This window comes from Rana temporaria, chromosome 7 (genome assembly GCF_905171775.1).
Source record: "Rana temporaria chromosome 7, aRanTem1.1, whole genome shotgun sequence".
NCBI lineage: Eukaryota > Metazoa > Chordata > Amphibia > Anura > Ranidae > Rana > Rana temporaria.
In genome coordinates, this window is record NC_053495.1 from 50,688,225 (window position 1) to 50,760,313 (window position 72,089).

Genomic DNA, 72,089 nt, shown 5'->3' on the forward strand with positions numbered 1-72,089 from the left:
AATAATTTATACTGATCATCTGTCATGTACATGCAATAATGTCTTGCAGATTACCTTCTCCTCCATGTGTCCATTAGAGGCCTGACTCTCTTTCTGGCTGCTTTTTATCATCTCCTCCCTCTATGGCTCCACCCCAGGCCATCCCAGGAAGTCTATATTAACTGTTGCACTGCAGGTCTGCTTTGCTGTTCAACTTTTTGTTAGCTTGTGTTCCTGTCTGCAGTGTCCTACGTTTACCTTTCTGTGTACCGATTTTGGCTTGTCTCTGACTACTCCTGTTTGCCTGTGACCCTGACCTTTGGCCTGTTCCTTGGTTACCCTCGTCTGCCTATAGCCCCGACCTCGGCTTACCCATCACTATCCCTTGTGTTCTCAGTGGCTGATTCCCTTCTCTCCCTTTGGAGCGTGACCCGGGGGACCCCAGGGGCTGCGACCTGGGTTCAGTTGCAGCGAAGACTATCCTCACCACCAGAGGCTCTAGTGAACACCTGCTGGACCTTAGACCCCGCGCCCTGGGGAATCTTGGGCTCACGTTTCCTGTCCATCCGCAGCAGTCAGCTATTGGGTTCACTATCTTGCGGTGCACCCCTGTCTCCAACGGGGTGCACTTGTCACCTGGCCACAGGTGACCTGACAGATTGAACAGCCATGAACCCAGCCGACGTGCCGCACCCGGCAGATGATCCATTACAGTGCACAGTTCGCAGACTCGAGACGCAAGAAGCTAACCAGACTCAGGTGACGTGATTCCTACAGGATCTGGCTTCCCGCTTTGAACAGCTTCAGACCTCGTTGGGAACCCCAAATCCACAACCCCAAGTACAACCAGTGGCTGCGCCTGTCGCAGAGTTGCAATCGCTGAAACTACCACCTCCAATCCGTTTTTCTGGAGACTCCAAGGCCTGCAGGGGGTTCCTTAGCCAATGCACCATCTATTTTGAACTTCAGCCTCAAAACTTCCTGTCTGATCGGGCAAAGGTCGCCTATATTATTTCCCTACTTTACGGTGAAGCTCTAGCCTGGGTTGCCCCCTGTGGGAGAAGAATGATCCGGTAGTTTCCAGCCTGTCCAACTTCTTGAAGCTCTTTCGTAACATCTTCAAGGAGCCGGCTCGGGTTTCTTCAGCGGCTAGTGCTCTTTTACGTCTCCGCCAAGAATCACGTTCAGTGGGACAATATGCTCTCCAGTTCCGTATCCTCTCAGCTGAATTGAGCTGGAACAATTAGGCCCTGGTCGCTACCCTTTTACATGGCCTCTCTGACCGAGTGAAAGACGAATTAGTGGGAAGAACCATCACCGTCGTTCTGGACGATGTCATCTCCTTATGCAACCAGATCGATATTCGTTTTCAGGAGAGGTCCATAGAAAAAAGACGCCAACACTCCCTAGGCCCTAGCCAGTCTGAGCTCCCCTCACTTCGTCCTGTGGAGCATCCTCTGCCTGCTGAGGAACCTATGCATCTGGGCCTGGACCAGACTCACCCCCGAAGAACGTGCTAGGCACAGAACTCTGGGCTTGTGCCTCTATTGTGGAGGCAAGGGCCACTTTCGTGACTCCTGCTCGCTTCGCCCGGGAAATGCTGGGGTCTAATACATTTAGAAGTTGGAGTATTGGACCCAGAAACATCGCCTTCCCGTTTTCTCCTTCCGGTGTCCCTTCATGTAAGCACTTCTCCCCAATCGACCCTTGCATATCTGGATTCCGGGGCTGCCGGCAACTTTATGGACTGGAGAACTGCTTCTTCTATGAAGCTCACCCTTTCACCCCTCTTTACGCCGTTGGTAGTCTCGGCAATTGATGGCACTGTTCTCCCAGGGGGCCCAATCCGCTTCTAGACAATACCTGTTATGATGTCGGTAGGGATTCTCCACCAGGAGTAGATATCCTTTCTCATCCTACCCAAAGCCGCTACCACATCGGTATCTCCTGATCTTCCCACTGCATACAGCGATTATCGGGATGTGTTCTGTAAGAAGTCAGCTGAGGTGCTTCCTCCCCACATGTCTTTTGACTGTGCCATTGACCTTGTTCCCGGGAGAAACACTTCCCAGGGGTCGTACCTACCCTTTGTTCATTCCAGAGACCCAGGCCATGTCTGAGTATGTCGCAGAGAATCTTGAGAGAGGTTTCATCTGGAAATCCTCATCGCCTGCAGGAGCAGGGTTCTTTTTTGTTGTCAAGAAGGATGGTACCTTGAAACCCTGCATTAAACGCTGTTACTATTAAAAATCGATACCCCTAACCCTTAATATCTGAGCTATTCGATAGGTTGAAGGGTGCCTCCATTTTCACCAAGTTGGATCTCAGAGGGGCATACAATCTCATTTGAATACGAGAAGGTGATGAATGGAAGACTGCGTTTAACACTTATTATAGGCAGTTCATAAGGAATTACTCTTCCATTGCCGCGCCTATTATCGCTTTGACCAAGAAGGGTGCTAATGCCAAAGACTGGCCCCCCGAAGCTGTCTCTGCATTTCACGATCTGAAACAGGCCTTTGTCTCTGGACCTCTCTTGAGGAGACCCAATCCTGGGGATGCGTTCTTTTTTGAAGTGGACGCTTCTTCAGTGGGGGTGGGAGCGGTGCTTCTTCAACTCTTTGAGAAGAGATATCAACCATGTGCGTTCTTTTTTCAAAAAAATCCCAGGCAGAGAGAAATTATGCCATCTGCAACCAGAAACTTCTCGCAAGCAAATTGGCGCTAGAAGAGTTGCGTCATCTTTTGGAGGGTTCCCCTCACTCCATAACGATCTTCACCGATCACAAGAATTTACAGTACCTACAGAATGCTAAATGTCTGAATCTCAGACAGGCCAGGTGGAGTCTCTTCTTTTCCCGTTTTAATTTCACGATTACGTACAAACCTGGTTCCTGGCAGCTACCCAGCCTGACGTTTCAGTGGCAGCTACCCAGCCCGACGTTTCGGTGCCAGCTACCCAGCCTGACGTTTCGGTGCCAGCTACCCAGCCTGACGTTTCGGTGCCAGCTACCCAGCCTGACGTTTCGGTGCCAGCTACCCAGCCTGACGTTTCAGTGCCAGCTACCCAGCCTGACATTTCAGTGCCAGCTACCCAGCCTGACGTTTCAGTGCCAGCTACCCAGCCTGACGTTTCAATGCCAGCTACCCAGCCCGATGTTTCGGTGCCAGCTACCCAGCCTGACGTTTCGGTGCTAGCTACCCAGTCTGACGTTTCGGTGCCAGCTACCCAGCCTGACGTTTCAGTGCCAGCTACCCAGCCTGACGTTTCGGTGCCAGCTACCCAGCCTGACGTTCCAGTGCCAACCGCCCAGCTTGATGAGCCACTGTCTGCTGCCCAGCTTGATGAACCATTGTCTGCTGCCCAGCCTGATGAGCCACTGTCTGCTGCCCAGCCTGATGAGCCACTCTCTGCTGCCCAGCCTGATGAGCCACTCTCTGCTGCCCAGCCTAATGAGCCACTGTCTGCTGCCCAGTCTGATGAGCCACTGTCTGCTGCCCAGCCTGATGAGCCACTGTCTGCTGCCCAGCCTGATGAGTCACTATCTGCTGCCCAGCCTGATGAGCCACTGCCTGCTGCCCAGCCTGATGAGCCACTGGCCCCCCGAAGCTGTCTCTGCATTTCACGATCTGAAACAGGCCTTTGTCTCTGGACCTCTCTTGAGGAGACCCAATCCTGGGGATGCGTTCTTTATTGAAGTGGACGCTTCTTCAGTGGGGGTGGAAGCGGTGCTTCTTCAACTCTTTGAGAAGAGACATCAACCATGTGCGTTCTTTTTTCAAAAAAATCCCAGGCAGAGAGAAATTATGCCATCTGCAACCGGAAACTTCTCGCAAGCAAATTGGCGCTAGAAGAGTTGCGTCATCTTTTGGAGGGTTCCCCTCACTCCATAACGATCTTCACCGATCACAAGAATTTACAGTACCTACAGAATGCTAAATGTCTGAATCCCAGACAGGCCAGGTGGAGTCTCTTCTTTTCCCGTTTTAATTTCACGATTACGTACAAACCTGGTTCCTGCCAGCTACCCAGCCTGACGTTTCAGTGCCAGCTACCCAGCCCGACGTTTCGGTGCCAGCTACCCAGCCTGACGTTTCGGTGCCAGCTACCCAGCCTGACGTTTTGGTGCCAGCTACCCAGCCTGACGTTTCGGTGCCAGCTACCCAGCCTGACATTTCAGTGCCAGCTACCCAGCCCGACGTTTCAATGCCAGCTACCCAGCCCGATGTTTCGGTGCCAGCTACCCAGCCTGACGTTTCGGTGCTAGCTACCCAGCCTGACGTTTCGGTGCCAGCTACCCAGCCTGACGTTTCAGTGCCAGCTACCCAGCCTGACGTTTCGGTGCCAGCTACCCAGCCTGACGTTCCAGTGCCAACCGCCCAGCTTGATTAGCCACTGTCTGCTGCCCAGCTTGATGAACCATTGTCTGCTGCCCAGCCTGATGAGCCACTGTCTGCTGCCCAGCCTGATGAGCCACTCTCTGCTGCCCAGCCTAATGAGCCACTGTCTGCTGCCCAGCCTGATGAGCCACTGTCTGCTGCCCAGCCTGATGAGCCACTGTCTGCTGCCCAGCCTGATGAGCCACTGTCTGCTGCCCAGCCTGATGAGCCACTGCCTGCTGCCCAGCCTGATGAGCCACTGGCCCCCCAAAGCTGTCTCTGCATTTCACGATCTGAAACAGGCCTTTGTCTCTGGACCTCTCTTGAGGAGACCCAATCCTGGGGATGCGTTCTTTATTGAAGTGGACGCTTCTTCAGTGGGGGTGGGAGCAGTGCTTCTTCAACTCTTTGAGAACAGACATCAACCATGTGCGTTCTTTTTAAAAAAAAATCCCAGGCAGAGAGAAATTATGCCATCTGCAACCGGAAACTTCTCGCAAGCAAATTGGCGCTAGAAGAGTTGCGTCATCTTTTGGAGGGTTCCCCTCACTCCATAACGATCTTCACCTGACGTTTAGGTGCCAGCTACCCAGCCTGACGTTTAGGTGCCAGCTACCCAGCCTGACGTTTCGGTGCCAGCTACCCAGCCTGACATTTCAGTGCCAGCTACCCAGCCTGACGTTTCAGTGCCAGCTACCCAGCCCGACGTTTCAATGCCAGCTACCCAGCCCGATGTTTCGATGCCAGCTACCCAGCCTGACGTTTCGGTGCCAGCTACCCAGCCTGACGTTTCGGTGCCAGCTACCCAGCCTGACGTTCCAGTGCCAACCGCCCAGCTTGATGAGCCACTGTCTGCTGCCCAGCTTGATGAGCCACTGTCTGCTGCCCAGCCTGATGAGTCACTATCTGCTGCCCAGCCTGATGAGCCACTGCCTGCTGCCCAGCCTAATGAGCCACTGTCTGCTGCCCAGCCTGATGAGTCACTATCTGCTGCCCAGCCTGATGAGCCACTGTCTGCTGCCCAGCCTGGTGAGCCACTGTCTGCTGCCCAGCCTGATGAACCACTGTCTGCTGCCCAGCCTGATGAGCCACTGCCTGCTGCCCAGCCTGATGAGCCATTGTCTGCTGCCCAGCCTGAGGTGTACCTGTTTGCTGCCCAGCCTGAGATGTTCCTGTCAGCTGCCCAGCCTGGTGTCCTGGTTCCTGTCTTCCAGCTTGGTGTCCCGGTTCCTGCCTTCCAGCCTGGCTTCCTGGTTCCTGCCTTCCGGCCTGGCACCCCGGTTCCTGCCCTCCAGCCTGGCATCCTGGTTCCTGCCTTCCTGGTTCCTGCCTTCCAGCCTGGCGTCCTGGTTCCTGCCTGGCGTCCTGGTTCATGCCTTCCAGCCTGGCGTCCCGGTTCCTGCCTTCCAGCCTGGCGTCCCGGTTCCTGCCTTCCAGTCTGGCGTCCCGGTTCCTGCCTTCCAGCCTGGTGTCCCGGTTCCTGCCTTCCAGCCTGGTGTCCCGGTTCCTGCCTTCCAGCCTGATGTGCCGGCCTTCCAGCCTGGTGTCCCGGTTCCTGCCTTCCAGTCTGACATACCTGCCCAACAGACAGTTGGAGCGTCCAGAGGCCGCTCCTTTGAGGGGGAGTACTGTCAGGTAAGGTTCCATCCGCTGGTGTTATTAATTACCAGGCTCGCAGTGCTGCATCTCACCAGCAGGTGTCTCCTGACAGTTCCAAACTGTCAGGAGAACTTCTCCCAGCTGGTGTTATATCACCCTTGGGACGCAGTACTGGTCTCCACCAGCGGATGGATCCTGGCAGTATGGAGCATACGGCCCTTCCTGCGCTCAGGTGTGACTTGAATTTAATTTACCACACCTCTATTTATACCCGGCGAGTGCAAGCATACCTCGCCCTGGTATCTTTCAACCATCCGGACCCTGAGCCTGTTATCCTGACCCTGCAATCCTGACCCTGCTCCTGATCCCAATCCCATCCTGGACCTAGCCTTCCTGTTACCTGTTTTCCTTGGATCCTGTTTACCTTGTATCCCTGCCCCGCAGCCTGTCCATCCATCTTCTCCCTGCTTTGTCGTGTTCCCATCCTCACCCATCTGCTGACTTCCCCTGGTGTATGATCTCGGCCTGGCTTTGTTTACGATTATGGTATCTCCCCTTGATTTGTATATACTATTTGCTGTTAATTGCGCACTGGTGGTTTTCACATGTTCGTCACCTTGTAAATAAACACCTTTTTATTTCACTTACATACATGTTTGGTCTCCTCTGTGTAGTCACACAGTCTGGTCTACTAGATTCCTTGACAGAAGGCCATCCTCACCACCAGAGGCTCTGGTGAACACCTGCTGGACCTTAGACCCTGCGCCCTGGGGAATCTTGGGCTCACGTTTCCTGTCCATCTGCAGCAGTCAGCTATTGGGTTCACTACCTTGCGGTGCACCCCTGTCTCCAACGGGGTGCACTTGTCACCTGGCCACAGATGACCTGACATCATCGCAATTTGCAATATCTCCAGTCTAACAAAAACCTCTCCTTAAAGCGGATGTGCCAGTAAAAAAAAAAGATTAAAAGCCAGCAGCTACAAATACTGCAGCTGCTAACTTTTAATATTAGGACACTTACCTGTCTTGGAGTCCAGCACTGTCCGCAGCAGAGGACGAGCGATCGCTCGTCTCTCTGCTGCTCCCCCCGCCATTCCTCAGAGAGGGAACCAGGAAGTGAAGCGCTCCGGCTTCACTACCCGGTTCCCTACGGCGCATGCGCGAGTCGCGCTGCGCCCGCCGATTGGCTCACACGCTGTGTGCTGGGAGCCGAGTGTTCCCAGCACACAACGGGGGACAGATGGGAAGTCAGGAAAAACCCGTCTTTTGCCCGTGACGTGTGGCCGAAAGTGGGTGCAAATACCTGTCTTTAGACAGGTATTTGCACCCCCCACCCCCCTGAAAGGTGTCAAACGTGACACCGGAGGGGGGGCGGGTTCCAATCAGCGTGAGTTCCACTTTAGGGTGGAGCTCCGCTTTAAGACAAGTACGCTGGAGTCTTTTTTTTTTTGATAGATTTGATTTTTTTATCACCTATAGGCCAGGTGCAAAAAATGCAAGCGGACTCTCTTTCGAGACTTTCAGAACCTATTGAAGAACCTTCTCCTCCATCTGCTCTCATTCCCTCTCATAAGTTCATGCTTGCTAACCTCAATCTAAAACAGTTACTTAAACAAAGTTTGAATACGGAAAATACTACCATTCCTCAGGGGTTGACACAAGATGAAGAAGGTTTTCTTTACAAGCATACTCAACTTTATATACCTCCTTCTATGATTATCCACATACTAAAAGTTCTACATGATGCTCCCTTAGCCGGTCATCCTGGAATAGAAAAGACCACTGGTCTTATCCAACATTATTTCTGGTGACCCAATATGACAACTACCATAAAAGAATACGTATCGACCTGTCAGGTCTCTATAAGATCTAAGCATGAAAGAAGACCACCGTATGGCTTATTGATGTCTTTACCTATTCCTACTAAACCTTGGGATGCATTATATCTAGATTTTATCGTTAATCTACCTCCTTCCAACGGTTATAATACCATCATGGTAACAGTTGATACACTTACGAAAATGGCTCATTTTGTTCCGCTTAAAAAATTACGTTCTTCCAAAGAAACAGCGCAAACTCTACTTGACCATGTTATTAAATTACATGGCGTTCCTTCACGTCTGGTTTCTGATAGAGGTTCCCAATTTGTTCCAAAATTTTGGAAAGCTCTGTCTCATCCTTCAAATAGACCATTCTCCTTTTTATGCAAACTATGGGTTTCACCCTAATATTTTGCCTGTGTCTCCACTACTTACGAATGTACCCTCAACTAACGATTATTGGTCTACCCTTTCTTCTGTTCTGCAAGTCCTGAAAAAAAATCTCAAACGGGCACAAGATCGCCAAAAAACTTATTATGATCTCAGACACAGACCTTCACCCACCTTATAAAGTTGGGGATCAAGTATGGCTCTCTACAAAAAAATTACATTTACATATACCCGCTAGGAAATTGGCCAAGCAATTCTTTGGTCCATTTCCTATTTCCTAGGTCCTAGGTCATCAACCAAAATACCATGCAACTTTCCCTCCCCCGGAACTGAGGATTCATCCTTCATTTCATGTCTCTCTTCTTAAACCCTTCCTACCCAACCAATTTTCTGGTAGGAATCCTCTTCCTGCACCCCCTATCCTAGTTCAGGGTGAGGAACATTACGAGGTTGAACGTATTCTAGATTCTAGAAGAGGACGTTTACAATACTTGATTGGATGGAAGGATTATGGAATTCAAGATGATTCCTGGGAAGATTCAGCTGAAGTACACGCACCTACTTTATGCAACCAATACCACTCTAGGTACCCTGATAGACCTTCACCTCTTGGGATCCCCAGGAGGTTATCCCTTAGGAGGGGGGTGCTGTAATGGCGTCCGCCCTCGCTGATTGCGTTCCACGCTGGAACGCATTTGGCGACCGCGCACTGACGTCATCGCCCGGCGCCGCGTGCGTTCCAGCGTGGAACGCGGACGTGCCGAGCGTAATCAACGCTCTATTACTGACACATGCTTTGCTGCTATAAACAGGACCGCTGTCACTACACGCTGTTCTATTATTGTCGGCCGTAGCTGGTCCATGCTACCATCAAACTACTGGTAATACTACTGTGCAGTAAACAATCACAGCCTGGATCCATGCTACCATCAAGCTACTGCTTGCTGCTGCTCCTAAGAATTAAGTCTTCTACCTGGATCCTCGCTACCATCATTACTTTAATTGCTGTGGGGACACCCAAAGATTTCCACCTGCAGGGAGACTCTCAATACCTAATTCCATTGCTGGCAACAATACTCTGCTACTACTGAGAAGGCTCATCCTCTGCAAACGGATAAGTACTCTTACTACGATACTTTCAATGCTCTAGAATTACCCTGTTCTCATATTGCATATTCGGGCCCAGATTCTCAGAAGAGATACGACGGCTTATATCCAGATACGCCGTCGTATCTCTGCGTTGCTGGCGTATTTATGCGCCTGATTCTTAGAATCAGTTACGCATTGATATCTGTTAGATCCGACAGGCGTAAGTCTCTTACGCCGTCGGATCGTAACTGCATTTTTTACGCTGGCCGCTAGGTGGCGCTTCCGTCGAACTCCGCGTTGAGTATGCAAATTAGGTAGATACCCAAATTCCCAAACGTACGCCCGGCCGACGCAGTAAAGTAACGCCGTTTACGTTAGGCTTTTCCCGGCTTATAGTTACCCCTGCTATATGGTGGTATAAGTGCGGCGTAACAATGTTAAGTATGGCCGTCGTTCCCGCGTCGAAATTTGAAAAAGTTACGTCGTTTGCGTAAGTCGTCCGTGAATGGGGCTGGACGTCATTTATGTTCACGTCGAAACCAATGACGTCCTTGCGGCGTACTTTGGAGCAATGCACACTGGGAAATTCCACGGACGGCGCATTGCGCCATTCGGGAAAAACGTCAATCACGTCGGGTCACAGTACATTTACATAAAACACGCCCTCCTGATCCAAAATTGAATTTAGGTGGGCTTACGCCTGCCGATTTACGCTACGCCGCCGCAACTTACGGAGCAAGTGCTTTGAGAATACAGCACTTGCCCGTCTAAGTTGCAGCGGCGTAACGTAAATCGGATACGTTACGCCGCCACAGAGATACGCCGCTGGACGAGAATCTGGCCCTCTAACTATTGTATTTGAACCCTGCTCAAGTTTAAACTACCACCTTGCTTGGGATTAGCTATTGTGGATTCATATTACTATTGTGGGATATCTTAAGGGGACATACACTCCTAAACCAATTAATCACCAGTTACCTCTTTCCAACATATATAATCCTAATACAGTATTTTCTTATGCTACGTGCATGACATTTGTGAACGTGCTTCTGGCCTGAATATGAAACATGTTCACCTATACCTTTTAAATTAGGGGTTGTAGGTATGTAGTAATACCTCCTCCCTTAGTAGCTCAACGCATTCCTTTCTGTGTGAGAAATTATGTAGTGAACCCCCAAACTCTTTTTCTCAGATTAGAGTGACGCCTGGGGTCCAGTACTGAAAATCACATTACATTGAGAAGTGCATTGAATCCTTTAAAAATATCCTAACCGAAGTTGTGGTTCACTCTCTTTCACCGTAGTTTCTGACACTGGCTTCCATTTTTGCTCGGAAGATCTTTCGCTTACATGGGCTACCCAAGGTGATTGTCTCAGACAGGGGTAGTCAGTTTGTGTCCCAGTTCTGGCGAGCCTTTTGTGCAATTGGGAATTCAGCTTGCTTTCTCCTCTGCATATCACCCGCAGTCTAAGGGGGCCACAGAACAAGACAATCAGTCCTCAGAGAAATTCCTACGTTGCTATATTTATGACCATCATAACAACTGGTCAGACCTCTTACCGTGGGCGGAGTTTGCTCACAATAGTGCCTTGAATTCTGCTTCCCGATTGTCCGTTTATGGCAAACTATGGTTTCCAACCTTCCATGTTGCTTGACTTGTTTGTTCCACAGAGTATTCCTGCGTTAGAGGAGCATCTCCGTGGTCTTCGTTCCACTTGGGCACAAGTCCAGGAGGCTCTGCAACATGCTAACGATAGGTACAGACTCCATGCTGACCGCAGATGCCTGCCTGCGCCTTCCTACCAGGTTGGGGACAGAGTCTGGCTGTCATCTCGCAACCTCCGACTTCGTGCTCCTTCTTTGAAGTTTGCACTTCGGTTTATTGGGCCTTTCCGTATCCTTTGCAGGATTAACCCAGTGGCTTATGCATTGGACCTTACTTCTAGTATGCGTATCTCAAATGTGTTTCATGTCTCCTTATTGAAACCTTTGGTCTGCAACCGCTTTATCACCTCAGTGCCACGTCCTCACCCTATACAGGTTGAGAACCATGAAGAGTATGAAGTACAATCCATTGTTGACTCCTGTAGGTTCCGTGGGCGCATACAGTACCTGGTGCATTGGAAAGGGTATGGTCCAGTGGAACGCTCTTGGGTCTCATCCTCGGACGTACATGCCCTTGTCCTCCCCGTGATTTCCATAGACGTTTTCCCCTCAAGCCCGGTGGTCCTTCGAAAGGGGGGTCGTTGAGGAGGGGGTACTGTCAGCCCTTTCTTCTCTGAGCTGGCCGCTCAGCTGTCGGCTAATTGCCAGCTCCTATCTCTCCACAGTAACTCACCTGTTGATGATCCTGCTCGTCAGTCCTGTCTACTTAAGCCGTCCAGCTCAGATGATCTCTGCCTTCGCCTTGGTCAACATCACAGAGACAATCTCCTGCGTTCCTGTTAAAGACATTCCTTCGGGCTCCTGATCCTGCTTGCTGTTCCACTACGTTTATATCTGGTTCCCTGACGTTTGGCTTGGCTGACTATCTGATCCGGTTACTGAACTCTGGCTATGTTTTGACTACGTTTACTCGGTTTATCCTTTTATTATTATTAAACAAGTGTGATTTAACTGTACTTCTGTCTCGGTCTGATTCATGGTTTCTGACACGCTCTCCCTGACCCCCAAAGGCCTAGTGGTGACACCCAGAGACAGGCTGACATTCCTCCTTAGGCTGCAGGTTACTAGGCATGGTGGGTGTTATGCAGAAACGTTTACTTCACTTTTAAAAATGAACAAAGATAAGTTTATTTCTCTTAACAGGAAAATGTGGGAGAGGGGTTGGGCACAGGACACCCTTAGGCAAATGCCATAGCAAAGTGGCAGACTCCTCAGACAAATAGTAGAACAAGGTAGACAGTAATACAAAAAAGTTTTTTTAAGCTATACCCAGCGATCTGTATTTCTTAGCAACAGCTGTCTCCTATAGCAACAACTTAATTCACAGTCTCCCACTGAATTTCCTTGGGCGAGTTCTCTCCTGAAGCTTTCCCAGCCACCTCACAGTCCCTGGCTTATGAAGAGTCTCCTCTGATACTCCTTCAGAACTCCATTTCTCTCAACATGCCACCAGCAAAAACATTGGTTGACCCTCTGGCAACTTCCTCTCCCTTGCCCCCCAGCAATGACCAGGCTCTCTCTGGCAGAGCCCCCAAACACATGGCAAGGCCTTAGGCTTCCGTGCTACACTTCTGCTGCTGCTCCTCTCACGCCCATCAACCGAGTTTGGGTGGAAAGAACCCAGATCATCTGACCTCCTCTGAATAAATACCCTCTCCCAGCAGCCTCAGTGGCCAAAGTAACTCCTACTGATGGGCTGAGAGAAGCATCTACCTTCATAACCTGAATACACTGTAATTCATCATACTAATGCCAAAAGTAACAGTGCCACCTATTGACAAAAGAGAGAAACCACAGTTAAACCCATGCAAGTGTGCAGAAAATACTGCGCTAACTAATTACCAAACCAAAACAAGAAAAAGCACCACAGCAGCAGCTCTGTTTATGTGATAGACATAAATAAATAATTAAAGGAACAGTGAAGAGCTGTGCTATACCGTGAAAGACCAATATTGGAATCAGTCAATCATATATACAGTGCATACAGACCAAAACAAATCATATATCATAATGTGTCTGCTAAAATCAAATGTAACACACTTAAAGTGGTTGTAAACCCACATTTTTTACTTTTACCTACAGGTAAGCCTATAATAAGGCTTACCTGTAGGTATAAAGAATATCTCCTAAACCTGTACGGTTTAGGAGATATTCCCCCCGCAATGCACCGCTGATTGCAGCGGCGCATGCGCAGCGGGGATCCTCGGCTAAAGGACCGGCAGCCACCGGACCTTGCCGAATTGAAGTCTCCCGCGTGCATGCGCGGAAGTGACTTCATCGCCGCTCCTGCCAATCAAAGCTTTGAGCGGCGATACCCAGAAGACACGCCGAGTCAAGATGACATCTCGCTCGGCGTGGACCAGGTAAGTTCCTCTTACCTCGTTCCGAGGTAAGTAGTTCATAGTGAGCTAATATGCGGTGCATACTAGCTCATTATGGCTTTTGCCATTCAGGTGAAAAAATAAATAAATAATTAATCGCGGGTTTACAACCGCTTTAAGGAGACTAACAATATGAATGTTGAGAAAAGACACAGACAAAAATGTAGTCTAACCTAAAATTTAAATATAAATAAAAAGTCCCAATTCCTCAGATGTAAAGAGGATCTATGAAGAGTGGATCCGTGACAGAAAGTAAATGTTGATGAAAAACAATGAAGGGATTAACTCCAAAATATTTGTGCAAACACCCGTGCTCCACCACCAGCCAAAATCACTTCTTACCAGAGGCAATAGGACAACAAGCCTATATTAGAGCCTTGATTCCTCCAGTGGGTATGCAGAGACTGCTTCAGTGGAAGTCGATATACAAAGCCAACCATCGGAGAGCCCCAGAAAATAAAAACACTAGATAGTGTATTACCCTAAAAAAGGTTTAATTTAAAAGGTAGTAGCACTTACAAGAAAAATGACATTCGTCACAATAAAAAAGCCGGCCGGCCTGCCTGCAGACGCCTGTCTCGGGGGGTTTTTTGTCAGTACGTTCGTTCACCTCCCGACGTACGTTTCGTGTCAATACATGTCGTCAATGGGGAAACAGTTAAACCCAAGCTTAGGAGAAACCCATTTTATCAAAGACTACAAATTAGCCAGGCTAGATACCACCTAGCACAACTAAATTTAATAGAAGCCCTGTTTAGGACAAGGATGCTACACACACACACATAAGTGTTTACAGCCTTTTAGCCACAGGAGCATTTAGAGGCAGAACATCACTTGCATGTCATAAGAGCAGCATTATAGCAGAAAAATAAATAAGTGTTAGGCACGTTTAGCGTTTGAGTGTTAATTCATTTCAATGACCAGAATAAATATATTCTGGCCAATGAAATGAATGAATGGCCAAATGCACCTAAACACGTTTGCAAACATGTGGCTGTAGGTAGGGATGAGCTCTGGCGTGTCCACGTGCAGAGCCCGCCAGGAACTCTGCACGGAGCTGCGCTTATCACAGGCAGGGAGACATTGCTTGGCTGCAGAGATCGGGAAATGTCTCCCTGCCTGTGGTTAGCGCAACGTCACGCAGACTTCCTGGCAGGCTCTGCACGTGGACTGTGCGAACACGTCGGAGCTCATCCCTAGCTGTAGGCCTATTTTTGACCCTTCCCTCCAGGAGGTTGCTGCCATCCACCTCTGTAGTTACATGCAGTCATTATAAGTGAGCACCGTTCTCACTAAATACACAGTCAGTGTCTTCCTCTGCTGATTGATTGTTTTGTACCTTACCCTTTTCTTGTATAGATCGTTCATTTGGCAGAGTGTAAAGGAGCTGAGCGATCACATAACAGCTTATGTGGAACAGAGCTGTGTTGAAAACAGGAGAAGTATGTCCCTGAAAGTCTATAAAGCTCACCACACACTATACATCCGATTGTACAATCTCCTTTAGATCTACCATTAACTATGTAGTGCAGTGCCTGCCTGACTGGATACAGAGTGATTGAATAGATTGGCGAGTCCTCCTGGCCACCTTTATACACCTGAAATTAACTGGCTGTGCTTATGGTGCCAATAATTGTTAACAGCACCCCAAATAGGGAAGCAAACACACATTTTGCCTTGTGAAAAAATAACAATGCAGCAAAATGTGCAGTGAAAAATGTGCAAACTACAACATGCCAAAATGCCCCATGAGCTACTTTACCACGTTTTCTGCTCGTATGGCAGCCCATTGAAATCAGTTTTCCCCAGATGTAAATCATGATGAATGCCGGCCACCAACCGGTATTAAAAAGCTGCCCAACGAACAGGACTGGTCCCGTTGCTTGTCACGCGCTATATGACAGCGCCACTTACCCCATCGCTAAGTAAACTAAGGGCGCTGCCCCCTATGACATCATGGGGTGGGGTCTCAAAGTGATGTCAAGCATCGGGTCACCCGGTGACATTAGGTGACCCCTCCCCCTCTGTTTTTCATTTATATAATAAAAAATTAAAAACCCAGTAGTAAACAAAAAACACCAAAACAAAGCTCTATTTGTGCGAAATAAATTATATATATTTTGTTTGCGTAGTGTTGCATTATTGTTCCGTTATCAGTTAAATTAGCTCAGTGTTGAATAGCAACAAATGCCCTGGTCATGAGTGGGTAAAACCTTCCGGAGGTCAAGCGGTTAATAAATTACTTGTCAAAAACTGTGTTTGTGTTTTTATGTTTGACATGATTTTAATAAAGGAGTATGGGTAGTATGTATTCCATACTCAATAACATAGAGAGAGCCAGGATCTGGGGGACTCTCCTCAAAGGGGACCTCCAGATTCCGATAAACTACCCCTGCACTCCCACAACCACTGGGCCAGGGTTGTGGGGAAGAGGCCCTTGTCCTCATCAACATGGGGACAAGGTGTATTGCCAGGGAGAGTGCTCCTCCCCCCAGCAAAGTGCCCCTCATGTTGAGGACATGTGGCCTGGTATGGCCCATGTCCACATACATTATAATGGACCTCTGGTCTGATTCGCCAAAGGCTGGATATCATTAAAAGCTTAGCAAGGCTTGGGACTTCCTTTGCACGTCTGTTTTAGTACATGCTGAGTTTCACTAACCCTAATTCCTTAACTATGCTGATGTAGCACTACCCCCGAAGGAGCTGCTGGTTTGTTTTGGGTGGCACGTTACCTCTGTATCTCCGCCGTCTAGGGTACTTGATGAGAGCTGCAGTAAAGGGAATGTCCTCCATTTTATGTGCTTTTATTACCCAACAGGGTAAAATGATAGAAGTAAATGGAAGGTGAAGAGATAGCAGAATGGAAGATAGCAAATTCAGGTGTAACTGGATAGGGAAACAGTCCTGCTTCCAACGACAATTCCACATCGCCACTCTAGCCAAAGTGGGTATAGAGCATCTGGACAGGCCTCTCTCACCAGCTTGGCAGCCAGAGTGTCACTCGAATTTAGGATTAAGTCTCTGCCACAGACCCTCCTAAAGGTTGGAGACAATTATGGTACGGAATCCTTTTTTTAGTAGATTCAGCACCCGGATCTCCTTCAGATAGTTTTGGTCAAGTTAGCAACTGACAGGCGACCAACATCCAGCCTCTCAGAACCAAGGTTGTCCCCCGATGAATGGTCAGGCCCCTCCTGGAACACCAGCCTGGTGCTTGGTATCCTTTGGACAGACTCCCCATCGGTCAGCCTCCTCCAATTGGACGGACAGCTCAGGACCACCTTCGGATTGGGGACCCAGTTGATCACTGGGTCCGCACAGCAGATTAATTGCCTCGGGCCAACGAGGTCTCGGAACCAGGAACACTGCGACACACGCACACCCCGGCCAGGAGGACCATTTGCGGGGGTGTCGTGGAATGGCTACCCCAATGATGGGCGCCACACGAGGAAAAACCCAGAGAAAGATGGCGTCTGCCCCTTAGTACCCCTCCCCTGCATGCATAGAGAGGCGATCACCCTCCTGATTGGTTGCTGGGGAGAAATATCCAACCACACTTGACTCCAATGCTGCCACCTATCGTCCCAGGGTGGAACTCACTCCCCGGCAACGACAGCATGTACAATCAGCACAGCCAAAGCTAGAGCAGAGGCCCCAAATTTAAACAATTAGACTGGTTCAGAGCCAACTATTTCTCTGAACATTCCTCTAAATTTCCAATAGCACCAGCTCTGATCATAGCCAGGCGCTACACTGAATTTTTAAAGGGACATGTATAGAGCCACTTGTTGCACCGATTTATGTTAAGAGGAAACAAGACATTGCTCCGTTGTGGAATATGGTTCTTATTAGGTGATCCTTGTGGTCATGAAGGGGGTAAAAACTTCGGGAGGTCAAGTGGTTAACCACTTCAATACCAAAAGATGGCTACAGTGCAGCTCTGTTGTTTTGGGAGGGCCGTCAATGGACACCCTCCCAGAACAATCCTCCCATGCGCCCCCTGGGGCAAGCATCAGGTGTGCTCTGTGATCGCAGAGTCCTTCAGAAAACAGCTGATTACAGATTGAGGTAAAGGGCCCATCACAGTGGACATTTACCATGTGATCAGCTGAGTCGAATCACATGTAAACAAACTTGCCGGTTATCGGGATTCCTTTCTTCGCGTGCTGTCAAAGCGTGAGGAAAGGAGACATGGTAACCGGCAAGTGTCCAACAGTGCTGCCTTGTCAGTGCAGCTTCATCAGTGCCTATCAGTAAAGCTTCATCAGTGCCCAGCAGTGCAGCTTCATCAGAACCTATCAGGGCAGCTTCATCAGTGTCCAGCAGTGAAGCTTCATCAGTACAGCTTCATCTGTGCCTATCAGTGCAGCTTCATCAGAATCTATCAGTGCAGCTTCATCAGAACAGGGCAGCGATTTAGTTCGCAATTGCAGCGCTATACAAGTTACTCACTCACTCGGGTAGCTTCATCAGTGCAGCTTCATCAGAATCTATTAGTGCAGCTTCATCAGAACAGGGCAGCGATTTAGTTTGCAATTGCAGCGCTATACAAGTTACTCACTCACTCGGGTAGCTTCATCACTGCAGCTTCATCAGTACAGCTTCATCAGTGCCTATCGGGCAGCTTCATCAGTGCCTATCAGTGCCCAGCAGTGCAGCTTCATCAGTGCCTATCAGCGCAGCTTCATCAGTGCCCAGCAGTGCAGCCTCATTAGTTAAGAAGAAAAATTACTTTTTTGCTAAATTTTACAACAGAAACTAAGAAAATGTTTGTTTTCCAAATTTTTTCGTTTGTTTAGCAAAAAATAAAACCCCAGTGGTGATTAAATACCACGAAAATAAAGCTCTATTTGTGTTAAAAATAAATGATAAACATCTCATATGGGTACAGTGTTGCACAACTGAGTAATTGTCATGTGACAATGCTAAAAGCTGAACATTGGCCTGGGCAGGAAGTTGGTAAAAGTGCCCTGTATTGAGGGGGATAAAGCCTGGTGAGCTGCAATCTATGAAATCATTTAGGTAGATTCAGGTACGAAGGCTTAAACTTGCGGCGGCGTAGCTTAGCGTGTTTAGGCTTACGCCGCCGTAAGTTAGCTAGGCAAGTACATGATTCTCAATGTACTTGCCTGCTAATATACGGCGGCGTAGCCTAAAGCGGGCGGGCGTAAGGAGCGCCAAATTCAAATGACTTGGAGGGGGCGTGTATGATGGTAATGAGGCTTGACCTCACGTTTTTGATGGTTTTTTTGCACTGCGAATGCGCCGGGCGACTACATTTCCCAGTGTACATTGCGGTTACGTACGCCACACGGGCCTATTGATTTCGACATGGACGTAAATCCCGATTCGCGGACGACTTACGCAAACGACGGAAAACATTTGAATCTCGCGGCCATACTTTAACATTGTTATTCCACCTAATAGATGGAATAACTTTAGGCCTACTAAGGCCTTACGGAAACGGCGTAAATCGACTGCGGCGGCCGGGCGTTCCTTTTGTGAATCGGCGTATCACCTCATTTACATATTCTACGCCGACCGCAATGGAAGCGCCACCTAGCGGCCATCCGAAAAATTGCAACCTAAGATAGGACGGCGCAAGCCGTCCTATCTTAGATATGTTTAAGCGTATCTCTGTTTGAGCATACGCTTAAACATACGTCGGCGTAGATTCTGAGTTAGGCCCGACTTATCTACTGATAAGCCGGCCTAACTCTTACTGAATCTACCTAATTGTTTTTAGTGTGGATATCACTGTATAATGACACCAAATATGAATGTTATGTCTCTCTCACACACACGTGTGGACATAGAGTCACGGTCCTATTGTTTGGGAAATAAATGGTTTCCATGTGACCTCCTCTCTGCGGCTCTAATCTCCCCAGAACGGAGTATAAACATGATAAAATGGCGGGCTCCCCTGAGCACAGGGACATGACAGGCTTACAAGGCGGGAACCTCCCCCAGCAGCGCGCCTTGAATCATGAGTAAGGAATGTACCATCTCACCAAGCTGCTCTCCGCTCACTCAGCAGACGCGATGCAGTAGGGAGGGGTGTCCGGTATAACCAGTTCTACAAATAAAAACTACAGGTGGAAGCCGCCGCATATTATGTAAGTATATTTTAGGGACATACAAGTTCCTTCCCATCGGGAGCTCTGCCAGAAGGATTGATACCTGTTTCTCTGCTCTGATATATTATAAGTACGAATCACCCCTTCATGCAGAGCTCGATGGTAGATCCCTATGGGCAGGCAACAGCCTACCTTGACTAATGGTGGGCGTATTAGCGTGCGGTGGTTCCTATTGGTGGGAATCTGAGCAGGGGGGCGTGCGTTCTAGTCTCCGATTGGTTGGGTGACTGGGAGCGCCGTGCGCAGCTCGTCGGGCATTTTGGAGTCGTGTGCAAACCGCGTGTGGCGCAGCTGAGAGGGACTGTAGATAAACAGCGTCCAGGAGGTAAGTAGAGGAGCGGTGCGGGGGAATGAGAGGCATGCAATGGGGGTACCAGAGTGTGGGGAACTCGGGGCTAAGCAGGGCACGGCCCTGCTGAGAAATGCGGGAGAAGGCCAGGCTATGAGCAGCTTGGAGTGCACAGGGAGAAGGGGGCGCGGTGCTAGGCCTGAGCTGGGGGCGGTACAATGGAGTATTCGGGGCCATGCTTGGCTCCAGATTTCCGTCCTAGGCCTCCGCCGCGCGGCCTGCCTCCACGTGCCGCAGCATCGCCGTCATGTCAGGTCGCCTGCTATTTATAACTGGAGCGCGCCTCGGACACAAGCGGGGAGTCCGGGCAGCACGTGTGTGTGAGCCGCGCTTCCTTATATGGGCAGAGTGCGGGCATCCCCCAACCTTCCATCAATCAAAGGTGGCAATCTTTATTTATAAAAATCCAACTTTATACAGACAAAAAGATTCCACGATCGTTACTAGGCAAACCTACAGGGCCCAGCCATAGCACATGGGAGGGGTGACGTACACCGACCAGACAGGTTTTTATTACCACCCAGCCATGGATGCCACTTAATCTAGGAAGGTATGCTGTGCCACCTGGCACCATGGTAGATCCTCAGGGGCTCAACCTGCGGCCCTCCAGAACTACAGGTCCCATGAGGCATTGCAAGCATGACTCCCCAAAGGCATGATGGGACTTGTAGTTGTGAAACACATGGCGGGCCACAGGCTGAGCACCCATGAAAGTTGGTCATGTAAATTGCAAGGTGGGGCTCCATGGGTCAGATTTTTAATTTATTTTTTCCAGCATATGCCACAGATTACATGTTGAATTTGGCAGCCAAGTCAACATCTCGAATATATTTGTGTCCTTCAAATCCTTCTCATATCATTTTTGTAGTGTGATTGTAAGCTCCAAGGAGCAGGGCCCTCTGGTTCCTATTGTATTTCTACTGTCTACCCTTAAAGCGGGAGTTCACCCTAAAACTACTTTCTAGCATTACAATGTCCCGACACATTACAATACAATTACACCTATTTTTTTTTTTTTTTTACGCTGTACATACCTTGGTACAGCTAATTCACCCGGGGCTTCCGGGTTGCGAATCCCGCGGGAGTGGGCGTTCCTAACTTGCTGGTGATTGACGTAATGACCAAAAACGAGCTCCCCCCCATCGCGTAAGCTGCGTCACGATTGCCGAAAGGAGCCGAACGGCGGTGCGCAGTATAGCGCCGGCTCGCCGTTCGGCTCCTTTCGGCAATCGTGACGCAGCTTACGGGACGGGGGGAGCTCGTTTTTGGTCATCACGTCAATCACCAGCAAGTTAGGAACGCCCACTCCCGCGGGATTCGCAACCCGGAAGCCCCGGGTGAATTAGCTGTACCGAGGTATGTACAGCATAAAAAAAAAAAAATAGGCGTAATTGTATTGTAATGCTAGAAAGGAGTTTTAGGGTGAACTCCCGCTTTAAGTTGTAAATCGCTGCGTAAACGTTCTGCACTATATAAATCCTGTATATTAAAGGTAATACAGTGGAACCTTGGATTACAAGCATAATCCGTTCCAGAAAAATGCTCGTAATCCAAAGTACTCGCATATCAAAGCGAGTTTCCCCATTGAAGTCAATGGAAATGAAAATGATTTGTTCCGCCTTGACTTCCATGGCATGCAAATCCGCATGTGGCCAGAGGTGGGGGGGGTGCCGGAGAGCCTCAGAAACATCCGGAAAGACTCTGTTCGCGAGGTGAGCCGAGCTGTCCTCGTGCATTTACGAACTGCGCCGTTCGACTCCGGCTCCCCCCTACCTCAGGCCACACGCAGTACTGCTCACCGCTTTGGCCCGAATCCTGCTTGTTTTGCGAGATAACACTTGCATACCGAGTTAGGATCTTATTAAATACAGTGCTCGTTAACTGCATTACTCGCAATCCGAGGTTCCTCTGTAGTGTTTCCCCAAAAATAAGACCGGGTCTTAAATAACATTTTGGCCTCAAAAAAGACAGAGGGGCTTACTTTCGGGGGGTGTCTTATTAGTATCAGTATCTTGACATCATTTTAATCCCCCCCAAAAAATCTTGGTTAACCACTCCCTGCCCAAGGTACGTATATGACGTCCTCGGCAGCTACAGGCATCAGTCAGATATTGTGTTTTTCAGCAAGCGATTCCCTACACCATATGAACGATCATAGCGGCTGTTTTGCCGCTTGATCATTTTTACGGGCGGCGAGGGGTCGCCACCCGGTGCTTCTACCGATGTGATCGGTGAGTCGGAGAACGGATCCACCAGCCACAGATGTTGACCATAGAGATTTCTGGTGGACCAGATGGTCGACCGGAGTCTCTATGATGGTTTGGAGGCCGGACGTGATGTTATGACGTCACGCCTGTCCTCTGCATTCAAACAAATGAATTAAATTTCAGGCTTACCAGCCTACAGGTGAGGTCCATATCTCACTGTAAAGAGGTCCGATCATGCCCTATTCCTATTAGGGATGTTTACATCCCTTGTAATAGGAATAAAAGCAATCAAAATAATTTTTGGAGGTAAAAAGTGTTAAACTAAAAAAAGAAAAGTAAGATTAATCATAATAAAAAATAACGCCCCTGTACCCGTGTGCTCACATGCAGAAGCGAATGCATACGTAAATCCCGCCCGCCTATGAAAACTGTTCAAACTACACATGTGAGTTATCGCCGCAATAATTCTAGCCCTAGATCTCCTCTGTAAAGCGTCGCCTATGAGGATTTTTAAGTACCGAAGTTTGGCGCCATTCCACGAGCATGTGCAATTTTGAAGTGTGACATATTGGGTGTATATATTTACTCAGTGTAACATCTTTCACATTATGCAAAAAAAGGGATAACTTTAATATTTTTTCCCAAGCCTTAAACTAATATATATATATATATATATATATATATATATATATATATATATATATATATATATATATATATATATATATATATAAATATATAAATATATAAATGTTTGAAAAATTGCTGTGCAAGGTAAAAAGTTGCAACGACCGCCATTGTATTCTCTAGTCTAGGGTCTATGCTAAAAAAAAAAAAATGTTCTCGCCAGAGTTGGCCCGGATGGGAAGTGGTTAAAGTACTTTTAAGATTATGTAGTCCATTTTTATTCCGGGAGGATTGTGCTGGTGTAGGGTGCAGTGTGGCTGTTTTATGAAAAGTACCTTTTACAGCAGCCCTCGACGATCATGTAGCCTGCCTCAGCTCTTCTCCACTCCAAGATTCCTGCTGGTGACAGCCCGCTCCGAGCGCTGCAGAGGGAGGGGCCACAGACATCAGCCGGGAGGAAAAGACCTCCGGCTGTGGATTGGGTGTTTTGCATGATCGTTTGGGTGGGGGGGGACACACACTGCAACTTAAACCAGTGTGGAAGTTTTATAAAGTGGGTCATTTTTTTAACATTAACTTTACTAGGGCTTATTTTTGGGGAAACACGGTAGTGTGGCAGGACACAGTATCTTGCTATCCTGTTTCTATAAAGGGGTGTATTTGACCAGCAGGAGTGTTTAGGTACTACATGGCAAATAACACCCACATAAATGATAGGATCAAAGGTTACCCAGCAGAATATTGCCCAAAGCATAATGCTGCTTACACCAGCTTGCCGCCTTCCCCCTATTATACAGGACTTGTATAGCGCTGACAGTTTATGCAGGGTAGACGTTACAACTACAAAACAATATAATACAGCAGTAATCTGAGCGCCCTGACTACCATCTTCCATTGCTCTGTGGTCCAGTTCTGACGCTCATGGACATGTACCCATTGTAGGCGCTTTTGGCTGTGGACACGGGTCAGCAGGGGCATTCTAGCTACATAGCCCCATACACAACAAACCGGATGCACTGTGTTCTGACCCCTTTCTATCAGGACCAGCATTAACTTTTCAGCTACAGTACAGCCCCTTTTACATGGAGCGGACTCTATTTTAAACAGCAGGGAATCTGTCTGCTATTTCCCTGCTGACCAGAGCAGGCGGATCAGGGTCTGTTCAGGCTCAGCACACCGGCCAGAGTATGAGCACAGGTCTACTTTTAACCAACCTGAGTGACTTAAAACCAAGCTTGCTACTCCAGCCAGCCAACAGACATGGATGGATGTGACATACTGTCGGTTATGAGTTCTTAACCTCCCTGGCGGTATGATTCTGTCAGAAAAAACATGCTAAAAGCGGTACCATTATTTGCAAGGAAATTTGGCGTTTTATATTGTAGGTCTGTAATTTTTAGAAATAACTCACTTAAATCTGACCAAACAAGATTCTAATAGGCATCCCAGGTATGACATTTTTTTAAAAACAAAATTATAAATTATAATATAATAAATAATTATAAATAATTATAACAAATAATAATATAATTATAATAAAAATTATTCAATAATGTAATCAAATCAAAATCACTGAAATTTGCTCAGTTGCAGAATTGTTGCTGTCATTATTTTTTTTTTTTATGACGAATTTCCCCACAAATCGCTATCGCACAATTCTGCAAGTGATTATAATTTATTATCGCTGTTTTTTAGCTGATCTAAAACTATTTTTGACATAAAGGGACACTTTTGGTTGCTATGGACAATCTACAGTTTGCAGGGAGAAAGAAACGTTTTTATTATATAAAATGACATGCATGACACAGGACAGACCACTAGGGACAGGGGGTGTGTGTTTTTTTTACATACAGTACTGTAATCTATAAGATTACAGTATACTGTATGTAAGGTGTTTGTTTACTTTTTTGAATTTGGCGCCGTTCTCCGTCCCCGTGCGTCGTAACGTCGCAGGGAACGGAGATCGGCGTCACACGGAGGCACTGTGTGAATCGAGCGAGGTCCCACTCGCTCACACAGCGCGGTGGCATCGCTGGATCCAGGGACAAGGTAAGTAACTTGTGCCTGTGGATCTAGCGAGGCGATCCCGAGTCTGACTCGGGGTGTCCGCTCGCAGCAGGAAAATCTAACCCCGAGTCAGACTCGTGAAGACCGCCAGGCAGGTTAAAGCGGAGGTTCACCCAAAAAACATCTATATAAGATCATATTCTTTAAACTTCCAACATGTACAGTAGGCCCTTTTTTTTTTTTTTTTTTTTTCCTCTTATGGCTATTTTCAATCCGGCTTCCGAGTAGTCACTCCTGCGGGAGTTTCCGAAAGAACCCGAACATGCAGAGCTGCGAGTCAGCTGTACACGGCGCCTGCGCACCGTCTAGGAGCCGTGTAGAGCTGACAAGCAGCTCTGCATGTTCGGGTTCTTTCGGAAACTCCGTGACGCGCATACGCAATAGGGGGGGGGCCTTATCCGGCCGGGGGGGGGGGACTTTTTCTCAAACACCTACTCCCGCGGGAGTGACTACCCGGAAGCCGGATTGAAAATAGCCATAATAAGGTATGTACAGCCAAAAAAAAAGGGCCTACTGTACATGTTTGAAGTATAAAGAATATGATCTTATCGAGATGTTTTTTGGGTGAACCTCCGCTTTAACCAACCCATCAGTTTTTCAGTCTATGCTCCCCTGCTGAGATAGAACAGAGGGTGCCTGTGTGAAAGGAGCCTTACTGATGACAATAATGTGCTGTGAGCTGTGGATATTTTTAGCTGGAGCTACTGAATTTCAGAGGGTCCTCTGGGGTAAAAATGTTGAACAGCTGCTCTAAAGGCAGGAACATCCATGACTGTCACACCCAATATATTCCCTGATGAACCCCTACAGAATATCGCCATACCATTATGACCACTGACAACTAAACTGATTATATCAGGATAATGGCACTTGAAAGTGTGTGGTATATATGAGGCAGCAAGTGAACATGTTGTCCCTGAGGTTGACATGTTGAAAGTAGAAAAACCTGAGCAAGCATAAAGATTTGAATGACTTTGACAAGGGCCAAATTGAAATGACTAGGTAATTGAGTTAGAGCAACGCAAGCGGCAGCACAGGGGTGGGTGTCACTGGTCTGCAGCGGTCAGGACCTACCAAAAGTGGTGACAGGGAACGTATCTGATTTGGAGGTATGCGGGTGTAAAAGGACACAAGTCTGGTTATACCTGCCAGCCCATAGAGGTGGATGGACTGTCTGATCAGGTCCACCCAAAAAACTGACAGGCGGACCTGATTGAACCCACCATGTGTAGAGAGTGTACTACTTCTATTGGATCGGAGGCCAGCCTTCACTTCTTGCGTGCTTCTATGAGCCTTGGCTGCCCATGACCCAGTCACTGATTCACCACCTTCAAACCAAACCAATTTTAGTAGGTCCTGACTGCTGCACACCAGGGAAAAGTGTTTGTTTTGGAGTTACATCGACTGTCTTCTTGCCATTACAAATTGGCACTTGTCAAAGTCCCTCAAATTCTTATGCTTGCACATTTCTTCTACTTTTAATACGTCAAATTTAGGGACATGTTCACTTGCTGATAATATATATATATATATATATATATATATATATATATATATATATATATATATATATATATATATATATATATATATATATATATATTATCTCCAAAACAACTAATCGATTATGAAATTAATTGATTACCATTTTCATAATCCATTAATCGGCCAGGAACATAATGGGGTTAAAAAAAAAAAAATTGGCCCTTTATAGTACAAAAAGAGCAAATCGCTACTGTAAATATTACTTTCACTGTCCAACAGTAAAAAATGAACCCCTTACAGTAGCAATTATTCTTTTTGTACTAATATTTTAGTTTTTTTAATCCCCACTATGTTATTAGACATCTCAGGCCGGGGTCACACCTTTGTGTGTTTTTTGGTGATTTTTGCTGAAACGCTACAGATCATTTACATGGTTTCCTATGGGACATGTTCACATCCATGATTTTTTTCAGCTGCTGCATATTTGGAAAGGGCTAGGACTTTTTTTTAACTCAAAACAGTGCCATTTTTATTTATATTTTTTTGGTTCAATATACTTCAATGGAGAAGCATGTAATGCGTTTTTGCGGCAATTTGAGTTTTTTTTTTGTGTGTAATTTTCTCTATCCCACCGACGTTCAGATGCCATTTTCCAGAGATAGTCAGTTTACTTGTCATGTTATGGCTGTATGGTGATGTTCTGAAGGGGGTCAGCAAAAACACAAAGGTTTTTTACATTGGTGGTCTGTGGAGAAATGCTTCCTTAGCTTGGTATTCATCTAAGGGTCCCATTCTGTTCTCCGTGGGAGAACAGAAGGGCAGTAAAGAAGAAACCATTTATATTCTGGTCAGTGAGAGAGGGGGCCTTCTCATATGTTCCATGAGAGAAAGCGTGTACCTTACATTGGAGGTCAGTAAAATATTTCATTTCATTGGGCGTTGTTGAGAGGAATGCCGCCCTTAACCTCTTGCTGGCACCTCCCGGCAACTATTTAAGTAATTAACATCACAAGATGATCTCCCGATCACTATGATTGGTATCCTGTTCCAATGGCTCCCAATCAGTGATCAGATGTTGGTGATGGCTAGGCCATTGTTCTCTGAGCACCATCTTGGCACAGAACCTTGGCGCCCCATTGGGGCATATGTGTGGCGGCTGCGAGTTAAAGTGGTTGTTAATCCGCCACTAAAAAAATTCCCATCCACTCTAACATGACCATCAGTGGGCCTGTGTTCTATAAAAGATATGCCGATCCGTAACTATCAGAGCGGCTCTGATGCCCGGCTGACGGCTCCAATGGGTGGGGCCAAGCACTCCCGCTGATGTCGGTTGGGGCAGAGAGTGCAGATCAGTCATGAGTGTCAAAAGCAGCTCCGATGTAGCTACAACATTAGCAGATTTTTTATTAGAGAGATCACAGGTACATATCATCATGCTGGGGGTGGAGGATTTTATAGTCCTTATGCGAGCAGCAGGAGGGTAAAGGGTGGGCACTGACACAAGCAGGCGGGGCAGGACCAGAGAGCTGCAGATGATGGAGGCACGTAAACTGAACCCTGACGGGGGGCGGGGTGGTATAGCCAGGTGTTTTAGGCGATAGAAGGGGCCAAATTACACAGCATGAGCACTGTGCTATATAACATTATGTAAGAAAACAGAATTTATTTTTTGTTAACAAACACTTTAAGGCCAACCTGCCCTGCTGCACATAGTAGGTATAGAAAATAATCATTCTGTTGCTCTTCAGCCTGAAATGAAGACATTTTTTGTTTTATCCCGCTGTATTTACAAGTGCAACTTATTTCATCCAGGTGAAAGATTCTGTTTTTGACTTTTTTTTTTCCCCCTGACATGTCGATGGTTTATCTTTCACTTGGATGTTATAAGTTGCACTAGTTTATGCAGATGTATAAAACTGGCAGCAGGGTGATTCTTTTCTATACCCAACAGAGAGATTCCATTTGCCATCTACATTTAGATTTTTCAAACCTATCCTTTCGATTTAGTGTGGCTGGTGAAATCTTTCCTGCTGGATATTTTATTCTGATGGCTGCAGAAACTTCTGATGTCTGAATACCCAAACGGTGACTACGTCTGACATCTACCCATCTCCTTCAATTTCTTTTTTCACTTAACTCATGTGGAGCTGGGTGATGCTGACAGAGCCACCCATGGCTCAAATTTTGGCCAATTCAGCCAATTTGCTGTTGTCAATCAAATCCAAAGGGGGAGGGGCTAAGTCTGGCATTAGTTTCTATAGATGCAAAATGCTGGACTCGGGAGAGCACTTCTAGGGGGTTATCTGATGCGGAGAGGAGCTGCCGGGGGACCCCAGAAATGAACGATCAGGGCCACTCTGCAAAACGAGCTGCACAGTGGATGTTTCATTGTTTTCCCTCTGCTTTCAAGTGCCCCTGCATGTTAACCTGTGTCCATGCACACATAGGCGTTGAGAGGCAGGAAAAAAAACATGCCTACATGTCCAGGAGCCACAGTGTTTTGACAGAGAAACGCTTGATGCGTTTAGTGCCTTGAGCATTATTTCATTTGTGGCTGGAATGAACACACAAGCATTGCATATGTTTACAGACGTCAAGCGTTTTTTTGCTGCTGCCAGGGGGCAAGGTGTCTGGGAGATGGCCAAACATCTAGTGTGCATAAGAATTAAAAGGGCAATACATTTGTTGATTCTAGATATAACATGTATGTATAAATTTTTTTTTTTTTTTTTTTTCTTTAGAACCAAATCTGAAAACATGAGCAGTAACGAGTGCTTCAAGTGTGGTCGTTCTGGTCACTGGGCTAGGGAGTGCCCTACTGGTGGCGGACGTGGTCGAGGTGCTGCTGGTGGTGTTGGTGGTGGTGGTAGAGGCCGAGGACGTGGTGGATTCAACTCTTCAAGAGGTAACATTTATCAGTGATGGAAGGCTTTGCTTTGGCTCCCCCCCCCCCCTGCTTTTATTTCCCTACCCCAATTAACCATTGATGCTTTTGCAGTTTTATTAATATACACTTTTTTTTTTGTTTTGTTTTTTCCGATTTATAGGGTTCCAATTTATTTCTTCATCTCTTCCAGACATTTGTTATCGTTGTGGAGAGTCTGGCCATCTTGCCAAAGATTGCGACCTTCAAGAGGATGGTGAGTGGCAATGTATGTATAAAAATCGTTCCATGTTAGTGTACAAGACAATATCTGTAATTGTAACTTTTGTTGTGTTTTTTTTATTATTATTGTTATATAGAGGTATTTAGCTGAAAAGTGTAATTTATGATAAATTGTACCAGTCCCTATTCAATCTGTCAAGTAGTTTCAATTACATTTTTATATAACAGAGTGGAAGTAACTCCTGGCATAGTTTTTCCCATTAAGTGGAAGTAAAGGCTACTAAAACATTAGTCTCCCCCACCTATTCTACATACCCTATATAAAAAATATATCTGCGTACTTCCCAATTTTTTTTATGGCAGATGGCCTCTCACCTTCAATCAGTGTGCGCTCTATAATTTAATCTATATTTTTTTTTATGGCAGTCACATGATCCTGCAGCTCCCCTGTGTAGGAGCGCTCGACGATGGCTGTAAATTTCTGCAGGTCTTGCGTTGTCAATGGTCTTATATGGCTCAGCTGTTGTCAGAGCTCAGTTCACTCCCCTGCAGCAGCCCCTCACTGATGTAGTAGGAAGTGGAGACCTGTACCTTTCACATAAAGGAAGCAATACTAAGAGGACAGGATACTTTTTTTTCATGTGTGTTTAGCTTTAGGCTGGGTTCACACCTATGTGAATTGGGTGCTGGTTTCCCCACATCCAATTTGTATAGTGGGAGATTGTGACCGAGTCTGGAGGCGGTTCACGCATCTCTGCAGCGGCTCCAGTGTGATTTGTACAGGAGTCCTGTGCGTCTTTTGGTCCGTTTCAGGCTGAAATGGGACCTGAAACTGAATGGAGACGTACCGGACTCCTGCTGTGAGCCGCTGCATGTTTTGGTGTGAACCCCGCCTTAATGGTCAGTTCTGTGGGAGTATAGAACCCACTTTAGCCCTACTGATATTACAACTTATAAATGGTTGGTTAGTGGTCCGTCAGGCGACAGTCCTTGCCAGAAATAGATGAAACGAATACCTTGTCCGTTCTAGACATTGTCCTTTGACAACTTACACTATTTAAGTTCTTATTTTTGCTATAGTACTTTAACTTTTTTTTTTTTTTTTTGGGGACCGCTTGAAAGTATCTAGCTACAGCCAAGCACTTGTGTTCATTTTACTCCAGGGTGACTTGGAGTTGTACTATTTAACTTTCAGTGTAGCTTTATTGTGAAGTTTGGGGATCACAGCTACAAGCTGTGATACCCAAACTTCACAATAAATCTCTTGAGGCTAGTAGTTAGGCACGCCCATTCCCCGCGGGAGTCGGAATCTTCAATGTGCAATAGCACTGTGAGTATGGGGATAAAAAAATACAGATAGGCATACTGTAGTTCGCGCTACTATGCCGAATGTAATGCTAGACTGATGTTAAGGAGGGTGAACCACCGCTTTAATACACACAGAAATAAACAGCTTTGAGGCTGTAGGTACAAGATTGCATATGCACATTCACGTACGTACCACGAAGAATACTGCTTGCAACAAAGGTAAATCCTTCAGGGTACTTACTAATTTAGCTCTAATTAACATAATACAGCTTCACTTTGAGGTCCAGCATGTCTAACCCCAAATACAAAAATGTAATTCACTGCAGCTTCTTGGATGGATGGTTGCATTAGTTTAGTATTTTACATCACATCAAAAGATATGCCTTTCTCTTTCGTTCATTGACAGACACAGCGATCCATTATTCGGAACCATAGGATTATATCGCCCCACCTACAGAAGTAAGACATTAGGCAGAAAAAAGACTTGGCTATGCCTGTGGGCGGCCCTAGGTGATGTACACCACCATCTCTGCTATAGGCCTTCATTTTTTTTTCTTTCTTGGATCTATTCCTGTGAGATCTACAATCAACTGCTGGATTGGGTGACGGGCTAAACACTAAGATCCAGTGGTCTCCCCCCCCCCCCCCCTGTGAGGGGTTTCTTTAGTAAATGCCCCCTATGAGGGATCTCTCCAATGGTTTTACACAGGTAGCGCTTGGGGAGGCAAGCCCCAGTGGCCTAATTGGTAAGGCACTGGCCTCCTAAGCCAGGGATTGTGGGAAGGCGACCATGATTCTGGTAGGAGTCTCCGGGTTTTAAGGATCAGGTTTGCATATGTGGGGGGAGCAGAATTCACTCTGCTTTCGCTGAGTTGGTGGACCAGTTGGTCTGGGGGCTGCAGTTGTGTGCGATGCCTCTTGGACACTGTTCCCCTGGTTGCTAAGCCCTGTTTCTGCAGTGGTGCTTTAGACATGTGTTGTCACTTAAGTGTTGGTCAATTGTCTGTATGGGGCTACCCTGGATGATGTCGTTATGAGTCTCACAGGAGGGAAATGTATATCTCTTCCACAGTCTGAAATGGGGTGGGGGGGCTTGTAGCAGATGTGGTCCTTTTTGGCACGCGATGGACCTGGTCTGGCGAGCCGAGATCGGGGCTCCCTAGATCCACGGACAAGGCCCCTTCCGCATTAAGACCTGCCCACACCTGTCCTAGTGTTTGGCCTTGAACCCGAAAGGGTGTTTTTTTTTTTTTTTCCCTCAGATCGGTGTCTGTCACCGGACTGTTGGCAGTTCTCCTTGGGGCTGTGCAAGCCCTGTTGCTTCAGGGCGTGCTTGTCCTGGTTTCAGTGGGTACAGAAGGTCAGAATGGAGTCTCACCGCATGGTGGTGGCCCCCTTTTTATCATGGGGACTTTCGGGCTTGTCGACATCACTGATGCTTATTTTATCAGCTTGTGATGTTGACCTTTTGGTCTTGCGTATTCACAAAGGTATTGTTCCCAGTTCTGGCGTGGTTACGTCAGCGGGGGATTGCGGTCCTGGGCTGCTTGGGAGCGATCTTCTGCAAGCAGAGTCCTCGGCTACCCTGAAGGGCGACGTGGCTCGTTGTACAGACCTCAGTTTTCAGTTTGCTTCTATACTACGCAAAGTCTGCTCTGGCTCCTTCCAGAAAATTGGATTATCTGGGCCTGGCTCTGGTTTCATCTCTGGCCAGAGTGTTTCTTCCTCTGGACAAACTCCTAAAGTTGCATGCTGCTACTGTTGTCACGCAGGTGGGCCTCCCTGCATGTGAGTGTTGGGACTGACGGTATCTACCTTCGAGGTGGTTCCATACAAGCTTCCCTTCAAGTGAGATCCTGGCGTAAAGTGCCTGAGGTCTCTGGGCTATCAGAATTGGCTGAGCCAAGAAACCGGGCTCCTCCCTGGTCTGATGGCTTCGCTCTCTAGGATTTCAGCAGGGCACATTCTTTCTCCACTTGTATTGGACAGTGGTCACCACCAATGCCAATTTGTCTGGGTGGGAAGGTGTCCTGGGTTCTGCTCAGGGTCGTTGGATGCTGGAGGAATCCGGACTGCAGATCAATATCCTGGAACTTCGAGCAATCAGACTATGTATGAATCATGGAAGTCTGCTTTGGGGGCTTCTGGTACGAATCCAGTCGGACGATGCCACGGTGGTGGCCTATGTCAATCACCAGGGTGGAATGAAGAGTGTGTTGTCAGCCCTGAACAGTAGCCAGCATCCTCCGGTGGACAGAACACCTTGTATCGGCCCTCTCCGCCTTATTCATTCTAGGAGTGGGAAAATGGCAGGTGGTTGCCTCAGTCGGCTAGTGTTAGTCTACAGGGTGGTCCCTTCACCAGGATGTTTCATCGGATATGTCTCTGATGGGGCACTCCCGAGGTAGACTTGTTGGCGTCCCCGCATAACGAAATGGTACAGAGGTTTCTGGCAAGGTCACGGGCTCTTCTGATACACTGGTGGGGCTGGTATAGTCGGATCTACGCCTCTCCTCTCGATTCTGCCGCAACTTTTGCGCAAGATCGAGGCCGAGGGGATTCCCATCATTCTAGTGGGCCTGGATGGCCTTGTCGGTCTTTGTACACTTGGTTGCTGATGTCCCTTGGCGAATGCCTCTCGAGAGGTTCTACTGTCCCAAGGGCCGGTTTTCCATCCAGCTTCAGTCACTGTTTTTGAATTTGCCGCCGGACATGGATAACGTGCATACCCTGGTGTGAGGCGCTTGGCATTTAGCCTCGTTCTTTCTCGGTGGCTTGGATTTCGATCACCCTTCACCAAAGATGAAGTGGTTCTTTGCTCTTGTCCGTGGTTCCCTCCTCCTGATTCCTTTTTGACTAAGGACGTATTGCCTAACCTGTGTCCCAGGTCAAAATGTCCTAAGGGATTTACCTTGCTTGCTCTGGATGTGGTGTGGGTGTATTTGTCAGTCACAGGGTCTTTTCGGTGATCAGACTCGCTGTTTGAGATCATGAATGGGCCAAAAAAGGGGTCTGTCTGCTTCTTTTGCAACCTTTCTAGATCTGAAAGACGGTGACGCTAGTCTATTCTATCAGGGGTTGGGTTCCTCCTTTCCCTGTTATGGCGCATTCTACTTGGCTGCTTACTGCTTTTTGGTCCTTTCATAATTGGGCGTTGGCTGTGCTGATTTTCAAGGCAGCCACTTGGTCGACCGTGTACACTTTCAAAAAATTCTACAACGTGGATGTGCTGGCATCTGAGGATGCTTCTTTTGGCCGCAAGATGTTGCGGGCTGCTGTTTAGGAGGTCTAAAACCTGGTTGGCTCTTGTTAGCCTTGGGATTTTTCATTGTCCCAACCCTCATGTTTGGGGCGTTCTCTATGGTTCTGAATAAGGGAGCGCTGTCAATGAACTCTGAAAAATTGATTTTACGGTAAGTCAAAAATCCAATTTTTCCACACTTTAGAATAAAGATAAATGTTGTATTGATGTTAAATGATTTTGTTGATAACACTTGTAACGTTGCGATTTCAGCTTGCTATAACTGCGGCAGAGGAGGCCATATTGCAAAGGACTGCAAGGAGCCAAGAAAGGAGAGGGAGCAGTGCTGCTACAACTGTGGAAAACCAGGCCATCTGGCTCGTGACTGTGACCATGCTGATGAGCAGAAATGTTATTCTTGTGGGGAGTTTGGTCATATCCAGAAAGACTGTACCAAAGTGAAATGCTACAGGTGATGAATATAAACCCATATATCTAATATTCAGACCTGAGTGGTTTATTTTCCATGTAAATAACATATTTTAATGTTTTTTTTTGTTTGTTTCAGGTGTGGAGAGACTGGCCATGTAGCCATCAACTGCAGCAAGACCAGTGAAGTCAACTGTTATCGCTGCGGGGAGTCAGGGCACCTTGCACGGGAATGTACAATTGAAGCTACAGCTTAAATCTCCTTTGTCGCCCCTCCTTTTTCTGATTGATGGTTGTATTATTTTCTCTGAATCCTCTTCACTGGCCAAAGGTTGGCAGATAGAGCTAGTCCCAGGCCAGTGAGCTTTACTTGACGTGCAAAAGGAGGAAAGGGTGGAAACAAAACGACTTCCTGCATTTAACTACAAAAAAAAATAAAAAAAAATTTATGTTTAGTTTGGTAGAGGTGTTATGTATAATGCTTTGTTAAAGAACCCCCTTTCCGTGCCACTGGTGAGTTGGGATTAAATAATCAATCTGGAAGAGTTGAGTCAGACTAGTAGACCCTTCTCAGGTTAATGGTAGCACCTGCGCAAGGCAAACCGCTACTGGAAGAGTTTGTGAAAACTTCTGCAAATATTTAATTTTGTGGTAGTCTCATTGTCTGACCTCAGCTGTTAACATCAAATACATCTGTATCGGGCTAGGGCAGAGTGTCACGTCAATGTCTGTCACAGTGGCCAAGTCTACAATTCTGGTGAAAGTGGCCATTGGGATTGCGTCAGAGATGCAGGTGACAGAAAGACCTGGAATTGTTTTTGTTCCTTTTCATGGAAGTAATGAAAATAAAAACCCAGATCATGCATAAATGAATAAAGCAAAAGTAAGCTATTCAGGAGCTGCAGAGAAATGTTTTCACAAAAATCAAGATGTTATTTTTGTATACTATATCACTTTAGACAACTGTTTGAGTTTCATTTGCGTGTTATCAGTTTTTAAAGTCAGATGGTAAAAGAAACTGAAGTCCTGAAAAATAGAAATGTAATTTTAAACTATCAATAAAGCTGGAGGAGGAAGGGGAGTTTGCCTAAAGTCTGTTTTCCATTCATTAATTTCTTCTAGCCCAGTATACCAAGCTGCCTGTTGTGCTGTCTAGGTTTTCAGCCTGTAAGACCATATATAACTGTTATGCCATAAAACGGTGGTTCCCAAACTATGACCCTTTGGGCATGTTTGCATCCAGACACTAACAATTGATGCACTATTAACTGACCACAGGCACTAGATCATTACTCCCACTGATCATAGTGCAGTCACTCTACTCTAAGGCCTGAAAAACAAAACTATTTTTTATTTTTTGCAAGTCTGAGGTTTCTGCTATACAAGAAACTCTAAAAACACTGAAGTGCCAGCTTTTTAATTTGCCGTTTAATATTTTAAGGCAGCTCAAGCTTACATTGAAATGAAAGAAGAAACCATAGTCCATTCGTTTTGCACAGAACAGTCCCAATCCTCTTCAAGTGCCCCCACATTTCAAGTCAGTTGCGCTTACTTGACTACCCTGGTTACGCAAGTTTCTATGTGGGGCAGGGGGAGCTACATCTAAATGTTTTTTGTTCCTCAAACCCATCTTCCCTATTTGATGTGTCAAATTGCTGGCACCGCCCTGAATCCGTGCAGCACCGACTTCCAAAAGTAGTTCCTGCCCAAGATCTATGTGCAGGAACACAGATGTCTTTGAAATCGTTCATCTCTGCTAAACTCGCACGATTTTCAACCCACATTCAGTGTGAACCTAGGCTAACACAGAGAATGCTTTTAAGGTATAAAAACCTGTGGCCTTTACAACCACTTATGTTGTTTTTTTTTTTTTTTAAAGTAAAAACTGTTTTATGTTGTCAACCCCATTGAGAGTGAGAAGGAATGGACTTTTATAAGTATACTTTAAAAAAGTGAATTTTTTTTTATCAATGGGGAAATAAATGAACCAAAAAACAACAGTACAAGTGACTAAATGAAATTTTTCTCGCTAACCACTCAACAGTCCAGAGTCCTAAAGGACTCAATAGACTGGGCTGGCGGGCCACAGAGAAGCTTACAGGTAACAATACTCCAATAAGATGGCACGTGTAATAACCTGAAAGGGGTGTGACCCTAAAATGGGTTAAAGAAGCCAGTTCAAATTTAATATTGATGCTGTATTTCAAAAATTCAGAAGACTTGCTCGACTGGTTTTGTACTTGCAGAATGCTTCTGGAGCTGGGTAGGTCTAATGAGAGTACAAAGGAGAGACAATAATTATCTTATATGGGTATTACCTTGTTTTCCTGGTTGTTACCTAATTGAACAAAGCACGCACAATTTAAAAACAAGAAGTGTGTGTATACATTTGGTGTACTTGCAAATATATTGTACATCACAGAGGCAACACAGATAACTGCCCAGAAACTTCAGGGGGATCACCATGTACCAAAAAGGTGGGCATGGCGGTGCATAGACAAATGGTGGGTTGTGAGTGACGTCCAGTGAACATCAGGGTAGAGACTAAAAACCTACAAGATTTTAATGAAGGAATAGATCATTAAAGCGGTAGTTCACCCCCCCCCCCCCGACACGATTTTACCATCGAGACAGGCATTGTAGCGCGAGCTACAGTATGCCTGTCCCGATTTTTTTTTTAACCCCGGACTCACCTTGTAATCGGACATCGTAGATTTCGGCTCCCGCGGGGAATGGGCGTGCCTATGGAGAGGGAGGATGATTGACGGCCGGCCCTGGCACGTCACTCTCCCCGAAGACAGCCGGAGTAGGTCTCGGCTCTTCACGGCGCCTGCGCACAGGCTATGCGCACGCGTAGTGAAGAGCCAAGCCTATTTCGGCTATTTCCGGAAAAGCGTGACGCGCCAGAGCCGGCCGTCAATCATCCTCCGTCTCCATAGGCACGCCCATTCCCCGGTATCTTCGATGAACGATTACAAGGTGAGTACGGGGGTAAAAAATTCGGGACAGGCATACTGTAGCTCGCGCTACAATGCCTGATTTTATGGTAAAAGAAAAACATTTTTTTTTTTTTCGTTTATAGGGTGAACCCCCGCTTTAATGCTGTGGGGGACTAAAGGTCTTCATGTACCTACATTGGTAAAATATAGTGTGAGGTAGCTCACATAACCGATAGGATAAGTAGTCATTCCTTCACAGCCTCTGATGCACCATTCTAGATGAGATTTAAGAAAGTAATTGGGGGGGCGACTGGCTATTTCATTGGGGGAAGAATAACATAAATTATTGCAAGTGATTATATTAAATTGCTGCAGCACTCACCAAAGATAAGCCAACCACTTTCATAGCATACACATCTGATGGATGAAGTGAAAAGAATATTTTGGATGTATATACATGTACTAATAGTATATGGCTGTGCTGGTGTACCAATATGGCAGTGTATCATCTGGGTTTCATTATGAGACACAGGAGAATATATAGAAGGTGTATTAGGATGTATAGAAGGTACAGATTATGCCCCTCAAATGGTAAAGCCTGAGTACTCATCGGCCAGCACCCCATGCCCCTGGATACCAGTCCTCCTCTCCTCGGTGTCCCTCCAGGTCGAAGCATGCTGCTTCATCCCCGCAGACTGTCCCCATAAACACACCTGGGTTGGTTTGCCCTGAATGCCGCCACCAGCCGGGAGGAACCCCCCCACGCGCAAACAACTGAACCCACAAGTTCTGGTTGCAGGTCGTATATCGCAAAGTTGGCGGGGATAAGGGAGGCCACCACAGGCAAAGCAATCCCAACTGGAGGCTGCATACTGATCAAGAAGACCCAGGGGGGTTATATCCGCCCCAAATAGACCAGAGGGCTCACATCAAGCAACTGTTCCATCCCGATTGTGAACATTAGATAAGGGGACAAAGGCAACATTGTTGTTTATACATAGGCACAAGTAACAATATGTACAGGCGACCATAAACAAAAATTTGCTGTATACAAACATTGGGTAAATTAAAGGAGTTGAAAAATAAATATCTAACCCTTTAAACCAAGTGTCAGTAAATATTCTACTAGATGAAACAGTGATGTACACAAACATGCAAAATAAATGTACAAAGATATATCACAAACATGCGACTTGATATAAATAAATGAATTGAACACGTGAAAACAACTAAATTGGCGTGAAGTAGCAAAAAAAGTTCGTAAAGTAAATTAGTGATCCTCCAATCGTCAAGGACTTCCACCACACCTCAAGTGTTTAGTGCTCCAATCACCCATCAAAATGGCCACTCACCGCAACAATATGATGCCTTACACTCGCGTGCTTGGCTAATAAGCTTTTACCACAAATCTCCGATGTGTCACACAGTTTGCATGATCCAATGATGTGCTCCAAAAAGTTGGCCATACCATCCCATCCCCTCCCTCATGTACTCCCAGCTCAGATGGTCAAATGCGCGTCGCAGCCAATGGTGCACGGACGCCGCAAACTTTATGGGCGGAAATACTGTGCCTACCATGAACGGCGAAGAGCCCCAAAGATCACGTGCACGTCGCAGCCAATGGGGCCCGTGCACGCGAGTGTAAGGCATATTGTTGCGGTGAGTGGCCATTTTGATGGGTGATTGGAGCACTAAACATTTGAGGTGTGGTGGAAGTCCTTGAAGATTGGAGGATCACTAATTTACTTTATGAACTTTTTTTTGCTACTTCACGTCAATTTAGTTGTTTTCACGGGTTCAATTCATTTATTTATATCAAATCGCATGTTTGTGATATATCTTTGTACATTTATTTTGCGTGTTTGTGTAATTTGTGTACATCACTGTTTCATCTAGTAGAATATTTATTTATTCTTTTAGCGCTGTTAATATTTACTGACACTTGGTTTAACCACTTAAGGACCGAAGGTGTTTTTCAGATTCTGTGTTTACAAGACTAAAACTTTTTTTTGCTAGAAAATTACTTAAAACCCCCAAAAATTATATATATTTTTTTCTAACACCCTAGAGAATAAAATGGCGGTCATTGCAATACTTTTTGTCACACCGTATTTGCGCAGCGGTCTTACAAGCGCACTTTTTTTGGAAAAAAATCACTTTTTTGATTTAAAAAATAAGACAACAATAAATTTGGCCCAATTTTTTTATATATTGTGAAAGATAATGTTACGCCGAGTAAAATGATACCCAACATGTCACGCTTAAAAATTGCGCCCGCTCGTGGCATGGCGTCAAAATTTTACCCATAAAAATCTCGATAGGCGACGTTTAAAAAATTCTATAGGTTGCAGTTTTGAGCTACAGACTAGGTCTAGGGCTAGAATTATTGCTCTCGCTCTAACGATGGCGGCGATACCTCACTTGTGTGGTTTGAACACCGTTTTCATATGCGGGCGCTACTCGCGTATGCGTTTGCTTCTGCGCACAAGCTTGTCGGAACGGGGGGCTTTAAAATAATTTTTTTTTTTGTTTTCTTATTTATTAATATTGATTTTAGAATTTTTTACACTGAAATAATAAAAAAAAATGTATCACTTTTATTCCTATTACAAGAAATGTAAACATCCCTTGTAATAGAGAAACGCATGACAGGTCCTCTTAAATATGAGATCTGGGGTCAAAAAGACCTCAGATCTCATATTTAGACTTAAATGCAATAAAAAATAAAAAAATGACAACAAAAAAATTGTCTCTTTAAGACGCTGGACGGGACTGACGTTTTGACGTCACTTCCGCCCAGCAAAGCTATGAGGACGGGTGGGGGCCATCTTGCCCTCACTCGAGTCCTCACACAGCAGCATCCGATCTCCTCCGCCGCTACCGATGGCTCCGGTAAGCGGCGGAGGGGGGGGCCTCTCCCGCCACCGATAACAGCGCTCTTGCGGCGGAGACCGCCGTTATCGTTTACACGGCCGCCCACTGAAAAGATGGATACCTCAGTTGTGACAGCAGCTGCTGCCGTTACCGAGATATCCATCTTTAAAAAGAGGACGTACATATACAGTGGGCGGTCGGGAAGTGGTTAAAGGGTTAGATGTTTATTTTTCATTCACTATACATTTAAAACAGCAGCTAGGTTCACTCTGGTATCCTTTTCCAATCAGCGCAGTGGTGGGTCATCAGAAGGGCGCATTCAACTAGATTTCCCATTTTTCATCAAATTAAAGGAGTTGTAAAGGAAAACATTTTTTTTTGCTCAAATGACTGTTTACAGGGTATAGAGACATAATAGTTAACTGATTCCTTTTAAAAACGATTAAAAATAGATAAAAAACAATCATGTAATGTACCTTTAATTTCAGTTTCATTTTTGCATGTTATGCTGCCTCTGTGCTGTATAGAGCCATAGAGAAGTGAGGGTTTGAAAACGAAACTAGAAGCTCCCAGTACTGTGGTCCAAAGGAAACAGACAACCAGGAAGTGTCCAGAACAGAGCAGAATTACAGCATCATCAGAACAAAAACAAACAATGAGGACATGAAACCAGGACTGCAGTAAGGTAAAGGAAGCCATTTAGCTAAAAAAAAAAAAATTCCTTTAGTGACCCCTTAAGTATCGGTATCGTAATATAAGGCATGCAAGCAAAGGCAGGGGATTTTGCTAGGGCAGGGGTGTCCAAACTTTTTTCAACGATGGTCAGATTTGATGAAGTGAGCATGCCTGAGGGCCGACCATTTTGCCTGACATTCTTTAAATTATTAAAATTCAAAAATAATTAAATGTGTTCGTTTGAGCACTAATACACTGCCTAACAAGACATTTCTAACCTAACATTCCTTTCCTTTGTGGCTGTGTGTGAGAGATGAGCTCAGGCATATTATTTGGGTATACCGTATTTATTGGTGTATAACACGCACCTTCACTTTAAGAGTCAAGTTTCAGGGAAAAAAATAATAAAGGTCTGTGAAACAAAATAAGGGTCAAGACCCACCATTGCCATGAATGCGGCACCCCCAATTTCCAGGAATGCACCACCCACCATTGCCAGGAATGCACTCATGAGCGCCAAAGATTACATACAGGAGAATCTCCTGATTACACGACGGCCTATTTAATAGGATGTCCCACCTCCTTTGATGGACAGAACAGTCGTCCAATGGTAGCGCTGGAGACGGAACTTCCTATTACAGAGGCCACCCGTAAACAGGAAATTCTGTGTGTACGGCACTCCTCCCGTCCCCTCCAAGGCAGCCAGCATATACATCTTTTGTGGCCCGGTGCTGGGAGATCGTCGGGGGCCACAAAAGAGACATATATAGCCAAATAACCGTGTGGGCTGCGATTGGCCCGCGGGCCGGACTTTGGATATGCCTGTGCTAGGGAGAAGGAAGATTTCTATATACAGTGCCTTGCAAAAGTATTCACCCCCTTGGCGTTTTACCTATTTTGTTACATTACAGTCTTTAGTTCAATGTTTTTTTCTCTTTCGTTCATGGACGGACACAGCCTTAATCTTGACATAGTGGGTATTAGCCTTCCTTTAGGAGTGACTAGGCAGAAACTTATAGCAAAGGTTAAACTTATACACACCCTACAGCCCCGCCCAGGGGGCGTGCCCTCTGGGTATAACCCCTCTCTGCATCTCGCAGGTCAGTTTTTTTTTCTGCCTAGTTTAGAAGACATGGCTCCCTTCAGGCCCAATGCTTGGAGGCTTTTAGTTCAAATAGATTTTTGGATTTTATTTATTTTTTTAATATTGAAGTTTTTTCCTGCGATCTTCGATCAACTGGGCGACAGGCTGGATCTCAGATCCTTGTAATCTTCCCAGTTTCGGCCATCAAGCGTGTGCCGACCATAGCTGCGCGCCTCGTCGTCCACGACATGCCCGTCACTCTACGAGTGGCCGGTGAGCTATACACTCCAGGGCTTGCTGCAGGGCTGAGTCGCAGTAGGCTGGCCGACAGTCACCTCCGTCACCAATGCGGAGGCTAAGTAGTTACTATCTTGCTTCAGCAAGAAGACAGAGCTGGGCATCCCTGGAGAGGTGAGTAAAGGGCTCCATATTCCCTTCTTCCCCTTCCCTCCTCCCTAGACTGCTGAGGTGGGGGTTCCCCTGGGGGAAACCAACTTTGTTTAAGATAAATGTATAAGTGCCAAAAGAGATTGCTTACTTGTGTCCGGCTCCATACTGTCGGCATGCTGCCTTTCCTTCTTGCAATGAATAGAGCTGTATAAGAGATTCTGCTACTGTGTGTCCGGCGACCATTTTTCCTGTGACCACATGCTGGATTGTTTGTATACTTGGCAGCCATTTTCTTGTAGTCGCCCAGGGTTCCGGAGGTGTTGCACACACTCGGCACCCAAGGGGGCTGTACCGCGTCTCAGCGGCCTGCGCGGTACGCCCCAAGGGCGGCGCTTAAACGGTAACGTTTCCGGCAGCCTTACCATGAAGCTGGGGCCTCTAGCGTCCCGTTAGGCTACAAAAAAATGGCCGCCGATCTAGATAGATAACACTGGCGGCCATGCTTTTGGGGCCTCAGTGTGGTTGACCATAAATCAGCAACCAGACAGACACGCTGCTGACTAGTAAACAAAAGCTGATTAATAGCAGCCATTTCAGCAGACCGACAGACCCTAGCTGTGCTAGATTCAGCAGACAAGAAGCAGCTCAGCTAAGACGGCACCGCTCTACTGGTTCCTGGGTGGTGAGTCCTCTGGGGGGGGAACCCCTCATCTCTGCTGCAGTTAGGAGGGTGGGTTGTCGCACCTTTCTTGGAAATCCCTGTGTCAGGCGTGTGGGCGGCATGACGTCAGAAACAGAAGTTTTTTCCCCTGAACTGCCTGAGCTGGCAATTGATGCCCCTGCACCCGATGTATCAGTGGACGCTATGTCGGCAATCCTAGATGCCTTCATTGCCAAGGTGGAAGCAGCGCATGGAAGAACGAGGGCTAGAAAGCGCCCCCGCCATCTTCTGGGGACAACTCAGATACAGAGCCAGGTCTAGCTACGGCTCAAGACCCTGACTCTGTGGTATCTGACGATGCGGACCAAGATCGGCCAGACAGTGAGGATGATTCTGGACCCAGGTCAGCACGCGAGAAGGCTCTGGTGAGTGACCTTATCACCGCAGTGCGAGATACCCTAAAGATAGAGGGGTCTGTAAAAGCAACAGAAGCGCCGGTCCCCTTTGGGTTCTGTAAGTCGCCCCGCACTGCTAAGGTGTTCCCTTGTGTGTCTTACTTAGAAAAACTTTTATACAAGGAATGGGACAAACCACAAAAGACCTTTTTAGTACCTAAGAACCTGGCAGTACGTTACCCACTGGAGGAGAGTTTCTTGAAGAAATGGACCTCGCCCCCCATAGTGGACCCTCCTGTGTCCAGACTAAACAAGCTAACCACCATTCCGGTGGAGGGGGCTACTGCCATCAAGGACCCGGCGGACAAGAAGGCTGATGCGATATCCTGTAACCTATACACTGTAGTAGGTTTGGCGGTACGCCCAACCATAGTTGGGGCGCTGGTGTCCCAGACACTCACGGAATGGGGGCAAAGATGCTGCTCAATGGGTTACAAACACATCATGCTTCCTCGCACTAGGTAGCCCTAGCGGAACAACTAGTACAGGGCCCAAAATTTGTTTGCGAGTCAGCCTTGGACACTATACTTCTGCTCACCACGCCGTCTTCTTTGGTTAAAGAATTGGTCGGCGGACCAAGCTTCCAAAAAGGCCCTAATGGACCTGCCCTTTAAGGGCGACAGACTCTTTGGAGCTTGCCTGGATGACATTATTAAAGGGGTTGTAAAGACAAAAATATTTTCCTCTTAAATTAAAGTCTGACAGTAGCTGATAAAGTAAAAAGTAATGTTTTGCATAATAACTAGTTTTATACCTGTTGAAATCGAGCTGTTTTATTCACCTCCAGCACTCATTATCATTATTCTCACTGACTTCCTGGTTTGCGGTGCGCATTCATTCTTGCTACATCACGGCCTAATGGGAACTACAGTTCCCATTAGGCTTAGCCTCCATGCCTGTGAGGGATAAGAGAGCATCTTCACGCAGGGCTGTAGTCATAGGGAGGGGGTGAGCACATTCTGCTTTCCACCATGCAAAACAGCTCAGGTGCTGGTGGAAAGCAAGAAGAGGAGTGACAGGAAATGGCATTTTCAAACCTGGATTACTGTATTTTGGAGGTCAAAAGGAAAAACGAGGTAAGTGATATTTAAATGCTCTAGCTTACAGCAATCAATTGATCTAATAAAAAACGAACCTTTAAGTTCGTTTAAGGATGCCACAGGAGGTAAGGGGAAGGAGCCATGTCGACGACAAGGGCCCTTCTTTACCGCACCCAAGCGTTTTTTTCGTCCGCCCAGCACTGCGGGTAGAAGACCACAGGCCAATAAAGCGCCTGCTCAGGGACAGAGACGTCCCTGGTTTCGCAAACCCGTTAACAAGACTACGTCCGCATGAAGGTTTGCCCCCACCCATTTCTCGGGTGGGGGGACGTCTTCGCGAATTCGCGACCCGGTGGACATCTCAGGTCCCCGACCGGTGGGTTTGTGAGGTAGTCTCATCAGGGTACAAGATAGAATTTCTATCTTGCCCACCAAACAGATTTTTTCCCTCCAACCTCCAGCTACAACCGGCTCGTCGGGAAGCCCTATTTGGGGCAGTTCAAGACCTGCTGGAACGCGGGGTGGTTATCCCTGTCCCAAAACAGGAACGGTTTCAGGGGTTTTACTCCAATCTGTTCATAGTACCAAAGAAGGAGGGCGTTCGTCCAATCCTGGATCTCAGGGCCCTCAATTGCTTCGTGAAGGTACAAGGATTCCGCATGGAATCAATTCGCTCTGTCGTCACTGCCCTCCAGCCGGGGGACTTTCTGGCATCCTTGGACATCAGGGATGCCTATTTACATGTCCCCATATGCACAAAGCATCAGAAACTTCTGCGCTTTGCGGTCGGGGAAGACCACCATGAAATTCGTGGCTCTCCCCTTTGGGTGCTTGCCCCAATTCTCGCCCTACTAAGACAACGTGGCATCGCTATCGTGGGCTACTTCAACGACCTGCTTCTGAGGGCCGCTTCAGCCTCAGAATTAGAGGTGAGCGTGTCTATAACCTGTCAGACACTCAGACATTTTGGGTGGATACTGAACATTCAGAAGTCAGTAATGGTACCGAGTCAACGCCTAGTATATCTGGGGTTGATTCTGGACTCCTCAGAGGCAATGGTCTTTTTTCCTGTGGAAAAGCTGCAGACCCTACGGCTGCGGTGCGGCAGTTGACATCCCAGAAATGGTCGTCACTCCGTTTTTGCATGCGAGTCCTGGGCCTCATGGTGGCCTCCTTCGAGGCGGTACCATATGCGCAATCAGACACGCAAGTTCTACAGAGGGAAATTCTGTCCAGATGGGACAAGTGCCCATCATCCCTGGTTTGGTGGCTGACCTCACCGGCACTTCTGTCAGGGAAGTTGTTTCTTCCTTATCACTGGACAGTCATCACGACGGAAGCCAGCCTTACCGGGTGTGGGAGATTGGGGGGTTCAGTCGACCCAGGGTCGCTGGTCCCCGGAGGATTCCCACTTGCCGATCAATGTCCTGGAACTTCGGGCGATCAGGCTGTGCCTCTCCTCATGGTCTCAGAGACTACAGGGGCGTCCAGTCAGACAACGCCAAGGCGGTGGCATATGTCAACCATCAAGGAGGAAATAAAAGCTTGGCTGCAGCGTCAGAAGCCGCTCACATCCTAAGGTGGGCAGAAAGGAGCATACCGGCACTTCACATCACAGCAGCTTCTCACCCTTATTCTCCACCTCTTAGCTGGAGAATCTGGGACGGAGATATTTTACAGAGATGGCCAGTGAAATCTTCAGATCTCCCTTTCATAAACTGCTCATCTGTAAAAGTGAATGACAGAAGTGTGTTCTGTGATGAGAAGAGAAAGAACATTGCCTAGATTCACGTAGATGGCCGCAACTTTGCGGCGGAGTAGCTTAAGGCATTTAAGCTACGCCGCCGTAAGTTAGCCAGGTAAGTACATGATTCACAATGTACTTGCCTGCTAAGTTACGGTGGCGTAGCCTAAATCGGCGGGCGTAAGGGCGCCTAATTCAAATCTGTTTGAGGGGGGGTGTTTTATGTTAATGAGGCTTGACCTCACGTTTTTTGTTACTGCGCATGCGCCGAGCGCCTACATTTCCCAGTGTGCATTGCGGCTAAGTACGCCGCACGGGCCTATTGATTTTGACGTGGACGTAAACGACGTTAATCCTGATTCGCGGACGACTTACGCAAACAACGTAAAAAATTTGAATCTCGCGGCGGGAACGGCGGCCATACTTTACATTACTATTCCACTAGGGCATAGCTCTAACTTTACGCGGCCTATCTCTTACGTAAACGGCGTAAAAGTACTGCGTCTGCCGGGCGTACGTTTGGGAATCGGCGTATCTACTAATTTGCATAATCTACGCCGACCGCAATGGAAGCGCCACCTAGCGGCCATCCAAAAAATTGCAATCTAAGATAGGCCGGCGCAAGCCGTCGTATCTTAGATATGTTTAAGCGTATCTCTGTTTGAGCATACGCTTAAACATAAGTCGGCGCAGATTCTGAGTTAGGTCGACTTATCTACTGATAATCCGGCCTAACTCTACCTGAATCTACCTATACTCTTATCGTCCATGGACAGACACAGCCTTCTCAAGTCTTGGCAGAAACATGTTAGATATTTAACCCCTTTCCTACCGACGCATTGTCAAAATTTGCTGCCTGAGAGGAGCTTTGCTATAGCGGCCTCCATGTTTTAGGCCAGGTTATTCTGTCACGATTAGGCTTCAGGCTTGAAGGCCAATAGCTATAGCAGTTGAAGAACAGGTATACAGGCAGTAGAGTACTTCAGGAACAGGCCGAGGGTCAAACATGGGTGGTTGCAGGTTGTGATCAGGCAATAGAGAAGTCCAGGAACAGGCCGAGGGTCAAACACAGGTGGTTGCAGATTGGGATCAGGCAGTAGAGAAGTCCAGGAACACGCCGAGGGTCAAACACAGGTGGTTGCAGATACAAATGGCAGCAGAGCAGACAAATAACCTGGCAAAGAGGAAGTGCTGAGATCAGGCTTATATAGGAAGTTCATGGGAGGAGCAAGGGGTTCAAGGCAATCAAGACACCAAGCAGAGTTGTGTAAAAGGATCATATTGGTTTAGCCAGCAGATCAGACAGGGAACAGTCCAGCATCCCAGATACCTAGCTCAGTGGGAAAAGACAACGCCAGTCACAGGTTCAAGCCCAGGTCCCGACACATGGAGCACTGTTCAATCTATCATTCGAAAATGGAAAGAGTATGGCACAAATGCAAACCTACCAAGACATGGCCGTCCACCTAAGCTCACAGGCCGGGCAGGGAGAGCATTAATCGGAGAAGCAGCCAAGAGACTTATAGTATCTCTGGAGGGGCTACAGAGATCCACAGCTCAGGTGGGAGAATCTAAAATCAAAATAGGCGGGTAGGGGGCGTGTAGTATTTAAATTAAGCGTGTTCCCGTGCCGAACGTACTGCACATGCGCAGTCCGTAAAATATCCCAGGGTGCATTGCTCCAAATGACGTCGCAAGGACGTCATTGGTTTCGACGTGAACGTAAATGGCATCCAGCCCCATTCACGGACGACTTACGCAAACGACGTAAATTTGTAAATTTCGACGCGGGAACGACGGCCATACTTAACATTGGTTGCCCCTCATATAGCAGGGGCAACTTTACGCCGGAAAATCCTAACGTAAACATCGTAACTTTACTGCGACGGCCGCGCGTACATTCGGGAATTCGCGTATCTAGCTAATTTGCATACTTGACGTGGAAAACAACGGAGGCGCCACCTAGCGGGCAAAAAAAAAATTGCAGTTAAGATCCGACGGCGTAAGAGCCTTACGCCTGTCGGATCTAATGGATATCTATGCGTAACTGATTCTAAGAATCAGTCGCATAGATACGACGGCCCAGATTAGGACTTACGACGGCGTACATGGCGTTGCGCCGTCGTAAGCCCTTTGAGAATCTGGGCCTATGTGTGGTGTAAAACTAACTATCACCCTGAACGCACCATCCCCACTGTGAAACATAGTGGTGGCAGCATTATGTTGTGGGGATGCTTTTCTTCAGCAGGGACATGGAAGCTGGTCAGAGTTGATGGGAAGATAGAGCCAAATACAGGGCAATCTTAGAAGAAAACCTGTTACAGTAGAGTCTGTAAAAGACTTGAGACTGGGGTTGAGGTTCACCTCCCAGCAGGACAACGACCCAAAACATACAGCCAGAGCCAGGTCCCCGGACTGGGACAAAAAATAGGCCCGGGCATTTTAGACTGAGCAGCCAATTTTTCCAGGGACCGGGGGATGTCGGCCCTCCACGCTGTAATGTGCAGGGACACTGTGATTTAGATATAAAGGGGACTGCACTGTAATGATTATAGTGCAGTCCCCTTTATATCACAGTGTCCCTGCAATCATGCCCCCCTTTTTCTCTCTGCTCACTGTGCAGATCTCCAGTTCCTCCCGCCCCCTGCTTCCTTACATTAAATTCCACACAGACCCCCATTACATCAGAGTCCGCACAGAGAACCATTACATCAGAGTCTGCACAGGGTACCATTACATCAGAGTCAGCACAGAGCACCATTACATCAGAGTCCGCACAGACCCCCATTACATCAGAGTCCACACAGACCCCCATTACATCAGAGTCCACACAGACCCCCATTACATCAGAGTCCGCACAGACCCCCATTACATCAGAGTCCACACAGACCCCCATTACATCAGAGTCCACACAGACCCCCATTACATCAGAGTCCGCACAGACCCCCATTACATCAGAGTCTGCACAAACCACTATAACATCAGAGTCCGCACAGACCCCCATTACACTGCACAGACCCCCATTACATCAGAGTCCGCACAGAGCACCATTACATCAGAGTCCGCACAGAGCACCATTACATCAGAGTCCGCACAGAGCACCATTAAATCAGAGTCCGGACAGAGCACCATTACATCAGAGTCCGCGCAGACCCCCATTACATCAGAGTCCGCACAGACCCCCATTACGTCAGAGTCCGCACAGACCCCCATTACATCAGAGTCCGCACAGACCCCCATTACATCAGAGTCCGCACAGACCCCCATTACATCAGAGTCCGCACAGACCCCCATTACATCAGAGTCCGCACAGACCCCCATTACATCAGAGTCCGCACAGACCCCCATTACATCAGAGTCCGCACAGAGCACCATTATTACATCAGAGTCCGCACAGAGCACCATTACACTGCACAGACCCCCATTACATCAGAGTCCGCACAGAGCACCATTACATCAGAGTCCACATAGAGCACCATTAAATCAGAGTCCGGACAGAGCACCATTACATCAGAGTCCGCACAGACCCCCATTACATCAGAGTCCGCACAGACCCCCATTACATCAGAGTCCGCACAAAGCACCATTACATCAGAGTCCGCACAGAGCACCATTACACCAGAGTCCGCACAGAGCACCATTACACCAGAGTCCGCACAGAGCACCATTACACCAGAGTCCGCACAGAGCACCATTACACCAGAGTCCGCACAGAGCACCATTACATCAGAGTCCGCACAGAGCACCATTACATCAGAGATTGCACAGAGCACCATTACATCAGAGTCCGCACAGAGCACCATTACATCAGAGTTCGCACAGAGCACCATTACATCAGAGTCCGCACAGACCCCCATTACATCAGAGTCCGCTCAGACCCCCATTACATCAGAGTCCGCACAGACCCCCATTACATCAGAGTCCGCACAGACCCCCATTACATCAGAGTCCGCACAGACCCCCATTACATCAGAGTCCGCACAGGCCCCCATTACATCAGAGTCCGCACAGGCCCCCATTACATCAGAGTCCGCACAGGCCCCCATTACATCAGAGTCCGCACAGGCCCCCATTACATCAGAGTCCGCACAGGCCCCCATTACATCAGAGTCCGCACAGAGCACCATTACACCAGAGTCCGCACAGAGCACCATTACACCAGAGTCTGCACAGAGCACCATTACACTGCACAGACCCCCATTACATCAGAGTCCGCACAGACCCCCATTACATAAGAGTCCGCACAGAGCACCATTACATCAGAGTCCGCACAGAGCACCATTACATCAGAGTCCGCATAGAGTACCATTAAATCAGAGTCCGGACAGAGCACCATTACATCAGAGTCCGCACAGACCCCCATTACATCAGAGTCCGCACAGACCCCCATTACATCAGAGTCCGCACAGAGCACCATTACATCAGAGTCCGCACAGAGCACCATTACACCAGAGTCCGCACAGAGCACCATTACATCAGAGTCCGCACAGAGCACCATTACATCAGAGTCCGCACAGAGCACCATTACACCAGAGTCCGCACAGACCCCCATTACGTCAGAGTCCGCACAGACCCCCATTACGTCAGAGTCCGCACAGACCCCCATTACGTCAGAGTCCGCACAGACCCCCATTACGTCAGAGTCCGCACAGACCCCCATTACATCAGAGTCCGCACAGAGCACCATTACACTGCACAGACCCCCATTACATCAGAGTCCGCACAGACCCCCATTACATAAGAGTCCGCACAGAGCACCATTACATCAGAGTCCGCACAGAGCACAATTACATCAGAGTCTGCACAGAGCACCATTACATCAGAGTCCGCATAGAGCACCATTAAATCAGAGTCCGGACAGAGCACCATTACATCAGAGTCCGGACAGAGCACCATTACATCAGAGTCCGCACAGACCCTCATTACATCAGAGTCCGCACAGACCCCCATTACATCAGAGTCCGCACAGAGCACCATTACATCAGAGTCCACACAGACCCCCATTACATCAGAGTCCGCACAGAGCACCATTACACCAGAGTCCGCACAGAGCACCATTACACCAGAGTCCGCACAGACCCCCATTACATCAGAGTCCGCACAGAGCACCATTACACCAGAGTCCGCACAGACCCTCATTACATCAGAGTCCGCACAGACCCCCATTACATCAGAGTCCGCACAGAGCACCATTACATCAGAGTCCGCACAGAGCACCATTACATCAGAGTCCGCACAGAGCACCATTACACCAGAGTCCGCACAGACCCCCATTACATCAGAGTCCGCACAGAGCACCATTACACCAGAGTCCGCACAGAGCACCATTACATCAGAGTCCGCACAGAGCACCATTACATCAGAGTCCGCACAGAGCACCATTACATCAGAGTCCGCACAGAGCACCATTACACCAGAGTCCGCACAGAGCACCATTACACCAGAGTCCGCACAGAGCACCATTACACCAGAGTCCGCACAGAGCACCATTACATCAGAGTCTGCACAGACCCCCATTACCCCCATTTGCTACCCAAATACCTATGCCAGCCCAGCCAGACACCGCATCACCCGCATTAGCACCAGGCCTGGAGTATCTATCCATGGTGCCCATAATCGCTCAAACTTACCCAGGCACCCTCTTCAGATTTCTTTACTTAGTTTAATTGTAATGCCGCGTACACACGATCATTTTTCCGCATTAAAAAAAAAAGTGTTTCAGCATGTCGAAAAAACAACATTTTCCCAACTTCATCATTAAAACGATGTTGCCTACACACCATTCTTTTTTCAAAATGATCTAGCAAAGCGCGGTGACGTACAACACGTACGACGGCACTATAAAGGGGAAGTTCCATTCGCCTTTGGGCTGCTTTAGCTGATTCCGTGTTAGTAAAAGACGATTTGCGCTTTTTTGTCTGTTACAGCGTGATGAATGTGCTTACTCCATTATGAACGGTAGTTTTACCAGAACGAGTGCTCCCGTCTCATAACTTGCTTCTGAGCATGCGCAGGTTTTTTACGTAGTTTTAGCCCACACACGATCATTTTTTACAACACGAAAAACGACATTGTTTAAAACTACGTTAAAAAATGCAGCATGTTTGAATTTTTTTTTGGTCGTTTTTCAGAACCTGAAAAATGATGTGAAGCCCACACACGATCATTTTAAATGACATTTTTGAAAAACAATGTTTTTTTCATGCCGGAAAATGGTCGTGTGTACGCGGCATTACATCTAAAAGTGCTGGAAAGGGACAGTCTGATAAAACAGAAGCTAGTGCCAAAATCAAGCTTGTTGGTTCCAGCACCCTGACCGAATATGTCACATTCAGCATTTAGCAACAAATGAGGATTACCACTGAATAGAATCAACTCAGTGGTAAATGTGTTAAAAAGGTTTGTGTTCATCTTCCAATGCAGCTTAATTGACATCTAGTTACCAAAACAAGTCTGTTTAACCACTTACCCCCCGGACCATATTGCTGCCCAAAGACCAGAGTACTTTTTGCGATTCGGGACTGCGTCGCTTTAACAGACAATTGCGCGGTCGTGCGACATGGCTCCCAAACAAAATTGGCGTCCTTTTTTTCCCACAAATAGAGCTTTCTTTTGGTGGCATTTGATCACCTCTGCGGTTTTTAGTTTTTGCGCTATAAACAAAAATAGAGCGACAATTTTGAAAAAAAATTATATTTTTTACATTTTCCTATAATAAATATCCCCCAAAAATATATAAAAAAACATTTTTTTTCCTCAGTTTAGGCCGATACGTTTTCTTCTACATATTTTTCGTAAAAAAAAATCGCAATAAGCGTTTATTGATTGGTTTGCGCAAAAGTTATAGCGTTTACAAAATAGGGGGTATTTTTATTATATTTTTTTTACTAGTAATGGCGGCGATCAGCGATTTTTTTTTTCGGTACTGCGACATTATGGCGGACACTTCGGACACTTTTGACACATTTTTGGGACCATTGGCATTTTTATAGCGATCAGTGCTATAAAAATGCATTGGATTACTATAAAAATGCCACTGGCAGTGAAGGGGTTAACACTAGGGGGCGGGGAACAGGGCTGTCTTTTCCATTGGGCACGCTGGGCAGTTGCCCGGGGGCCCACTTGCCTGGGGGGCCCCCATCGGCTGCCCAGCGACCCCAGTAAAAAATGGTGGAGAGCAGCGGATCAGAACTGTAGAACTGTATTGTATCTACAGTCTCTGAGGAAGTGTCTGAAGAGGAGTCAACAGTGGGAGCGTCGCCAGGATGGGGGTCACGGGAGAAGTCAGACATGAGGAGACAGTAGGATAAAACCAGAGCAGCCAAGCTGGAGCCATCTGACTGAGCCATGCATGTTGCACCTGAGAGGAGGTCAGTGATAGCGCCGCCAGGCCAGTCTAAGGGGCGGGTGGTTGCTGATGTATTTTCTCTACGGAAGGTGGTCTCTGGTCACCAGAGTGCCCCACACATCAGAGTTCCTGGTGTTCCCCTTTACATCAGAGTCTGCAGGATTCCCCCTTACAGTGCAAGGACCCCGATGTAAGTGGGAACTCTGATGTAAAGAGAAAGCAGTGAACTCTGATATAAGGTGGTCTCTGGTCACCAGAGTCCCCCTCCACATCAGAGTTCCCCCTTACATCATGATCTGCAGCGTTTCCTTTTACATAAGAGTTCCCTTTCACTGTAAGGGGGAATCCTGCAGACTCTGATGTAAGAGGAAACTCTGAGCAGGCTGGGTTATAGTAACCTAACCTTCATGTCAATGAAGAAATTTGTAAAACTGTAATTTTAGGTACTTTTTTTGCAGTGCCAGTAAAAAAAATGTGGTTCTGCCAGTAAATTTCATGATTTTTGTCAGTAAATTCTTCTGCACGATTGTGTAGACAGGGCCCCAGTGCACTGTATTGCCCGGGGGCCTATAATGCTCTTAAGATGCCACTGGCGGGGAAGGGGTTAAGTATGCCTGGGTGTGTTCTTACTGTGGGGGAGGGGAAACACCGATCCTCGGTTCATACATTGTATGAACCGGAGATCAGCATTTCCCCTGCTGACAGGACCGGGAGCTGTGTGTTTACACACACAGCTCCCGGTCCCCGCTCTGTACCGAGCAATCGCGTGTGCCCGGCGGCGATCGCGCCCGCCGGGCACACGCACGGGAGTCGGGGGCGAGGACGTTATACTACGTGCTCTCGCCCAGCCGAGCCAACTTGCCGACGTATAATGGCGGTGGGCGGTCGGCTAGTGGTTAAAGGGACCCTGTGAGAATAAATGTGAGTTTTCCTTGCTGACTTTGTTTATAAAATCTGAATTCCAGATCAACAGTTAAATTTAAGTTAACCACTTGCTGACCAGCTCACGCAGATATACTGCGGCAGGTTGGCAGCACTGCACGAATCGGCGATCCTAGTACAGAGGCAGAATGGGGATCTGCCAGTGTAAACAAGGCAGATCCCCGTTCTGACAGGGGTCATGGCAGAGATCTACTGTTCACAGTGACCTCTGTCATGTCCCTGGCAGCTCACCCAACCCCCCCCCCCCCCCTACAGTTAGAACACACCTAGGGAACACACTTAACCAATCAATATACGCCTATTGCGATTTTAGCAAAAATATGTAGAAAGAATAAAGGCTGATGAATAAATGTGTTTTTTTTAATTTATTTTTTGGATATGTATTATAGCAAAAAGTAAAAACAATTGTGTTTTGTTTTTTTTCAAAATTGTCGGTCTTGTTTGTTTATAGCGCAAAAAAATAGAAAAACACAGAGGTGATGAAATACCAAAAGAAGAAAGCTCTATTTGTGGGAAAAAAGAACACCAATTTTGTTTCGGTACAGCGTCGCAGGACTGCGCAATTGTCAGTTAAAGTGATGCTATGCCGTATCGCAAAAAATGACCCGGTCATTAAAGGGTTTGTAAACCCTTGTTTAAAAAAATAACAAGATGTCATACTTACCTCCACTGTGCAAGTTCATTTTGCACAGAGTGGCCCTGATCGTCCTCTTCTGGGGTTCCCCAGCGGTACTGGTAGCTCCTCCCCACAACAGGTGTCTACGTTGTAGAAGCGCTCTTCTTTGTGGACACCCGTGCGGGCGCGATCCCGAGTCCTGCTTCTGCTTGCATTCACACAGAAAGCCAAACTCTGCCCTGCCCCCGAAACCTGCGTCATTGGCTTTGATTGACAGCAGCGGGAGCCAATGGCGGCACTGCTATCAATCTATCCAATCAAGAGCTGAGACAATGGGCAGTGAGGGAGAGCGTGTCTCCGCTGAGGGAACGAACGGGCTCAGGTGAGTAAAACGGGGGGCTAGGGGGCCGGTCACTGTCTGGAGTTTTGGTGAAAAAACAAGAGGGTTTACAACCCCTTTAAGGGGGAAAATCATTCTGGGGCTAAAGTGGTTAATATACATTTACAGAAATGTTTTATTTGCCAAATGATTTGTCTTATGAGACAGACAGACATACACTTCCATGTATGAGACCACCAGTGCTGCTACAGCGGGGCTCAGACACTATTCTCAGACCATATCTGCATGCACATTTAAGTGCCCGCAGTTTAGGAAACCTATAAATAACCTGATGTGTTTTTTAAGTGCCAATCCCAAAACTTAATTTTTTTTATTTTTTTTTCGTTTTGGATAGAGTGGGGAAGAATTAGAACTCCTATTGAGTTGGTATTGCCAACTGAGGATCCTGCTGACAACAGTTTTCCCAGACAGGAATGCAAAGGATAATCTGCAAAAGACAGAGGGGTAGATTCAGGTAGGGGCGCGCAATGATACGACGGCGCAGCTTATCGTATTTACGCTACGCCGCCGTAACTTACAGGAGCAAGTGCTGTATTCACAAAGCACTTGCTCCGTAAGTTGCGGCGGCGTAGCGTAAATGGGGCCGGCGTAAGCCCGCTTAATTCAAATGTGAAAGGGGGCGTGTTTTATGCTAATGTGTGATGACCTGACGTGATTGACGTGTTTTACGAACGGCGCATGCGCCGTCCGTGTACATATTCCAGAGTGCATTGCTCTCAAGTACGGCGCAACGACGTATTGGTTTCGACGTGAACGTAAATTACGTCCATCCCTATTCGCGAACGACTTACGCAAACAACGTAAAAAAAACAAATTTCGAAGCGGGAACGACGTCCATACTTAACATTGGCTGCGCCTCCTAATAGCAGGAACAACCTTACGCCGAAAAAGCCTAACGTAAACGACGTAAATAAATTGCGCCGGGCGTACATACGTTTGTGAATCGACGTATCTAGGTAATTAGCATATTCTACGCCGACAACAACAGAAGCGCCCCTAGCGGCCATCGTCAGAATGAACCCTAAGATACGACGGCGTAAGAGACTTATGCCAGTCGTATCTTAGGCTAATGTCGGCGTATCTAGCTTTCTGAATACAGAAAGTAGATACGCAGGCGCAGATTTGAATTTACGCGGCGTATCTATGGATACGACGGCGTAAATTCTCTCTGAATCCACCCCAGAGCCTTCTTCATTCTACTAAAGTAAAACATTTTTATCCATGTCTGCATTGCTGTTGGAGAGTTATCCTCATTTCACGTCTGGTAAAATGTCCGCAGGACAAAAAGTGGGGGTAAAAGACAAACAGAAGGTCTAACCCTTCTCTACTCTCTCAAATATTTAAAAAGTTTTGGGCTTGACACACACTTAAAAAGCCTGGGGCTGTCCTGAAACTACTTTACTGCCTAATAGGTCACTTGCACTCACCAAGCTTACGGGGCCAGATCCACAGCCAGCCGCCGTAACTTATCTTTTCCCATTTAAGTTACACTGCCGGAAAATTTCTACCTAAGTGCCCGATCCACAAAGCACTTACCTAGAAATTTTCGGGTGTGTAACTTAAATTCCGCCGGCGCAAGGCGTTCCTATTCAAATGGGGGCGAGTCCCATTTAAATTAGGCGCACTCCCGCGCCGGATGTACTGCGCATGCTCGTGACGTCATTTTCCCGACGTGCATAGCGCAAAATTACGTTACGCCGAGCTTCGTGAATCGCGCCGGGTCAAAAAAGTTGCGTCGGGAAAAAAAAAGATACGGCGGGAAAAAAAAAAAAATAAATAACAGCGTCGCGGGTAAGAAGGGTCTACTTTTACAAGGTGTAAACAGTTTACACTTTGTAAAAGCAGCCCTAATTTTACACATGCAACTTAATACTTACGGAGAAAAAACGAAGCGTAAAAGCTTCGTGGATCTCCGTAAGTGCTAATTTGCATACCCGAAGCGGCATTTCGACTCGAAATGCCCCCAGCGGCGGATGCGGTACTGCATCCTAAGATCCGGCAGTGTAAGTCCCTTACACATGTCGGATTTTCTGCCTATCTTTTGGAAACTGATTCTGTGGATCAGTTCCAAAGATAGAAACAGGGATACGACGGTGTATCAGTAGATACGCCGGCGTATCCCTTTTGAGGATCTGGCCCACTGCCACTAAAGTTAGAACTTTTACATACACACTCTCAGCCTCATAGTACAAAAGAAATATTGTACTTGTTTAACAGAAATATGTGAAGCTGCGATCAAAAAGTGTTATACTACACAAAGACAAATGTAAAGGAAAAAAGATCACGCTAAGGTTACAACAGTGAAAATAAATGGTGAAAAAGTTCAAATCAATAAATGAGTAGTCCCGCCACACAGGCAAATTCATAAAACAATCTCCCAAGTGCACCAACGAATCCACAAGAAGAGTGCTTGAAAGGAAAGATCCTCCACCAAGGTTATAAAGGGCCTCTTACCGGATGGAATTGATCTCCAGATAATAAGAGATCACACACAGCATGATAAGAGGTACTGGGATGGTATCACATAGGCAGCCACAGCAATGGAATCCTTATCAGAATGTATCCTTATTTAGGCAGGAACTCCCATTAGAAATCCACAGGTATGCAAGAAACAAAGGGGCTCACATAGTGTAAAATCCTTTTTTTTAATAGTTCAAAGTAAATTAAATTGCACTTACATGAATTCTGATAAAAACGAGCACATAAAAGCCGGCCATCTTAAACAAATCAGCCCGTATCCGGGTAGATGGTACGCGGTGACGTCAGCACGCCGCCTCCCAGCGTTTCGTCGCGATAGGACTTGATCACGGGATACGGTGTCTGGCGAACCTATTTATGGCCAAATGGGAGGACGATGTCGTCTGTGTGGATGCCATGCCACAGATTGTTCTGTGGGCCAGGTACATAGACGACATCCTCCTCCTTTGGGATGGCACCAGGTCTGACTTGATGCTATTTTTGGATTCTCTGAACATGAATGACAGAGGCATTCATTTAAGCCATGAGGTGAGTCAAGAGAATGTTAACTTCTTAGACCTGACCATTTCTGTCGCTGATGGCGTTTTTGTCACATCAACTTACTTTAAGGCCACCGACAGGAATGCTTTCATTCCCAAAAATAGTTGCCACCGTGCATCATGGTTGAAGTCGGTGCCCAAAAGCCAGTATTTAAGATTGAAGCGAAACTGTACAGAGGATGCTACATTTGTTGAACAAGCAGATGTTCTCACTCAACGCTTTTTGGAAAAAGGCTATTCGAAAGAGTTTTTGTCCAATACTATGTCTTTGGTCCAAAATGTAAATAGATTCGATCTGTTGACCGTCAAAAGTAAAGAACAAGACAATAAGTTTCGTAACCCCTTTATTACCAACTATTCATGCAAAATGTGAAGCATTTAATGGGTAAACATTGGCACATCTTAAAAAATTATAAAATCTTGGGGGGCCTACTACCAGATAGGCCACAGGTGGTCTTCAGAGGGGCGCCCTCTCTGAAAGACAAACTGGCTCCCAACATCCTAAATCCCCCTAATATGGAATCAAAATTATTTTCGGGTCTCACGGGATACTACAAATGTGGCAAATGCCAGGTTTGTTCTCTGAATGGCTGTCATTCCAGAAGAACTACAACCTTTACTTCCACGTGTTTTTCTAGCAGCCATGATATTAAGCCGTTCATTACATGTTCCACATCGGGGGTAGTCTATTTACTCCAGTGCCCATGTGGGCTACAATATGTGGGCAGGACCAAGAGACCCTTACAGGTTCGCCTTAACGAACATATTAATAATATCCGATTAGGTTACACTAAACACTCTGGGCCTGATTCCCAAAAAAGCTGCCTAACTTAACTTTCAGCAGTTAAGTTACACTGACTTAAAATTTCTACCTAAGTGCCTGATCCACAAAGCACTTACCTAGAAATTTCAGGCCGTGTAACTTAAGTGCCTCCGTCGCAAGGCGGTCCTCCTCTCCGGGGGGCGTTTAAAATTTAAATGAGGCGCGCTCCCGCGCCGGCCGTACTGCGCATGCGTGTGACGTCATTTTCCCGACGTGCAGCGCGCGAACGTAATTGACGCCGGGCTTTGTGGATTGCGACGGGACACTAAAGTTGCGACGGGTGAAAAAAAATATACGCGCCGGGAAAACAAATAATTATAAAAAAAAATGACAGCGTCGCTCAGCATGCATTCCTGAGAGGGAGAACTCCATGCCAATTTTCAAAGAAAAAACCGGCATGGGTTCCCCCCCAGGAGCATACCAGGCCCTTAGGTCTGGTATGGGTTGTAAGGAGACCCCCCCCCACGCCGAAAAATCGACGTAGGGGGTCCCCCTACAATCCATACCAGACCCGTATCCAAAGCACGTTACCCGGCCGGTCAGGAATGGGAGTGGGGACGAGCGAGCGCCCCCCCCCTCCTGAGCCGTGCCAGGCCGCATGCCCTCAACATGGGGGGGTTGGGTGCTCTGGGGCAGGGGGGCGCACTGCGGGCCCCCCCACCCCAGAGCACCCTGTCCCCATGTTGATGAGGACAGGACCTCTTCCCGACAACCCTTGCCGTTGGTTGTCGGGGTCTGCGGGCGGGGGCTTATCGGAATCTGGGAGTCCCCTCAAATAAGGGGGCCCCCAGATACCGGCCCCCCACCCTAAGTGAATGGATATGGGGTACATCGTACCCCTACCCATTCACCTGGAGGCAAAAAGTTAAAGTTATTAAACACACAACACAAGGGTTTTTAAAATAATTTATTATTCTGCTCCGGAGGCACCCCCCTGTCTTCTTTATTAGCTCTAATACCAGGGGGGGCTTCTTCTTCCGCTCTCCGGGGGTCTTCTCCGCTCTCCGGGGGGTTTCTTCTTCTGCTCTTCGGGGGGGGGGCTTCTCCCCTCTCCGGGGGTCTTCTTCTATCTTCGCCGCTTTCTGCTGTTGACTCGGCGAACCCCGGTTCTTCTGCAGCTGTCCGGTGCCTTCTTCTTCAGCGCTGGCTGCCTGCTATCTTCGTGTGTTAGCTCAATTACTAGCAGGCAGCCATCGCGGTCTTCTGTGACGTCACCTTCTTCTCTTCTGTTCTTCTCCCCTCTTCCGATGTTGACTCGTCGCCTCTTGTCACTGTAATGATGGAAGCGCGCCTTGCATCCCATTTATATAGGCATCACCGTCCCATCATGCTCCGGTAGGTACCCACGTGGTGGGTGCACGTGGGTAGGCACCCACCACGTGGGTACTTGCCGGCCGGGTAGCGTGCTTTGGATACGGGTCTGGTATGGATTGTAGGGGGACCCCCTAAGTCGAATTTTCGGCGTAGGGGGGGTCTCCTTACAACCCATACCAGACCTAAGGGCCTGGTATGCTCCTGGGGGGGAACCCATGCCGGTTTTGAATTTAAAAATTGCCGTGGAGTTCTCCCTCAGGAATGCATACCAAATGCCGTTGCTTGAATGGGCCTTTACAAGGTGTGACTAACTTTCCACATTGTAAAACCAGCCCTAGTTTTGCGCAAGCAAAATCGGAACTTACGCAGAAATCACAGTGCTGAAAAGCGTTGTGGATCTGCTTAAGTCCTCATTTGCATACTCAAAACTGCATTTCATTTCCTAAGATCTGACCGTGTAAGTGTCTTACACATGTCAGATTTTCTGCCTAACTTTGGAAAAAGCCTTTTGAGGATCGTTTCCAAAGTTAGGCACAGAGATAAGCAGGCTGAACAGCAGTTCCGCCTGCGTATCTCTTTTGGGAATCAGGCCCTCTGTGTCCAAACATTATTTAACAGCCCACAATAGAAACCCAAATAATACCATCTTTCTGGGAATTGATAAATTCAGCCCCCACTGGAGAGGTAGCCATCTGATGAGAACCATCTCTCAATTAGAGATGTCTTGGGTTTATAGGTTGAAATGTTACACACCTTTCGGCCTAAACATCGAAGTAGATGTCAATTGTTTTATAGCCAACTCATGATTGACCTTTATATTAGTGTTTATTCCTCACGCCTTCCTTTTTATGTAACAACAGTTTGTATTTTTTTTAACTTGTATACAAAATGTTTTTAACCTTTAGAATTAGCTTGTATTGAGATGGCTGCGAGCTCGATGAGGTGGCCTATGAGTGAACAGTAGATTCACTATTTTCGAATTTATGGCCCCCTTCTGGTAATTTTTGAAATAGCTTTATGTGTTTCGATGCCCAACCATTATGGTGCAGTACCTTCCGGGTACAAAGGTTTTTGTCCCCCCCTTTTTTTTTTTTTTAAAGTTACGTTATATAATTAATTAATATAGTTCTTACATTCACTCCATGAATTTTAGGACATTGCAAGATATTACGCAGTCTATATGGCTGCGGAATATTTAACAATTTTTGGTTTGATTGATTCAACCTTTTATAAATATTGTTTATAGCCCAGTGTATTATTATGCCGTCACGGGCAGTCGTCTGGCAGTGTTAGTGCGCCGTTGCGGGCAATCGTCCGTTGTTTCTTGCATACCTGTGGATTTCTAATGGGAGTTCCTGCCTTAATAAGGATACATTCTGATAAGGATTCCATTGCTGTGGCTGCCTATGTGATACCATCCCAGTACCTCTTATCATGCTGTGTGTGATCTCTTATTATCTGGAGATCAATTCCATCCGGTAAGAGGCCCTTTATAACCTTGGTATAGCCTCACCCTGCAGAGAGATTTTTCAGCTTGTGGGACAATAATCTAGGTATTACCACACTGAGAGTGTCTGTCACTGGGACAGGTGAATTAATCAGTTAAAGTCCAACTTTGCTAATTTCCGGGCAAAAATTTTTTTTTTCCCGTACAGTGGGTCTGTGCTTGAACTGCACAGGTCAACTCCTCGTTTTGACTAGAGATGAGGGAAAAAGCTATACTCACCCGATCCTTCATTCCATTGGAAAATGGCACTTCCCAGTCCACAACTCAAGACCGCTGAACCCTGGGAGTGCCGGAGCGGTCTTGTGCTGGGAGGACTCGGAGGAATAGATAAGTACAGTATCTCACAAAATCAGTACACCCCTCACATTTTTGTAAATATTTTATTATACCTTTTCATGTGACAACACTGAAGAAATTACACTTTTCTACAATGTAAAGTAGTGAGTGTACAACTTGCATAACAGTGTAAATTTGCTGTCCCCTCAAAATAACTCACCACTGCTGGCAACAAAAGTGAGTAAACCCCTGAGTGAAAATGTCCAAATTGGGCCCAAAGTGTCAATATTTGGTGGGGCCACCATTATTTTCCAGCACTGCCTTAACCCTATTGGGCATTGAGTTCACCAGAGCTTCACAAGTTGCCACTGGAGTCCCTTTCCACTCCTCCATGACAACATTATGGAGCTGGTGGATGTTAGAGATCTGGCACTCCTCCACCTTCCGTTTGAATATGGCCCATACATGCTCAATAGGGTTTAGGTCAGGAGACATGCTTGGCCAGTCCATCACCTTTACCCTCAGCTTATTTAGCAAGCCAGTGGCCATCTTGGAGGTGTGTTTGGGGTCGTTATGTTGGAACACTGCGGCCCAGTCTCCGAAGGGAGGGGATTATGCTCTGCTTCAGTATGTCATAGTACATGTTGGTATTCATGGTTCCCTCAATGAACTGTAGTGCCGGCAGCACTCATGCAGCCCCAGACCATGGCACACCCACCACCATACTTGACTGTAGGCAAGACACACTTGTCTTTGTATTCTTCACCGGGTTGCCGCGACATACGCTTAACACCATCTGAACCAAATAAGTTTATCTTGGTCTCATCAGACCAAAGCACATACTGTAGTTGCAGTAACTCATGTCCTTAGTCTGCTTGTAACCGGGGAGGGAAAATGGCTAATTGGACCCATTTTACACATTTTCACTTAGGGGTGTACTCACTTTTGTTGCCAGCAGTTTAGACATTAATGGCTGTGTGTTGAGTTATTTTGAGGGGACAGCTAATTTACATTGTTATACAAGCTGTACACTCACTACTTTACATTGTAGCAAAGTGTATTTTAATCTCACTACTTTTATAATGTCCAGTTCTGATAGCTAGAAGGGGGACGAGGTCTTCCAAAAAGCAATATTCCATATCATTATCCTGTCAACTGTAACCTGAGTGGAGTGTGTTTAGATGTTTAGAGCTTAGTGATGTTTGGTTAGTTGGTAAATTAAAGCGGAGTTCTGCCGAAAAAAATAATTTAAAGTCAGCAGCTACAAATACTGCCGCTGCTGACTTTTAAAATATGGACACTATACTGTCCAGGGTGCCCACGCTGTCCTTACCCGAAGCCGATCCGACCATTTTCAGTAAGGGAATCAGGAAGTGAAGCCTTGCAGCTTCACAGCCTGGTTCCCTACTGCGCATGCGTCCTGACTGGTCCCTGCTGTCTTCTGGGACCGGTGTGTCTCCCAGAAGACAACGGGGGGACGGAGGAGGGGCTGGACATGGCATAGATCTATCGTCAGAAGTGGGAGAAAATACCTGTATTAGACAGGTATCTGCTCCTCCCTCCCCCATGAAAGGTGCCAAATGTGACACCGGAGGGGGGGAGGAACACGATAAGGAGAAGTTCCATTTTTGGGTGGAACTCCACTTTAAGCTATGAGTTGTAACATGTTATGCACATAGATATGTGCACCAGTTAGCCGGGGTCTGTCTCAATGGCTCTGTTTTGTATCTATAACTCATAAACTTTCAATAAGATGAATTTTCAAAAAGAAAAAAGTATTATTAGAGCTGCTAGCTGCTTGTGCAACTATCTTTTCTTGTCCCCAGGCCAGGGTAGTGCAAAATTACTACACCCATTCAAAATGTCCGGGAATTAGGAGCTAAATTGAGGAAAAGGACCTCCACTCCAAGGTAGTATTCTCAGAAATACTACTGGTACCTCAAGCCACACCAGAAAGGCAGCGGGAGATTAGGGAAGTAAACAAGTGGCTGAGGAGGTGGTGTAGAAAGGAGGGGTTTGGGTTCCTGGAGAACTGGGCCGACTTCTCAGTCGGTTACCAGCTCTTTGGCAGGGACGAACTGCACCTAAATGGGGAAGGTGCAGATCGAATGGGAGATAAGATGTCCGACAAGTTAGAGGGGCTTTTAAACTAGGCGACGGGAGGAGGGTCCAGAGGTAGAGTAAGTTAGCGTGGAACAATTCCAGAGGGTAGTATTGGGGGAATTAGTGGTAGGTTGACTAAAGCACCTAAACCCGAGATAAGTAGAGTAACAAGTCCTATTTGCAACCTCAGAACACCCAATAAGGAGATAGTATACATTCAAACTAAACTACGTGGCATGTTCACCAGTGCCAGGAGTCCGGCGGACAAGATGGGAGAACTAGAGCTACTGTTATACGAGGAAGATTTCGATTTTGTGGGAATTTCAGAGACTTGGTTCAACAGCTCTCATGATTGGCTGGCAACCATTCAAGGGTATTCCCTATATCTAATTGATGGTCTGCAAGTTTAATACGCCCACACTTGAAGCCAAAAGGAAAAATTGGAGATTTTGTTGAAGCTGTCACTTGAAATAAATCAAACTGAAAACTGTATTTACCCTCTACCTAAAAGTAAATAGTGGCACTGATATCAAAGTACTGTAAATAATAACAATCAATACTATAAAATAACAACCAGTGAAAGTCACTGTGGGCCAGATTCACGTACAGCGGGCGCAGCGTAACGTAACCGATTTACGTTACACCGCCGCAAATTTTCTGTTTAAGTGCCCGATCCACAAAGCACTTACCTGGAAATTTGCGGCGGTGTATCGTAAATCCGTCCGGCGCAAGGCGGGCCTATTCAAATGGGGCGGGTACCATTTAAATTAGGCGCGCTCCCGCGCCGGATGTACTGCGCATGCTCCCGTCGCAAATTTCCCGACGTGCTTTGCGCGAAATTGCGACGCGCCGACGTTTTCTGAATCGCGACGTCAAAAAAGAGTTACGCCGGGAAAATGTATTTTTTTTAAAATAATTCAAAAGCGACGCGGGAAAGACGGGCATACTTTAACATGGTGGAGTAATTTTCCACTTTGTCAAAGGTGCCCTATCTTTGCGACGGCAAACTAACACTCGCGGCGACGTAACGACGGGAAAAAGCTTTGTGGATCGCCGTAACTCCTAATTTGCATACCCGACGCTGGTTTACGACGCAAACTCCCCCCAGCGGCGGTCGCGGTACTGCATCCTAAGATCCGACAGTGTGAAACTATTACACCTGTCGGATCTTAGGGATATCTATGCGTAACTGATTCTATGAATCAGTCGCATAGATAGAACAACAGATACAACGGCGTATCAGGAGATACGCCGTCGTATCTGCTTTGTGAATCTGGCCCTGTATCACCAGTGACAAAAAATAAAATCCGTAATTTAAACAGTCTCAATTTAATCTCACTGGGTGGAAGGAACCACGCATTCATCTAAAGCTCGCCATTTTCTAAATGTCTTGCAGGACAATTTCATGGGTCAGATGGTAAATGCACCAACAAGAAACAAAGCGTTATTAGACCTACTGATTACCAACAATACAGACCTGATCACGCATGTGGAAATATGGGGCAATTTAAGAAACAGTGATCACAGGTTTCAGTATAAATCACACTAACAGGAAACATTAAGGGAATACAAAGACACTGAATTTCAAAAGAGCCAACTTCCCTAAACTACGATCCTTGCTAGAAGATACTAAATGGAATAAAGTCTTAGGGATATTGAACACGGAGGAAAAATGGGTATGCTTTAAGAGCATATTAGATAAGTGTATTAGCCAGTGCATCCCAATGGGAAATACATTTAAAAGAGCTAATAAAAGTCCTGGGTGGTTTAACTCCAACATAAAAATGCATATAAAAGCAAAGTAGAAGGCCTTCAAAAAATATAAGGCTGAGGGTTCATCATCAGCATTCCAACTTTAGAAAGATTGCAACAAGAAATGTAAGGGTGCTATCAGGGCGGCTAAGATAGAACACGAAAGGCACATAACGCATTAGAGTAAAAAAAAAAAAAAATCTTTAAGTATATAAATAGTAAGAAAGGGATGTCAAATCATATTGGCCCCATAAAGAATGATGAAGGAAATCTGGTTACTAAGGATGGAGAGATGGCAAAGGTATTGAATTTATTCTTCTCCTCAGTCTTCACAAGGGAAACGGGGGGGCTTCAGTAACCAAAACTGCAATGTTCATCCTCATGTAAAGGCCACAGGAAGCACCCTCATTGCTAACAGAGGATAGAATTTGAAATAGACTTGAAAAACGTAACAATAATAAGTCATCGGGACCAGATGGCTTGCACCCATGGGTCCTTAAGTAACTCAGTCAAGTAATTGTCAGACCACTGTTCCTAATTTTTACAACCAGTCTACTGACTGAAATGGTACCAGCAGATTGGCTTTTCTCCAATGTAGCACCAATATTAAAAAAAGGGCCAAGATACATCCCTAGGAATTACAGACCAGTTAGCCTAACATCAATAGTATGCAAGCTCTTTGAGGGGATGATAAGGGATTATATACAAGATTTTAGTATTGAAAACGGTATCATTAGTAGTAATCAGCATGGATTCATGAAAAATAGTTCTTGCCAAACCAACCTATTAACCTTCTATGAGGAGGTGAGCTGCCATCTAGATAAAAGAAGGGCTGTAGACATGGTGTATCTGGATTTTGCAAAGGCATTTGATAGAGTTCCCCATAAACATTTCCTGTACAAACTAAGTTCTGTCAGCATGGAGCCAAAGGGAGAGTACATGGATTGAAAACTGGCTACAGGGACAAGTTCAGAGGGTAGCAATAAATGGGGAGTACTCTAAATGGTCCGGTGTGGAAAGCGGGGTCCCCCAGGGTGCTGTCCTGAGACCAATCCTTCCTGTTTAATTTATTCATAAATGACCTAGAGGATGGGATAAACAGCTCAATCTCAGTATTTGCAGGTGATACTATGCTAAGGGCAATCATTTTTCTGCAGAATGTGGAAACCTTGCAATGAGATCTGAACAAATTAATGTGGTGGGCAACTACATGGCAAATGAGGTTTAACCACTTAAGACCCGGACCAATATGCAGGTAAAGGACCAGGCCCCTTTTTGCGATTCGGCAATGCATCGCTTTAACTGACAATTGCGCAGTCGTGCGACGTGGCTCCCAAACAAAATTGGCATCCTTTTTTCCCCACAAATAGAGCTATCTTTTGGTGGTATTTGATCACCTTTGCGGTTTTTAGTTTTTGCGCTATAAACAAAAATAGAGCGACAATTTTGAAAACAATTCAAGATTTTTTACTTTTTGCTATGATAAATATCCCCCAAAAATATATATATAAAAAAAAATGTTTTCCTCAGTTTAGGCCGATACATATTCTTCTACCTATTTTTGGATAAAAAAAATCGCAATAAGCGTTTATCGATTATTTTGTGCAAAATTGATAGCGTTTACAAAATAGGGGATAGTTTTATTACATTTTTATTAATAATTTATTTTTTACTACCAATAGCGGCGATCAGCGATTTTTTTCGTGACTGCGACATTATGACGGACACATCGGACAATTTTTACACATTTTTGGGACCATTGTCATTTTCACAGAAAAAAGTGCTATAAAAATGCATTGTTTACTGTGAAAATGACAATTGCAGTTTGGGAGTTAACCACTAGGGGGCGCTGAAGCGGTTAAGTGTGACCTCATATGTGTTTCTAACTGTAGGGGGCGGGGCTGGACGTGTGACATCATTGATCGCCTTTCCCTATATCAGGGTACAGACGATCAATGACAGTGCTACTGTGAAGAACGGGGAAGGTGTGTTTACACACACCTCTCCCCGTTCTTCAGCTCCTGTGACCGATCGCTGGACTCCGATCGTGTCCGCACGCCCCACAGCTGGGCACTTAAAGAGGACGTACAGGTACGTGCTTGTGCCCAGCCATGCCATTCTGCCGATAGGCGGTCGATTCTGGCGTTAGGCGGTCCTTAAGTGGTTAATGTAGAAAAATATCAAATAATGCATTTGGGTAGCAAAAATATGAATGCAATCTACTCACTAGGGGGAGAACCTCTGGGGGAATCTAAGATGGAAAAGGACCTGGTGGTCCTAGTAGATGACAGGCTGAGCAATGGCATGCAATGCCAAGCTGCTGCAAGCAACGCCAACAGAATATTGGCATGCATTAAAAATGGGATTAACTCCAGAGATAAAACAATACTTCTTCCACTCTATAAGACTCTGGTCCTGGAGTATGCCATCTAGTTCTGGGCACCAGTCCTCAGGAAGGATGTGCTGGAACTGGAGAGGGTCCAGAGAAGGGCAACAAAGCTAATAAAGGGACTGGAGGATCTTAGTTATGAGGAGAGATTATGAGCACTGAACTTATTTTCTCTGGAGAAGTGACGCTTGATATGATTTCAATGTACAAATACCGTACTAGTGACACCACAATAGGGATAAAACTTTTCAGCGAAAGGGAATTTAAAAAAAGACACATACCCATTCACTAAAATTAGAGAAGTAGTTTAAACTTAGGGTTCTTTACTGTTAAAGCGGTAAGGATGCGGGATTCTCTTCCACAGGCAGTGGTTTCATCGATAATTTAAAAAAAACTATTAGATAGGCACCTAAATGACCACAACATACAGGGATATACAATGTAATACTGACATAAATACACACACACAGGTTGGACTTGCTGGACTTGTGTCTTATTTCAACCTCACCAACTATGTAACTATGTGTCTTGTTGGTGTGATATAGTGTTTTATAAATCCTGGTAGCAACCAGCATTCTATTAACTAGTAGCCACCCCCCCCCCCTCCACATTCATACCAGCTATGGTCCCCCTAACATTATCCTGTGCCCCCCAATTAAATTAAACTGACGCTGGGAGCAGTCTGGAATGCAGGGGTTAAGGACAGACTGACCGATGTAGTGCTGGCTCCGGCTCCGCCTCGACCTCCACCTGACTCCTGGCCACTGATTGCTAGAGCCGCCTGATGTCTAGCAACCAGAGACATCATGGCCGCAACTCCCTACATGCCCAGCATTGAAAGCGGAGGAGGATTTTACTTTCTCCTCCGCGCTTAGTGCTCCTGGGGCCCAAAGCAGCTTGCCCTTGAGTTGAGCCCATTTGTCATGGTCCTAGAGAGTGACAGTCCCGCTGGTCCGGTGGCAGCGGGGTGCAGGGCAGCAGAGGCGGAGCTAAAATTGGCACCAACAGCAGCGGCATCTTGAAACAGCAAGCGAGTGGCCGTGGTGAGCAGCACAATGCTGGCTAGAACCAACGGCCCAGGAGGAAGTGGAAGAAGACCTCACCGCCACCTTGACCTGAGCAGCAGTGGGTGCAGCATCCCGACACCTCCCAGAGCCTTCTCCCACCTTCTCTCCCAGCTGTCACTGTCATTAACAAGGAAGACAGGCTGACCAAGGGCCCAGAGGATGGGATGGGCGGGAGGTAGGTGCATCACACACCCCTACCCACAGACAGGAGCTGGGACAGGGGAACACAGCAAGGACTGCAGGCAGGGCTTTGGAGGGGTCTCTCTCTATCTCTCTCTCTCGTCAGTGTAGCAATCAGGCAGGTCAGTTGAGTGGACAGGTAAGTCAGTGTACGAAACAGGTCAGTGTAGTAAAGTCAATGTAGGAATCGGGTAGGTTAGTGTAGTGGTCAAGTAGGTCCGAGTAGGGATCAGGTTGGTCAGTGTAGGGATCAGGTAGGTCAGTGTAGTGGACAGGTAGGTCAGTGTAGGAATGGGGTAGGTCAGTGTAGTTGAGAATAAAACAAAGGTCAATTTGTAACAAGACCTCTGGAGTGCATTCTATTCTTGAAATTATACATATATATATATATATATATATATATATACACACACACTGTGAGGGATCGGAGGGGTGAACAGCCTGCTCAGAGACAGTCCGTTAAAAGTAAAAGTATCTTTATTCATAAAAGCAGGGCAACATAAACGACAGGCTTGTCTTTAAACCCAGTTGCACACATGGGTGTCAGGAACCATGAATCAGACGGAGACAGAAAATGCAGTAAAAATCACACCATTTAATATAGTGGTAAAAATGGTACAAGCAGTATTCTGTCCTGGTTAGTTGATCCCCTAGATACCCAGATTGGTTGGCAACAGATTGTCGTTCTACAATTCCACTACTCTTTTGTTCACGCTCGGTACAAACAGTTGGGACTCTGCACAATATAGGACTTGGTTAACTACTCATCAATGTTTTTATGTCCATGGTACCCTCCCGCCCACAGTTTGTTCCCTTTAGGGGTGGGCGGATGCTGGGTCGGCACTCACTGGTCCATTGCTTCAATACTCAAGTGGTAGAGTCCCCTACTCCCCTCCTTTTTTCTCCCCATACTCTAGGTTTATTGACCGGTACAGTTTATGCCTTTACCTTTTAGGTTCCCTTTATGGGGTCAGGATTATCAATATTGAATACCTTTTGTGATTAACAATATCTTCATTTGCCTGTCTTGATTTCTCGGAATGCTATTTTGTAATTTCTGTAAAATGCATTTTATTCCTTGTCTGTATTTGCTGAAAAACCAATAAAATCTTTTGAAAAAAAAAAATGGTACAAGGAGCAAAACATAGTCAAAACATAGCCAGGGTTCGATAACCAAATCGGGTAGTCAGAACAAGCCAGGAAACAAGGGAGCCAGAGATCAGCATAGTCAGAGCAGCAAACAGGATCAAGAACCAGAAGGGATGTCAGCCAGGCAAGTCTTCAACAGGAAACCAGCAGAGAGTCTCTAGATATGTTGACCAAGGTGAAGGCACAGGAGATCTGATCTAAGCAACTTAAATAGCCAGCAGGCTGATTGACGAGCAGGAAATGATCATCGGGTGAGTCACTGTGGAATGAAGAGTGCTGGTAATTAACCAACAGCTGCGCAGCCTGAGCTCTGAGAAGGGAGGGCTGAGCCCAGCCCTAACAGTACCCTCTTCTCAATAACCCCCTCCCCCTCGGAGGGCCACTAGGCTTGAGGGGAAAATGTCTATGGAAAGCATGGAGGAGGACAAGGGTATGTACGTCCAAGGATGAGACCCAAAAGCGCTCCTCCGGACCGTACCCTTTCCAATGAATCAGGAACTGTATGCGCCCACGGAACCTACGGGAGTCAATAATGGATTGTACTTCATACTCCTCATGGTTCTTGTAACGGGAGTCACTTTAGGGGCACAGGGTGAATGAGAACCCCACTATGGTCTGTGCTAGTCACATTTAATGCGGTCAGATATTGTATATATTGTATATATATTGTGTGTTGGCTGATGTATACTAGTCAGCTTGCTGTGATGAAAGGGGTGGGGTGTGATTGCATTCCATTGTCTATTGTGGTAATTAAGTCTGCTATGTGGATTGGAGCTTGGTAGACAGTCTGCATACCTATTATGGGATGTTTAAGTGTCTTGCTGTGAGGAAAGGGGGGGGATCACTCCAGCAACCCCCCCCTGCTAAGACTGTTTACTGAAGGAGAAGTTTGAACACACCTGACCTGTATCACCATTGTCATTGGACAATTTAACCCACCCTGTTTCCCAAGGGTGGGAGGAATGTATTTTGAAGAGGAATGTATTACCATGTGCAGATAATAAAGAGTCATTCCCTGTTTTGAACCTCAAACAGAGCTGTGTGTCTCGTTTCTGGGGGGAATTCTTATTTATGGGTCGT

General features: G+C 46.7%; 1 protein-coding gene across 5 annotated transcripts; it reads left to right on the forward strand.

Annotated features, from left to right (window-relative positions):
* Positions 1-19,338: 19,338 nt before the first annotated feature.
* LOC120945286 (CCHC-type zinc finger nucleic acid binding protein) lies at positions 19,339-35,356 on the forward strand. 5 transcript variants are annotated; one of them, XM_040359346.1, is made up of 5 exons: positions 19,339-19,424; positions 28,922-29,085; positions 29,228-29,332; positions 34,109-34,307; positions 34,404-35,356. In XM_040359346.1, exons 2-5 carry the CDS (start codon positions 28,938-28,940, stop codon positions 34,519-34,521), a joined length of 570 nt encoding a protein of 189 aa, XP_040215280.1. In that variant the 5' UTR covers positions 19,339-19,424; positions 28,922-28,937; the 3' UTR covers positions 34,522-35,356. The 5 variants fall into 5 exon arrangements, with proteins under 5 accessions (XP_040215280.1, XP_040215283.1, XP_040215281.1 ...); XM_040359349.1 differs by lacking the exon at positions 19,339-19,424 and adding an exon at positions 19,653-19,770 and having other exon boundaries at positions 29,258-29,320; XM_040359347.1 differs by lacking the exon at positions 19,339-19,424 and adding an exon at positions 19,655-19,770 and having other exon boundaries at positions 29,228-29,320.
* Positions 35,357-72,089: the final 36,733 nt, after the last annotated feature.

Coding starts and splice junctions, on each gene's coding strand:
- LOC120945286 (XM_040359346.1), top strand. CDS start 28,938: ATGAGCAGTAACGAGTGCTTCAAGTGTGGTCGTTCTGGTCACTGGGCT. Junction 29,333..34,108: donor AGAGGATGGTGAGTGGCAAT/GTATGTATAAAA, acceptor TTGCGATTTCAG/CTTGCTATAACTGCGGCAGA. Junction 34,308..34,403: donor ACCAAAGTGAAATGCTACAG/GTGATGAATATA, acceptor TGTTTGTTTCAG/GTGTGGAGAGACTGGCCATG.